At 36.7% G+C, this 72,089-nt stretch overlaps 1 non-coding gene across 1 annotated transcript; it reads left to right on the forward strand.

Moving 5' to 3' along the window:
* The first annotated feature begins 27,565 nt into the window (after positions 1–27,565).
* LOC126026925 (U7 small nuclear RNA) lies at positions 27,566–27,626 on the forward strand. The gene has a single exon (XR_007502110.1). It is a non-coding gene; the product is annotated as a U7 small nuclear RNA (small nuclear RNA).
* Positions 27,627–72,089: the final 44,463 nt, after the last annotated feature.

The raw sequence follows: 72,089 nt of genomic DNA on the forward strand, positions 1-72,089 counted from the left end.
TTGATCTATCAGTAGGAAGGCTTAACCTGGGGCATTTCAGGAACCTTACTCTATCACAAAAAATATTCATATCCTGCGCTCTTATTTTCTCTCCCTCCTGCTTCCTTTCTGCCTTCACACACCTATAAACAGGATTTCTGGAGGCTGAGTTTGGGTTTTACTGGAATTCTTCACTCTGCCACCCTTGTTCCATAATTGTGTAGATTATTTTTCTTTTTTTTTGTGTGTAGATTATTTTTAAGGAAAATTTAGGTTGGACTAGAGGACAGTAGACAGGGCCAGTTGGTTAGGGATTCTGGAATCAACCATTTTCTGCATAGCAGATATTTTTCAGGTCACACACATATATACGCCATTTAGTTTTTGTTTTCTTCTTTTAGGTTTTTTTTTTTTTTTGAGATAGAATGAATTATAACATTCTCTAAGTTTAACGTGTCTGGTATGTTGATTTGGTGCATTTACATATTGTATAGTGATGGCCATCATGGCTTGTGATCACCCCCACCTTACATATTCCATTGTTTTTGTTGTGAAAACAATTAAGATCCACTTTCTAAGTAACTTTCAAGTATAAAATACAATACAATTTCATTAACAAAATCTTCACTCTGTAAATGGGATCCTTAGCCTTTATTCAAATTAAATCTGGAATATGATTTATTGTTTATTTAATTGGGGAGTTGTTTCTTTGCAGGTAGTTCTAAGAAGTTCCTGTTTGTGTATCACTCTAAGCAATGTTTGGAGGCCCACATGAAGTGCTTGAGATTGACACAACATCAGAAAAGAACTGACAGTGTAGTTCTGATATTTCTCATTTCCTGATAGACTGCTAATCATGACTTACCACATTTTGGTCTGAGAGAATGATCAATATTTTTGGCAAAGAAGAAAAAGAAGGAGATATCTGCAGAACCTGCGCCTGAGATAACAAGGCCACAGAGATAGAGACTGTGCTTTGGCATCTGAAAGCCACATTGGTGGCACCCATGTGAGAAACAGAATCTAAATAAAAATCAAAAGCCAGTGGAGCATGGCCATTCCACTTCAATCTGCAGTTATGAGCTCCTCATAGTTAAGGAACACCATCACAGAACATAGAAAACATCACAGTACAAACAAGACAATGGGGAAAAATGCAGTCTCCCATCATGCTTAGGGAGTGAAATGGTAGCTCCAATGAATCAAAAAATACCAACCACCTACTTAGCCTCTTGGATAAGGACTTCCAAGAAATATGAAAGATGTTCATAGAACTCAAACAAAGCTTGGAATTAACTGAATGTGCTACAAACAAGAATCAAGACCATGTGAGAGTAGAAATAAAAAAAAAACTTTAAACTGAAATAACAGGGCTGAAAAACATGGTAGGTGAAATGAAAACCTTATTGGAAAGCCTCTCCAACAGAGTAATAGCAGCGGAAGACAGAATCAGTGAGCAGGAAGATAGGACGCATAAGAACTCTATAAAACAGAAGAGGTTGAAAAACTCCTCAAAAGAAATAAGACAATGAAAAACGTTTTCAAAGAAATGTGAACAGATGAAAATAGAAGTTTCTGGTAAACTCAACAGAAACACCAAAACAATGAAACAACAAAAGAATCATTGAAGTCCCAGAAGCACAGAAAGAAAAACCCCAAGCAATATAAACAACCAAGGACATAATTTCAGAGAAACTCTCAAAGCTAAAGAGTGCATGCAACCAAATCCTACACACCCAAGGAGTACCAGCCAAAAAAGATCCGAAGAAAAGCACCCCAATATACATCCTACTCAGTAATGAACACCATTGATAGAGAGGAAATACTGAAAGCAGCAAAAACAAAAAGGGAAATTACATTTAAAGGGGGTTTCTTTAAGATTTACCAGACTTATCACAAGTAACCCCCAAGGCCAAAGACAGTGGTGAGATATAGTGACAAAACTCAGCCAAATAACTGCATCTTCTAGAGTACTTCACCCATTAAGATTTACATCCTGATTTGAGGAGAGGATACAGAGTTTTGCAGATAAACAATAGATTAGAAACTTTACAGATTCAAAACAACCTTAAAGGATAAACTGAAAGATCTATTTTAAGATAAGACAGATCACAAGAGACACCAAACTTCTACTAAAAGATAACACTAAATCCCATGACAATCGTCTCTCTCAATGTCAATGGACTAAATGCACTAGTTTAGAGACACAGTGGCTAAATGGATCAAAAAGCTGAATCCAACTTTCTGCTGCTAGTAGGAAACACATCTGAATAGTGAGAACTGATACAGACTCAAACTCAAAGGTTGAAGGACAATCATTCCAGCAAATAACTCCCCTAAAATGGTTGGAGTGGCCATCCTAATTTCAGATGACACAGACTTTAAATTTAAAAACGTTATAGAAAACACAGACTGACATTTTTTAATTATTAAGAGATATGCATGAAAGGAAGAAAATAGGACCGGAGCAATAGAACAGTGGTAAGGTGTTTGCCTTGCATGTGGCCAACACAGGGCAGAACCTGATTCAAATCCTGGCATCTTATATGGTTCCCGAGATACTTCTGAGCACAGAGCCAGAAGTAACTCCCAGGGTCTCTGGATGTGACCCAAAAACAGAAAGATAAAAAAGAGGAAGAAATCAAATTCCTAAACATATATGTACCCAATGAGGAATCAGCAAAATATTTAAAACAATTACTGAAAAACTTAAAGGAATATAACAAGGACAACAAAATAATAGTGGGAGATTTTACCACTGCCTTGTCACCACAAGGTGACCTAACAAGAATATACTAGCACTGAAAGAAACAATGGAAGAAATTGGTCTACTACAAATATATATATATATGTACATAGAAATATACATAAATGTATGTATATATATATATATATCTCCACCTCCAGAAAACTGAATACACATTCTTTTCCAAAGCACAAGGGTTATTCTCCAAAATAGACCACATGCTAGCTCATAAAACATACCACATATAATAAAGATGAGAGAAATTGTACATACTACCTTTTCAGATCATGATGAACTGAAATTAGATGTGAATAATAAGCAGACACAGAGGAATAATTAAGCAGCTTACAATTGAACAACCAGTTGTTCAGATGAAATAAAAGAATAAATAAAAAGATTCCTGGTTTGGGGCTGGAGCCGTAGTGCAATTGGTAAGGCATCTGCCTTGCCTGCGCTAGCCTCAGATGGACTGCAGTTTGATCCCCCAGTGTCCCATATGATCCCCCATGCCAGGAGAGATTTCTTAGTGCATAGACAGGAGTAACCCCTGAGCGTCACCAAGTGTGGCCCAAAAAACAAAGCAAAACAAGCAAACAAACAAAATATTCCTGTAAATAAGGATCGGAATGGTGGTGCAAGTGGTAGGTGTCTGCCTTGCATACGCTAACCTAGGACAGACCGTGGTTTGATCCCCAACATGCCATATAGTCCCACAAACAAGGGGCGATTTCTGAGTGCATAGCCAGAAATAACCCCTGAGCATCACTAGGTGTGACCCCCCCCAAAAAAAAAAGAATCCTGGAAACAAATGAGAATCTGATGCAAATTATCTGAATTTGTGGGACACAGCTAAAGAAATACTAAGAGGAAAATTTTAAGCTTTGCAAGCATTCATCAAGAAGAAAGAAGGGACCTACAAAAATAATGGCACAGCTTATAAAATTAAAAGTGATCAACGAACCAAAAATAGGAAGACAGAAGGAAATAATATAGCTTCGAGCAGAAATCAATGAATGAAAAAATCCAAAAAATAATCCAAAAGATCAATGACATCAAGAATTGGTTCTTAAAGAAAAATAAACAAGATAAGCCACTAGCAAAACTAACAAAGAAAGGAAGAGGGAGAAGCGTAATAAACCAAACTAAAGAAAGGAAAACAGGCAGACTACTATAGATACTACGTAATTTAAGGTGAAAACAGACAACTTTGTGAAACTATGCCACAAAACAATAGAACCTGGGATAAATAGATAGATTCCTGGACTCTTACAATCTCCTAAATTTGAACCAAGATGACATAGCACACATAAATTAAAATGGTAATCAAAAGTCTTCCACCAAACTAAAGCACAATCCTAGATGGATTCACTAACAAAGTTTTTCAAACCTTTCAAGACCTATTGCCTAGACTTTCCAGGATCTTCCAGGAAATTGAAGAAACAGAAACACGCCCAAGTAGTTTTTATGAAGTTTACATCAGTCTGATACCAAAAGCAGAAAGAGATGCCACAAAAAAGAGAACTATGATCAATATCCCTGATGAACACAGATGCAAAGATCCCAACAAAGTCCTAGTAAATAGGACATCAAAATGTTATAGGACATAGCCAAGTAGAATATATTCTGGAGATGTAAGAATGGTTCAACATACACAGAGAATGACCCCAGACATACAATCAATTAATCAATTAATCTTTGACAAAGGCGAAAGAAACACAAAATGTAGCAAGGCAAGCCTCTTCAACAAGTGGTGCTGGGACAACTGGTCTGCAACAAGCAATAAATAAATAAATAAGTAAATAAATAAACAAACAAACACAGACCTGCATCTAAGACCATGCACAAAGGTCAAATCCAAATGGATGAAAGACCTTGATATCAGACACAGAACCATAAGATATATAGAAGAAAACTCCATGACAGTAACGGCATCTTCAAGGAGGAAACACCATTGTCCAAACAAGTGGAAGCAGTGATAAACAAATGGGATTAAATCAAACTGAGGAGCTTCTGCACTTCAAAGGAAACAGTAACTAGGCCAAAAAAGGACTCCCATGGAATGGAAGATATTATTCATCCAGTATCCACCAGATAAGAGGCTAATAAGTAAGATATACAAGGTACTGACAGAACTTAACAAAATTAAAATCTAACCCCATAAAAATGGAGAGAAGAAAATAACAGACATTTCCTCAAAGAAGAGATACAGATGACCATAAGATACATGAAAAAATGCTCCACATCTATAATAATCAGGGAGATGCAAATCAAAACAACAATGAGGTACCATCCTATGCCACAGAGACTGGCACACATCACAAAGAACAAGAACAATCAGTGCTGGCATGGATGTGGGGAGAAAGGAAGTCTTTATTTACTGGAAAATAATATGAATATTCCTTTAAAGACTGTACCTTAAGCTTCCATATGATCCAGCAATACCACTGCTAGGGATATACCCTAGAACCACAAAAAAATACAATATTGCTTTCTGGCATCCTATGTTAATAGCAGTGCTATTTACAGTAGCCAAAATCTGGAAACAACCTAGATGTCCAACAACAGATAAGTGGCTAAAATACTGTGCTAAATCTACACAATGAAATATTACACAGGGCCCGGAGAGATAGCACAGCGGCGTTTGCCTTGCAAGCAGCCGATCCAGGACCAAAGGTGGTTGGTTCAAATCCCGGTGTCCCATATGGTCCCCCGTGCTCGCCAGGAGCTATTTCTGAGCAGACAGCCAGGAGAAACCTCTGAGCACCGCCGGGTGTGGCCCAAAAAACAAAAAAAAAAAAAAAAGAAATATTACACAGCTGTTAGGAAAAAAAATGAAGTCACAAAATTTGCCTTTACATGGATGGATACGGAGATTATTATGCTGAGTAAAATGAGGCAGAGGGAGAGAGATAAATACAGAACAATCTCACTCATATGTGAGATTTAAGAAAAATAAAGGGGCTGGTGATGTGGCGCTAGAGGTAAGGTGTCTGCCTTGCAAGCGCTAGCCAAGGAAAGGACCACAGTTCGATCCCCCGGCTTCCCATATGGTCCCCCCAAGCCAGGGGCAATTTCTGAGCACGTAGCCGGGAATAACCCCTGAGCATCAAATGGGTGTGGACCGAAAACCTAAATAAATAAATAAATAAATAAATAAATAAATAAAGGACAGTATACTAATAATACCCAGAGGCAATAGAGACGCAGGTCAGAAGGACCAGCCCATGATATGAAGCTTTTCACAAAGAGTGGTGAGCTCAATTAGAAAAATAACTACAGAAATAACTACCTTGACAATGATAGAGATATAAATACAATGCTTGTCTTGAAGACAATCAGGGAATGAGGGGTGGGAATTTGGGGGCCATCTGTGGAAGGGAAGTTGCACTAGTGAAGAAGTTGTGCATTTTATGGCTGAAACCCAACTACAAACATGTTTGTAACCATGGTGCTTAAATAAAAAAAATAATATTAAAAAAGAAAAAGATATCTGCAATAATAGTCATAGCATGTCATGAAATGTTTCATGCTTCCAAGTTTTCTACAAATCATTAGCTTTGCACAAACATTGCAGTTGGAAAATCCAGTGAAGGGACAGAAATGTGAATCCACACATCTTTGCATTTTCCAGCCCCACTTCTGTTCTTTAGATATTCTTTTAGAGGTCTCTGTGCCTGGAGTCAGCAGCGGCTTAGTGACTTTTATGTTTTCCTGTTAGAGTTCTTTTTAACTTAATTAAGATTTTAATAGGAGTTTTATTTCCCTTAGAGGGTTATTGTGAACTTGAAAGTGCCTTAGAAATAACTACCCCCAATACCTGCTCCATCAAACAGCCTTTTGAACTTTCTATTTTACTTGCAGGAAAATTACTAATCAGATATCTGAACTCTTTGGGATAAATCTCATATTCACTTTGGGTAACAATCCCTACAAGTTCTATGAGAGTTTTTTTGGATGGTTTCTTTGAAGTGTTTGAAGAAGAGGTAAGAGTGAAATGTGAGTGGGATAGGACTGCAATGGATGCATTTCTGAGAAGGTCCTCACAGGAATTGTGATGGTGTCTGTCTGTTCCCAGAAGGCCTAGTCCCATGTAATGTGGAATTGCGTCTTGCTATTACTTTGCTCACTCTTTTACCATCAGGATGAGTTTTGATTTAGTCCTAGAGTTCTTCTCCTACCATCTCCCTCCTTTTAAAGAATTTATGTACACAAATGGTATTTATTGGCACCTTAGAACTGCCAAAACATTTACTCTTTTCAATCTATTTTTTCTGTCTTCAATTATTACAAAGGAGGATTAAAGGCAGCTATAATCCTGGTTTAATTTTATGGACCACAGAATAATAACTACTGATTCCTGGAGTTATTATGCCTACACCTTAGAAAAATGTCTGCTTTGCCTCTCATGACTATACATTCATTGGGAGGATGAGACTTTTATCAGTCAGGGCTAGCTCACTAATCTTTTAATACTTGTACTTTAAAAAGGAAATTTAGAAACCAGAAAGGGAAAGAATCTATGATCTATGATTTCATGAGAGAAATTGAGTCTATAAAAGGATAATTAAATTCCATCAAGTATAAGATGTGTTCTTGAAGCTGTTAAAAACTATAGTCATGGGCTCGGAGAGATAGCACAGCGGCGTTTGCCTTGCAAGCAGCAGATCCAGGACCAAAGGTGGTTGGTTTGAATCCCGGTGTCCCATATGGTCCCCCGTGCCTGCCAGGAGCTATTTCTGAGCAGACAGCCAGGAGCGACCCCTGAGCACCGCCGGGTGTGGCCCAAAAACCAAAAACAAACAGACAAACAAAAAAAAACTATAGTCATCATAGTTAAAAAACTATAGTTTTATAACTATTGATGGAAATTGACTGGGTAACAATTTTTTATGTAAATAAATCCCAAATGAGAGAATGCAGACTAATATTTAAAACTATGGTACATTAAATATATATATAATATATAAATTAATATATGTATAAACATACATAAGTAAAGAGATATATATTTTTAAAAATGTCAACTGTGTAGCAGAAGAAAGATCAGTTGATGCCCTGATGTCTTGGGCTTTCTTCAAGAATACAATAACTGCATATGGTACCAGAGGGTAAAAGGAAAGGGCTTCTGTTAACTTCAAAAAGGGAAGCAAATGGTAGCTAGATACACCATTAGCAAAAGCCTTGTGTAGCTACAGCTGCATACTATGAGTACTTTGGAAATTAAAGAATTGCCAGCTTTTCCACTTTGGGACAAAAGCATTTGTGTTAAACAGCCGGTAAGTAAATGCAGTAAACATATTTTTGCAGTGAATAGAATTGTTTTATATTTGGGGGACTGATTGTGAATTTCTACTGCTTCTTCATTAGCAAACATTTGGCAGTTTTCAAGTCTTTAGACATTAAAATGGCAAAACAGATTTTTATTCTCAGTCTGAGTTCCTATATATTTTTTTTCATCCCTCCAACAATTATCCTCAAAACATTTGAAAGCACTAAAATAAAATGTGTTCAGAAAACACATTCAGCGACATTTACCTGTGTGACTTTAATAAGCCTGTAAATAAAGTAGTACTGGGTGGCTGTTGAACTTCCTTAGGGCAGAGATGAGAACATGGTACATGCATAATGACTGTGTGAGTTGTTGGTGAGCATGTTGTAAAACCTCACCTAGGAACAATCCAGGGTTTTGTTTCTGTACACCAAGGCAGGTGAAAACAAATATTTGTGCAAAGCCTCATGATGTCAGTCTGATAATATTTTTTTGGTAATTTTTTGATCCAATCCATTTCTGAGATACTGTTTTTAAAACACAGACAGGTACCATTCTCCAGGTGTAAAATCATGGAAAACTTTTTTCAAGTGAGAAAAATATCCTTAGCAAAGACTAGTGCTATGATTATTTTTATAAATCAAATCTTTGTTATTAGCATGATCTACTTGATATTTTCCCTATGAAAGAATAATTTTGTGTATTTTATAAGTTGTTTTAGCAATTCTCTCTCTTTTTTTCAGTTAATAGTATTTAGTAGCACTCAACTTTTTTTTTTTTTTTCTGTTTTTGGGCCATACCCGGTGATGCTCAGGGGTTACTCCTGGCTATGCTATTAGAAATCGCTCCTGGCTCTGGGGACCATATGGGACCTGGGGATTGAACTCAGATACATCCTGAGTCAGCTGCATGCAAGGCAAATGCCCTACTGCTCTGCTATTGCTTCGACCCCAGCACTTAACTTTTGAATTTAAAGCAGATTACTCTTTTCTAGGAACTATATAAAATACTTCACAAGATTTTTCTCATTAAATTATCTTAATTTTGATAGCAATTGTACTGTTTTTCAATCATGTCTTCACTTTAACCAAACAAAAAAATTTAACTAAACAAAAAATTCTTGATACATGAGACTTAAAATAATGCCCAAAATGAGTCAGTAAAATTGCTTCATTTTGCAGGGGCTCATATCTTTATTATGCAACTGTTGGGATCTGGGTTCTGAACAAGAAGGGATGCCATTTTGTAAAGGCCATATGGCAGGCTTCTCTTCTGTTCTGAACAAGGAGGAATGCCATTTTGTAAAGACCACCTGGTATAAGCCAGATGCTAGGTTTCCACAAGACTATTTGCTTTAACACGCCCCAAGCTACCTGGCCATTGTGTCATTGTGCCATTGTCCTTTGACTCTGAATTCACACAACTTTTCTATAATGTTATGTGTGCTAAATATTTTTTATAAGCATATGGACAAAGGACATTCTGTTGTCTCAATATAATCAAACTTTTAAATTAAAGCACAGTGAATGGCTGTGTGTCTTTTTCCTACTGCTTCAAAATGAAAAGCATAGGTGAACTGAAAATAATAACCACATATTACCTTTCAGTTCTGAAGGTGAACAATCTAAAATGGATTCCATTAGCTTAAAGGATATGATATGATAGCAAGATTACCTTTCTTCTGGGTGCTCTATAGGAAAGTTTTTTCTTGTCTCTTCTTTTTAATAAGTGTTCTTGTTTTGTTCCTTTTCAGTCAGCAATCATCTTTCCCTCTTCCATTCCCATCATATATTGTTCTTTTCTACATCCAGCTCTGCCTTCTGCCTCTTAGCTATTTCATCTGAATAATCCACCATAGTCTTTAGGATGTTCCGTCAACATCCTTAATCTAACCACCTCATAAAATTTGTGTTCCATGTGAGAGGTTCTTGGCTTATAGATATTAGGGCACCTTGAAAGACAAATTCTTTCAGAATGAGATCATTCTTCCCATTAAGTTTAGTAACTTTTTTGTTTGTTTGTTTTTTGTTTTTATTTGGGTCACACCCGGCAGCACTCATGGGTTATGCCTGGCTCTATGCTTAGAAATTGCTCCTGGCAGGCTTGGGAACCATATGGGATGCCAGGATTTGAACCATCATCCTTCTGCATGCAAGGCAAATGCCTTACCTCTATGCTTTCTCTCTGGCCCCAAGTTTAGTAACTTTTCATATAAATTTTTACCACTGCTAAGCATAAACACTTCTGTTCATAGAGATCACCAATTTAGTTAGATCAGCTTTGACTACATACAAGACTTAAACAATTATTTTTTGTTTGTTTGTTTATTTTTTTGGGCCACACGCTCAGAAATCGCTCCTAGCAGGCTCTGGGGACCATATGGGATGCCTGCACTTGAACCACCATCCTTATGCATGCAAGGCAAACACCTTACCTTCATGCTATCTCTCTGGCCCAAGACTTAAAATTTTGATGTCTCACCTACCTTACTAATTTTGGGACTTTCCTTACCTTTCAACCTTGAGTGAGGAGATAGGACCAGTAGGATCATAACTTTTAGCAATGACTTCCTCAATCTGTAAGTTCTTCATTTCATTTCATTTTTTTTTTGATTTTGGTAATGCTCAGGGGTTACTCCTGGCTATGGGCTCGAAAATTGTCCCTGGCTTGGGGGGGGTCACATGGATGCTGGAATCAAACCAAGGTTCATCCTGGGTCAGTCGCAAGCAAGGCAAATGCCATACTGCTGTGCCATTGCTCTGGCCCTTGTTCTTTTTTTTTTCTTTTTTATAAAATCTTTAGGGGCCTGAGCAGTGGCTCTAGCAGTAAAGCATTTGCCTGGCAAGTGCTAGGACAGACCTTGGTTTGATCCCCAGCTTCCCATATGGTCCCCCAAGCCAGGAGTAAGTTCTGAGTGCATATTCAGGAGTAACTCTGAGAGTCACAGGGTGTGCCCCCCCCTAAAAAAACCCAAAACAAAAACAAAGCAAAGAAAATGAAAATAAAAAATAAAATATTTAAGCACTGTGATTACAAGCATGATTATTGTTGGGTTTCAGTCATAAATAGAACACCCCCCTTCACCAGTACAATATTCCCACCTCGATTCCCTGAAACTAAATTCCCCACTGACTGCAGGAGGCATCATTTGCATCTAAAGCCTACGTAATAGGGTCCAGAGCTATAGCACAGCAGTGGGGCATTTGCCATGCAGGTACTGACCTAGGACACACTGGTTAGATCCCAGCATCCCATATAGTCCCAGGGGTGCTTTCTGAGTCCATAGCCAGGAGTAACCCCTGAGCGTCACTGGGTGTGGCCCAAAAAACATAAACAAAGAAAAGACTGCACAATGGAAAGGAATTCTTTTTATATTTCTCCTGCTCACAGTTCCAAGATTGGAAATCTGGATCTTATTCACTATTTATGATTTCACAATTCCTTTTCCTTGGAGTTGAGATATTTTGCAGGTTGATTTTTCTACCAGTTCTTATGTCATAGTTCTATAGTCTCATTGGCTTTATCAATTTATTTCTAGGATTCCTTAGGGATTATTTATTTATTTTGCAGAGTTCATCACTAGAATTACTTCATCAGGTAAAGTAGATTCCCACAAGCATTGACTAGTATGGTCCTGAAATTTTCTAGCACCAGGAAGTGGCCAGTGTTATGCCTGGATCCCCCACAGTCCAGTAGAATTATATACTCAGGCTCTTGTTTCGAATCTCTTACATTACCTATAGGTGGGCATCGTAAGATTAGCCATGGAGAGGAGCTGGAGTGGTGGCGCTAGAGGTAAGGCATCTGCCTTGCAAGCGCTAGCCTATGATGGACTATGGTCCTCCAAGCCAGAATAAATTTCTGAGTTCATAGCCAGGAGTCACACCTGAGCATCAAAGTCAACAGGTGTGGCCCAAAAATCAACAAACAAAAAAGCCTGAAAAACAAAACAAAACAAAACAAAACCCTGATCTTCTTTGCACTCATTGAAAGTTTCCACCCTGAAAAAATAAAACATAAGGGAACGAAGTAAAAGTATTACATATTTTACAGATAATGCATTGAAAATGTTCTGGTAAATGAAATTATAGATTAATATGGATTAATATTCATTCTAAATAAGACTCATTAATACAATTTTGTTATCGTCAATTAATCTTATATCTTAACTGAAAGTTTACCTAACCTAGAACATATTTATAACTATTTAGATATAGTATATAATGAATAGCTAAATGGGTTACATATACTGTTTTGTTACATTTATAGTAAATATGTGTTAAAAATTCAGGAATGAGTTAAGCAGTAAAGTAATCTGTGTTAGCTCTTTCAAAATTTCTGCCTCATCTATCACCAGTAACTAAATTTTTGTTTGTTTGTTTTTGGTTTTGGGCCACACTCAGTGACGCTCAGGGCTTACTCCTGGCTATGCCCTCAGAAATCACTCCTGGCTTCGAGGATCATATGGGATGCTGGGGAAACGAACTGCGGTCCAGTTCTAGGCTAGTGCGGGCAAGGCAGTCGGCTTACCCCTTGTGCCACCGCACCAACCCCAAGTAACTGATTTTAATCAATGTATTATAATCACTGTTTAAATTATACTTAAATAAATGGAATCCAGAATCATAAGTTTTTAGGTAGAAATATTTTGTATGAAAGTTATTTAATAATAGAAAAGTTTATAGTATTCTATCAAATTTTTATAATATATATTCAAAGGTAAGTAATATCAATACAATAGAAATTTTAAATGATAATTATTGTTAAAGCATGGGACCTATGGGTCATAAAATGATATATAGAAACTCAAACTTCTCCATTTCATTTTTTAATTTGAACTTGTCTGCCATCAAAAAATATGGTCATTTCCTTTATAGCATAGAGATAAGAGAATTGAAAATAACCAAAAATATAAAAAAAATATTCAAGTCTGGCTATAATATCTCCTCTTTAGAAAGCTGAAATCAATTGAAAGTCCATAAAGTTATTCCTCTAGTTCAAACATTTCCTAAAGAACTTCCCTATGTAATAAATAAAATGACTCAACCGCACAACTTAACATATAATTTAGCTCCATTAAAAAATCATTGTCTTAAAATTAAAATATCAGCTTTTACTATAATCAATATTTTTTTTACCATGACTCCAAGTTTTCTGTTTAGTTCCAGTGAAGTAAGCTGTAAAATAATACATTTTGGTTTGATCACTTTGTCGTCACTTATGACCCAAATGACAAATGAAATGCACAAGGAAGTGCTAGGAAGATAACTTAAGTGGTAGGGCACATTTCTAAAAGGAGTTAGTGCATGAACTCAAACCCTTGGCACTGTATGAACCCTCACCTTGCTATATATAGCCCTGGTGGACTCTGAGTACTACCAAATCTGAACACTGAAATGTCAAACTTGATAGTCCAGGCTAAGCATTATATAAAGTGGACTCAAACCATCAGAATCCTGAAGGTGGTATTTCTATAAAATAAATAAATACAAAGGAAGATAAGCATAATTTGTGGTAAAACCATTATAAGGTCTATAAACACTCCTCCCCCACCCCACCCCCGCCATTATTCTGGAACTACCTTCACTGACTGCAGGAAGAAAAACAATGTCTTATTATACCCAGTGTAGTGAAATTTAGTTCTCCATTTGAAAATTAGGGTTATAAGCAGGTACTGAAGAAATAGTACATAATAGAGGGTGCTTATCTTCATGTGGCTGATCCAGGTTTGATTTTTCAGCAATCCCGAAGGTCCCCAGACTCTGTTCAGAAGAGATCCCTGTGTGCAGAGCCAGGAGTAAGCCCTGAGTATTGCCAGGTGTTTTCTCATCAAAGAACAAAACAAATATTAATTTTATTTTCCTAACTCATATAATAATGTTAAAGCATACATTTTCAAAGAAACTGAATTAAAATTCAAAACTTACACAATCAGACATAAAATATGAACTAATATTTTCTCTTATGTTGAGATGATTTTGAAGTAAATGCACGCTTTATGTAATGCTCAGAAGATTGTATTAAAACTAATATTTTATACATGCTCAGTAAGATGAGACCATCCATCATATGTTTAGATGTCACAGCAATGTTTAACTGCCATAACATGTCTAAATATTTATATTTTCATTTCTGCACTTATCTCTTTTCAGACTAGTAACAGCAGACTTGCATCAGTTCACAGCTACACTTTGATCTCAAAATTGCAGGGCATGAAAACCTCCTGTGAAGTTTATTAGAGGTAAATTCAATTGAGTCGAAGTAGAATCCAAGAGGTGGAACTTATCAAAACCTCTTTTGATGTTTCTTACAGGAGTCAGTGACACTGCAACATTACGAGATCCTCTCCAAGATTGTTCTCTTCCTCACATTATGAAATTTTTATTTTATTCATTCTCAGAATAATCTGAAGAACTATTGACTAGAAATAACCTGTGAGCATAATATAGAAAGGTCCTTTTCTGAAACTCTTCTAAATGTGAGGTCTGGAATTATGCACCATTAGGCATTCTACAATGCTCTCAAGTTTAAAATGTAGGACCTGTAAGTATGTAAGATCTGAACTTTTCCATTTTTTTCTATAGGCTTAAATATTTAAGAAAACATAGCATTTGGTCTGGAAAGATTATACAATGGATAGAACATTTGCCTTGCATATTGCTGACTCAGTTTTGATCCCTGGTGCCCATTTTGGTGCCCTGAGTCTGCTGGGAGTGAACCTGGAGTGTGGAGCCAGGTATAAGCCCTGAGGACTGCCAGGTATCCATCCAAATTTAAAAATGTCAAAAAATGGCATATTTATTCTACTTTAATGTATTTTTTGGTTTTGTTTTGGGGCCACACCCTTTATATTTTTAATTAGTTTCCTCTTTGCTTGGACAGCACCAAGGTTTTTTTCTCTTTATATTGTTCTTAAGTGAATGATTCCTTAATTCACTAAATAGGGCACCTTTTTGGAACAAATATTTATAAATTGCACCTTTATATTTTGTTCTGTTCTGTATTTTCATTTCTTCTGCATATTATTTTTATATTTTTGGCATCTCACTAACACTAAAAAAAAAGGGAACTTATTTATTCCCCGAATAGATAAATTCTGACCATAATTTTACTAGTACCATTTTCCCAGTCTCTGAGGTCAAGTTTTACATGTTTCAAGTCCCAAACTGGGACCTCAGATGTGAAGAAGATATATGCTCTTCCACAATCAAAGTTCGTGTCTTGACCTTTCCCCTGGATCAAGTCATTAGAGTCATGCTTATTTATTTTTATGCTTTATAAACAGAATTTAAACTAGACATGTGATTTCTACTTTCCTCCAACTTTTTAAATTTCTGCCTTTTAAATAGCTATAATAGTTGTAACATCCTGTTATCAATAGAATATGTTAAAAGTGAAGGGATTGCAGAGATATAACTAAATATGTAACTAAATATATTCTTCCCTAAAATATGACACGGAAAACAAAAGAAACTCTCCTTTGCTAGATTAAAAGAATTGTCACAAAATTTATAAATTCAAAGACAAGAATTTTAACAACAAAGGATCTATAGACATAGATCCTTCCCTTGCCAGACCTTCAGATGAGAATAAAGCCCAACTACCACTTTGATTTCAGTTTTATGAAACTATGAACAGAATACCTAGAAAACTAGGCCTAAAATTTTGACCTAAGGAAAATAGAAATAATCAGTGTGTACTCTTTGAAAAGCCACTGGATTGATGGTAAATTGTTATGCAGTAATTGAAGACTGAGGAACAACTTTTTCTCTAAAATTGAAACATTTGATCTTCATCTAAATTTTGCTTACCTGCCTACATACTATTTCCTCTCTTCATTGTTTACTTTCTCACCTCTGCAAATTGTTTAAAATCTGAATCAATTTGAAGTAGAGATAAAAGGAACCTAGAGACAGAAAAGAAAGAAACTGAAAAATCACAAGGCTATGCCTAAGCTATGAAGAAATATACTGAGAGTATAAAATATACTCGTTATTTTAATTGTATATTAAGTGGACAAAATATGGATAAAATTGCCCACTTTGCACCAGGAGAAAGTAAATAGCATGGAGAATATAACTGGTCATGTAAGCTTAGCAACTTGGTAAAATGAGGCTTCTTTCTTCAAGAAGACCTTGAACACATAATTGGGGCCAGCAAGATTTTGTGGTGAGAAAGGCACTTGTCTTGCAAGTGGCCAACCTGGAATCGATCCCTGACACCTCAGTGTGTCTTCTGAACACCTCTAGAAAGATCCCTGAGTACAGAAATAGGAGTAAGGTCTAAAAGCTTATCCAGATGTGCTCCCTCTCCATAAAACAAAAAGGGATCTGAGATATACTAGAGGGGGTGAGGAACTTGCTTTGCATGCATCCTACCATGATTTGATCCCTGGTACTACCTATGATCCCTAGAACACTACCAGAAGTGACCCCTGAATATAATACAGGAGTAAGCCCAGAGCATTGCTGGATATGCACGAAAACTTAACAAAAGTTGAAGTACATAATCAATCAGTCCAGCACAAGTCAAAAGTAACTTTCCATTATTCCCTTGGTAATTTAGCTTTATTCTTTGAATGTATATAAATACATATATAATGAATTATTAAAATTTAAACATTATTGGGCCACAGTGATAGCACATTGGTAGGGTGTTTGCCTTGCACTCAGCCAACCCCGAACTGACCCAAATTCAATTCCTGGTATTTCATATGGTCTCCAGAGCCTGCTAGGGACAGGAGTAATCACTGAGCTCTGCTGAGCATTGTCCAAAAACAAAAAAAATTTTTTAAACACTATCATTTACAGGGCTGTTCATAATACAATTTTTCAGTCATTCAGTGTTCCAACATCAATCCCACCATTAGTATGACTTTCCCTCCAACAATGGCCCCAATTTCTCACCTCCTCATACCTTTCTGCCCCCTTAGCAGGAACAAATTTATTTTATATTGCTTGTGACAACAAAATGGCATCCTCAAATAAACAAACACCAGTAAGCCAATTTGTGATATATGTGGTTTACAACATGTGATTCTAAAAAAATGGTGTCCCTCCATGTTCAGAACCCAGGGCCCCACATTCTTATATCAGTGTTTCAAAATCCTTCCACCATTATCCCACAGTCCCTTTCCATTTCCCCTATTTCATCGTTCTCAGCTCCTAGTGCTTTTGACTAGGTCTCTAGGTTTTATTGACTCAGGACTATCTACTTCCCCTTTTATTTTTTTATACTCCCCATTCAAGTGAGATCATTTGGTATTTCTCTTTTCCTTTTTAACTTCACTTAGCATGGCACTTCCAATTTCATTTAAGTTACAGCAAACTACAAAATGACCTCTTTCCTCTAGCTGAATAATATTCCACTGTGTATATATACAAGATAATTTTTTTTATCAATTCATCTGTTATTGAGTATTTGGGTTATTTCCAAATCTTTTTTGGGGGGGCATACCCAGGGGGCACACCCGGCGACACTCAGGGGTTACTCCTGGCTCTCTGCTCAGAAATCACTCCTGTCAGGCACGGAGGACCATATAGGCTGCCGGGATTTGAACCACCCTTGGTCCTGGGCTGGAGGCTTGCAAGGCAAACGCCCTACGGCTGTGCTATCTCTCCAGTCCCTATTTCCAAATGTTGGCTAATGTAAATAGTGCAGCAATTAACATATACATACATGTATCTTTTTGAGGTAATGTATTTATATTCTTGAAATTGATTCTCAGGAATGGGATAGCAGAGTCATGACAGTCCTATACATGCTATTTTCAGAAGTCTCCAAACTTCTTTATTTTTACCCTGATAATCCCCCCCATTAATTTATGCTATTGGTTGTTAGAAAGAGGTAAATGACCCTTGCGTTTATTATACATAAATATACTTTATTTTTCTATGTGCATCTTAAAACAACACTGAAACATGGGGTGACTTTAGTTAGTAGCATCATCATTTTTGAATGTGGCAATGGGATGTTAAGGATGGAAGAGTTTTAAACAGTATATCTGGATATTTCCTTATTTCCCTAGAGCTAAATGGAGACTGACCTCACCAGCCTTCCCTCAGACAGTACTGGAGGAGCTGCTTCATTGGGGGATATCATGGCGGAAGTATGGGGAAGTCAGTGGATTAGGTGGCTTTCCTCTCCATATTACCTTTGATGTTTTAGGTTATGCATGGCAGATATACACCACTCATTGACTATCTAGTACAGTACAAACTATGGCCTGTGGGCCACATATTGTCTTTGTTCCTGTTTTGTTTCTTCACTTCAAAATAAGATATATGCAGTGTGCATAGGAATTTGTTCATAGTTTTTTTTTTTTACTATAGTCTGGCCCTCCAATGGTCTGAGGGACAGTGAACTGGCCCCTTTTTAAAAAGTTTCAGTACCACTGATAGTCTATCCCAAGAGAAGACCTTCTAGGAGTCAACACAAACATTGCTGTGACAGGTTTATAGAAAAATGTTTTCAGATCTATAATGGGATTATAGAAGGATTGATGTACAGAGTTACAGATAATATTTAAAGATAAATCATTGTTGTATTCTATCTGTAGAAAGTGAATTATTGGATGCCTTCTGTGAAGCTGTTCCCAAACCTCCTGTCGATGGAACCCCTGTAGAGAAATTGTTCCAGGTGGCGCTAGAGGTAAGGTGTCTGCCTTGCAAGCGATAGCTAAGGAAGGACCGTGGTTCTATCCCCCGGTGTCCCATATGGTCCCCAGAAGCCAGGGGAATTTCTGAGTGCTTAGCCAGGAGTAACCCCTGAGCATCAAACGTGTGTGGCCCCAAAACACACACACACACAAAAATAATATTGAGTAATATGTGTTAAATGTAGAACATAGAAGAATGATAAAATGAAGGAATAGTCAGGCATTATTCAAAAGTACAAATTTGGGTATGTGACCTGTTTCTGTTATCCCCTCTGTCCACCCCCAAATACACCGACAATATAATGTAGCACCATTTCTCCCTGCAAAGGCACACTAAATAAAGGGGAAATCTTACATATAAAAAAGAGCTCTTATCTAATAGAGATAGGAACTCACAGTTGTTAATAATACAGGGATATCTCCTACCTGGAAAATGTGTCATGTGGAATCAACTTAGACCTCAGGTGATTAGATACCATTCATCCAGCCTTGAAACCTGGATCTCAGACATAGAAACGGCACAGCTCTTCACAACAGCTGCAGGAAACAAATCCCATCCGGGACAGCCTTAATACTGCGGGGTCAACAACAAGGGCCAGCTCTAACATGATATCCTGACAACGAGGAAAATGTGAACAACTTGACCTTAGAGCAGATTAGCCTACCTTACCAGCTAACGACAAGACAAAACCAGAAGACTTGGCACCCTTTGGTAGGTCCAAAAGCCAAGATCGCGATTTACAGATGACTGGCTGATAGAACCACGACCAGACTGTACAAATCTTGGGACCAATAAAAAAGCCCTAGTTTAGGGTTTGAACTATGACCTGCACAATAAGCATGATCCCCAGTCCCAAAGGTCCTGCAGAGACAATTGTAACGAAATGGGGCTTCTGGAAGCACAAAGAAAGACGCTAACCTAGGTGCCATCCTAGGCTCAGTGCAAAGCCCAAGATCACCAACCACAGAAGATGGATTAAAATGACACTGAGGTAACAGAACCTCTAGAATCACAAAGACTGACTTCATCATAAGTCCCACCTCAGGATCTGTGCAGATACTGAGACCTCTAAACACAGAGCTCTGATTGTATCACCCTGGACAGAGCAGAAGTCTACCAACCACAAAAACGCTACTGGGAGAGTAAATGATCCTGAGCAAAGTCTAGAGTTGATCCCATGACAGTATACTCCAAGGACGGAGAAACCCCATATTTCTTAGGCCAAGTGAATTTCTTTTCGAATGACCCCAATATTTACTGTGCCAGGGCAGGAGGGTAAAAACAAAAATACAAAAAGCACAAAACCTTAGTTATTTTTTATATTTTTTTACCTTCATTTATTATTATTATTATTATTTTTATTTACCTATCTATTTTGGTTGATTTCTCTCTCTGGGTGTGATTATTGAAATTGTTGTCCCCAGTTATAATTATTTTTTCTCTTCCTCTCTTTTCTTTGGTTATGTGCTATGCCATGTTTCTTATTTCAAGACCATGGTGTGTTTTTTGTTTGTGTGCTTGTTTTTGTTGGTTTTTGTTTGTTTTGTTTTGTTTTTTGTTTGTTTTTTGTGGTGCTTATCGATATAGCTGGAGTCCTCACTGGATATTTGACACTTCTTTTGGTACTGGTGGAGTGTTTCACCTTCTCTTTCTCCTTCACCTCCCAAATCGATGATGAGAGCCACTAGAAGGATTCCACCCATTTTCGGGGTATTAGACTCTTACCCCAATTTATTACTTTTTTCTTTTTCAGGCAAAACCACGTAACTTGAAATAGCTGGTCTTGCCTCCAGTTAGAGGGGGAAATAAGGGAGGCCTCAAGACCAAACAGGTGCAAGACTACTAAGTAGTAGGTTAGATACAGAGGGGACCTCATATTCTAGCCGCCCTGGGGGTGAGGGAAGAAGAAATGGGAGGGAAGACAAAAACGGAGGGGTAGGGAGGACAATTCAGTGATGGATGGGAATCCCTCCTGATTTTATGTAAATATGTACCTAAAATATTATTGTCAACAATATGTAAGTCACTATGATCAAAATAAAATTATATTATAATAAAAAAAAAGAAAAATGATTAGGGGGACAAAGAAATTTATAGCAAGTAAGGCTCTTGCATTCTATGAGTCTCACTCAAGTTTTATCCCTGGTATCCCATACAGTCCTTGAGACCCACCAGAAGTAATCCTTGAGTGCACAGCCAGGAGTAAACCCTGAGTACCACTAGTGGTTGTGGCCCCCAAACAAAGACAAGAATTAGAATGAAACAATAGAATAAAAAGTAGAATTTTACAGCTAAGAATAGACAAAACAGGAGCTCTTATTAAGAGACTTTCATGTACAGAAATAGGATGAGAAGGAGTTGAATTATAAAGGAAAAGTTAAAGATACAGGAAGTTTAGTAGACATAAATGTTTAAATCTTAAGAGACAAAGAGGCAAAAAAATTAAACAGAGAATAGATTTTTTTCCAGAACTAAATTAATTAAATAAGTTGCATCAAAATAAACCTGAGGAATAAATAAGAAAAAGTTAACATGTAATGTGAAATGATAAGACTGTTGGGACCTGAGTTCTGAATAAGGAGGAACATCATTTTGTAAAGGCCACATTGCAGGCTTCTCTTCTGTTCTGAACAAAGTGCGATGACATTTCATAAAGACCACATGGTGTAAGCCACATGCTAGGTTTCCACAAGCCAATTTCCATTAACACTGCCCCAAGTTACATGGTCATATGAGGGTATAGCTTATCGGAGAAGTACACTAGGGAACAGTAGGAAGGTACCCCTAGACAATAGTCAATCATTTTAAAGATTATCAGAAGACTAGATTCTACTTATATCCCTTTCCTATATAATCCTCTTTATGACCTTGGGTGGGGTTTATCTCCTTCTGGAGATAGCCCTGGTCACCCAGTGTGGGGACTGTTGCAGACGGATTAAAGTATTCAGCTTTACTCCAGTTGTGTGATCTCATTTTATGATTCTGGACTCTAACAAGAATATCCATAGTATCTGAATTATAAAACTTGGATGACTAAAAAATTTGGGGAAAGGTGAAAAAAGAGGCCATCTAGATGTGACATTTTGTTTGGTTCAACTTGTCCCAAATTTTGGATGGCTAGAATAGTTTCTTATATAATGTTTCAAACGGTTCATTGCCAAAGTTTGTTTACAATGTTTCTGCATCATTCATTTATTGTATTTTATTTCCACTTACCGTATTTCCTGCCCATAAGACAACTGGGCTTATAAGACGGCCCCTAATGTTAGACTTCCTTTCTGACTGACCAACCTGAGCAGGCTTTTTACAGTGTAGATTCAGGTCCATAACATTGTCTAATTTGCATGCATAAAAAGCCTGCTTGGATTGGCTGAGTTAGAGAGGCGGTCAGAGCAGCCTTGCAGTGATTGGTGCAAGATCAAGTTGGAAAATTCGTTTCATGGCAATATCCAGACGGTTTGTGTTTAGTGGCATATCGAAATGATTTTTTTGGGATATACTTGGCGTATAAGATGACCCCCGATTTTCGTTTGACTTTTTTTCGTTTCGAAAGTCGTCTTATATGTCAGAAAATACGGTAATTTTTATGCAGGCAAAATAATTTACAATACTATTAATAATTGAATTTTAGTCATACAACTTTACCACATCACACCCTTCATCTGAGTGCTGTTTCCCTCCACCAAAGTCTCAAGGCCCCAATCCTATATACCCTCACTTACTTGGTAAGCATTGTTCTGCATGCCAACTCATTTACTTTGAATATATTTATTTTCATACAATTAAACATTTACAGTAGATGATAAACAAATATAGAGAAAAGCTTGATCACCCATCCCTTGGTTTTCCCAACTATTAAGTTCAGAAACTATATAGTTGCATAAATTTTCTATTTATTTGTGCATTTGGTTATATGATTCTTGTCACATGTGTACACTTGTGTTAACCAGCACCATGTTCTTGATACTTATCTCTACCATCACAAAGTGCCTACGTGTCCTTACTCTGTATCCACATCTATGTTCACCCTCAACTCTAGTCCTGGCAATCACCAAACCCATAATCTCTACAACTATTCTTTTTTAGTTATTTAAAGAAAATGTATCATATAGTTGACATAACTGATCATAATACATTTGTGTCAGGCCGACAGAAAGCAAAGCTCTTTAGAAACAAAAAGGGAATAGAGAATTAAAAAATAGAGTGGAAAAATAAGGGGAGAGAGTTCATTAGCAGTTATATTTGTGAAATTGTTGTGTTTCTAATAAAGTCATTAATACAATAATTGAAGGTTTAGTATACTCCCTTTATTTTTTTTAGAGATGGGAGATATACTAAAAAAGCAGAGGGGAAGGTGTGTGTGTGTGTGTGTGTGTGTGTGTGTGTGTGTGTGTGTGTGTGTGGTAGTTGTCATTTGTGTAGGCAAAGCAATATATGGACGAAATTGGAAAGAAAGACCTTTTGGCCTAAAAAAACAGATCTTACCCCCGAAGTATTTTGACATAAGACCAACTCAAGGCTCCAGGCATATTTGGTTGTCCAATCCCCTAGTCATTCTCAGTGGTCAGCTCTTCAGACTTAGAGTTGTTGTTGTCAGGTTTCTGTAGTTATAGATCCTAGTTTCTGTACAGGTCCTGTGTTGAAGACCAGGTGGTTTGTAGTGTCTTCTGGTTTCGCCTCACTATCAATTAGCATTGCAGAGAATCCTACCATAAAGGCAGACTATTGCGGTTGCCCAGTTGTCAGGGTGATATAAGAACTGTCTTTGGAGTAAGTCAGTGCCATGGAGGTAGTGGGGCCTTCCTTGGTAGAATTTATGTTCCTGGTGCTGGTGTGGGAAACCATGTTTGTTACCATAGGTGATATTCTTGGTTCAGAGGTGAATAGTCAATGTCCAGTCAACTGGAGTCCAAGCCAAGTCATTATACAAATTGTTTAGGGTGTATGGTCCCAGTGAAGTATAAAAAATTTTGTGTTCCCATCTCTATTAGATAAGAACTTGTTTGCATCTGTTAACTTTTCCCATTTTATTGTGCCTATGCAAAAAGGGACAATGCTACAGGGAATTACTAGTGCATGTGGGAGCCAAGGGTAGAAGGTGTGATGTAGGAAAGTTGTATGACTATAATTCAATAATCCCCAGAGCCTTTTGCTTACATGAACTCTGAGCAGCGATTTGTCTACTAGTATAATGTATTGAATAGAACCCGAGGATAGGGAAAATTGCCATTACATAAGAAGATATTCAATACCGGTTATGCCTATTAAAGAAGTGTATCTAAAAGAATATATATTTCAAAGGAAATTTATATATCCTCTTTAAATCTTTTGAAATAAGCAAGGAAGGGGTAATATCTGGGGTGCAGCTTCAACCTGTGATTTGGTTTTGTGGAGTCTAGGGAAGATGGCTCCCAACAGGTCCATATCAGGAAGTGTCCTCAAGCAGGGGATTTCTCAGGAACCAAATCTGGTAGCAAGCAAAAATCCATGGTAAAGGGAGGGGAAGGAAGAAGGGCCATAAAGAGCAAATCAGTAGTAGTAGACTGTCTGTTTCTTCTCATGCTGGACCATGTGGTTCCCAGAAAACGGTGATTTCAAAAGATAGTGACATTGGGAACTTGGGACCCTCTAGACTCGGTCACTTGAGGCCCACTGGTGAAACTATCTTAATTGTATGATGATATGAAGTGATGCAGTATGTGTCCTCTGAATGTTAGATTTTTTTTATTTTTCTTTTCTTTTTCTTTCTTTTTTTTTTTTGCAATTTCTTTTTCTTTCATTTTTTTATTTAAACACCTTGATTACATACATGATCATATTTAGGTTTCAGTCATGTAAAGAACACCACCCATCATCAGTGCAACATTCCCATCACCAATGTCCCAAATCTCCCTCCTCCCCACCCAACCCCTGCCTGTACTCTACATGGGCTCTCTATTTCCCTCATACATTCTCATTATTAGGATAGTAAGGGAGTAATGCAATAAAACTAAATATCTTTTAAAAACTAAATATGTGCATAGCTAGCAATAAAATTAAGAGATAATAAACTTAATAAGCAGTCTTTATTTAAACTGTTAGTAGACTAGAAAAACCTTCTTGCTAGATTAATTAATTAAAAGAAATTTTTTACTTCAAATTAAGCAAAAAAAAAGAAAGAAAATACAAAGTAAATAGTAAAAAGAGAAATAAAATATAGATTCATGAGATAAATTTTATATAAAAGCTATATTAACTTAAAAAATCAAAGAATAGTTCTTTAAACAAATAAACAAAAACATACATTATTAAACTAGAGAAAGTAAAAGAAAACAGAACAAGTAATCATAAAAAGTCTCTCTCAAAAATTGAGGGAAAAATAAAGGATGGTACTAAGAGCAACCAGTCATATGAACACTGAGTGGAAATAAAAAATGATCAGAGTTAAGCACCAAAACCAAAGTCATTGACACCAGAATCAGTACGCAATCTAAAACAAGCTATACACAAAGGAGACCTTTTACACTAGCAGTCCATGGGGTGAAGGGGGAAGGTATGAGATGCATGCTGGGAACAGGGTTGGAGGAAGAAAAACACTGGCGGTGAGAAATGCTCTAATTTGTTGTCACTGCGTACTTTAAATATTACTGTGAAAGACTTGTAATTCACTTTGATCACAATAAAAATATATATAAAACAGTAGGAGTAGCATTGAAAGGTCATTGGTACCTAAAAGGTACTAATAGAACTGGCTTCAAAAAATGTTTTATCAAATTTACAAGAATTTTATAGTTCATTTTTTACAGGATACCTCAGAAAATAGTTCATTTGAGAGTTACTCAACTAATTTAGTAAAGTTACTCTAAATTAATTCTAAAACTAGATAACAGAGGAAATTAAAAACTTTAGTTTATTTAATTATAGACATAGTTGCAAAATCCTAAAGAAGTTAGAAAACCAAGTTAAAACCCTATCTAAAAAATAATATGTGACAATCATTAGGATTTAATCTAAAGTCAAGGATGGTTAAATATTCATCTTAATACATCACATCAATGGAGCAAATTGAAAAAAGTCATTAAACAGTAATATTAAATATTATTCAAAATTATTTTTAAATTGGATTTCAGTAATAATTTATAAACTTTATAACAGACAATGTAATATATTCTAAAAATCAATATTTTATGGAGATGCCTAGCTTTACTTTCATGGAGGCAGAGTAGCAGATTATAAGACAAAATGTCAACTTTTATTCTTAATAATCTACTATTATTAAAAGTCCTGGATAATATTACAATGCAAAAGATAAAGGTAAAATAATGAAAATAGAAGAATCAATTGCATAATTATTGTTATCTTTGGGGGAGGGCACACCTGGTGAAGCTCAGAGTTACTCTTGGATATGCACTCAGAAATAGCTCTGCACCTGATGGTGAGGTGAAACTGGAGGATGTTCCACATCCTGACTTTGATGAAACACAGATTCCAGAATTCTTCTGGCACAGAAACCAGAATCTTCAACTACAGAAACCGGACAACAACAATAGCTAATGTGTGAAAAAATTTCACCACAGAATATGACTCAGGTGTTGGACAACCTAGTATGCCTGGAGCCCAAAGCCAGAGAACTTCAGGGATAAGGTCTCTTTGTATTTAGGACAAGGCTTCCCCCCCACACACACACACATTTTACCCATATTTTGCAGGGTCTATACAAAAAACAACATTTGCCACTCTTACACCATTATTGCTGTATTTCTTTTAACTCTTATCCTTTTAAAAAATAAAAAAAGAACTTACTAAACTTTCTGCTGGTGCTTCATTGAATTCAATTGTGAGTTAATAGTTTTCAAAAATACACTCCTTTCTCTTTTATCTATTTAGTTTTTCTTTCAACTTTCTATTTAAAAAAACATGTTGCTTTTGATCTTTCTAAAATGTATTATTATCTGTTATATCAACTATGTAATGCATTTTCTTTAAGTAAATTAAATTAAAAAAAAGAAATAGCTCCTGGCTTGGAGGACCATATGGGATGTTGAGAGACTGAACCTTGGTCCATCCTAGTTAGCTGCATGTAAGGCAAATGCCCTACTACTGTACCACCACTCCAGCCCCTGATAGGTTTTATTTTCTAAACAGAAAATCCATTATGAAAATGGCCAGAATTTAGATGCATCTAGAAAAGTTTATAATTCAATCTAAAGGAAGTTTGGCTTCTAGTTCTGCTTGTAGGATTTTGGTAATTACTCTTTTTTGTAACAATAAGTATAGGACTGAACAGACTAAAAAAATCAGCAATCCTTCTTGGGTTTGTAAGCAAAAAGACACAGAGCAAAGTGCTCATCTCCTGTGTGGAGAGAGCAGACAGATTCCGAAGATATTTTCATTCAACAAACTCACTAGCAGACACTTTTAGTGTCTTAGCAGGCCTGTAGAAGAGACATACTAATTGATGAATAGAAAGAAACACAGACAACACTAAGATATAAAAATCCCAGAGGTGAGCGTGCCCAATCTTAAACACTAGACTGGGAGGTAGGACAAGAACAGGTTGCTGAAAGGATGTCAAGTGATATGCATGATAACCTTTCAGTAACAATATTGCAAACCACAAACCCTAAAAAATTAAAAAAAAAAGTGTATGACATAGAGGCATACTGGAGGGCAAGAGAGAAGCTGGCAACATTGGTGGTATGAAGTGGACACTGGTGAAGAGATGGGTACTTGAACATTGTATGACTAAAAGTCAATCATGAACATCTTTATTACGGTGTATCTCATGATGATTAAATAAAAATTTTAATTAAAATAGAATTAAAGAATTTAAATCCCGAGAAACTCGGTTGTAGAAGTGCTCCGCAATTTTATAATCTGCCTTTAAAAGCTCAATAAAATTCTCACTGTGAATATTGGTATCAAATAAAGTTAAAGTGTTACAGCTCTTTTAGAATTTGTCCAGCAGGCTTTCTGGTTTCCACCGGAAGCCCTTCCCCCCCCCCCAAAAAAAAAATAAAGTTAAAAAATAAAAATAAAAATCTCCTTGGTTTTCTGCCAGACTGAGAAAATAAAAAGATTTTGAAATGCACCAGAACATTCAGTATGACTTTCTGTTGTTTTTGTTGCTTTAGTTGAATTTGTTTTAGTGAGGTATTTTAAAACAATGGCTTTAAAATCTGCCACACCTTTAAAGTGAATAGTGAGTTATTCATAAGGCTACCCTAGGGGAAACCCATTTAACAAGAGCAGACTATGCTTCAGTGTTAAGGGGAGAAAAATGTCTGTCCTGGACCCAGCTGAGAAGTCCTTGCTTGCAAAGTTCACTGGCTGGTGGCTCATTGGAAACACGGAAATCTTTCATAAAACAATAAAACTTTTCACCTCTACATTGTTAATGGCCATCCAAAAAACATCAGTTTTTTTGACTGGATACACTTTGACACTCAGAAAAAATGACAGGGAATTCCAAGAGGATCTCAAATGTCAATTTGAAGACCAAGCTTCCACATCAGACCTGACAGGAATGTTGAAATTATGAGACTGAAATGGAAAACAACTATGATTAACATGCTAAGGACTCTGAGGGTTAAAAAGACAATGGGCTTGAAAGCTGAATAATATAAACAGAAAAATGGAAATCTTAATAAAGGACTAGAAAAATTGCTAGAAAGTAAGAAAAAATTCACGGTGACATAAAAGAGAAATTCTTTTGATTCACTTATTTATAAACTAAACATAGTAGTGAAGGTGGGTGAGGGAACCTAAAAACTGCAAAGAGGGCTGGAAAGATAGTACAATAAATAGGGCACTTGCCTTGCATACAACCAACCCAGGTTCATAACCCAGAGTCCCATATAGTACCCTGAACACAAACAGGGGTATTATTGAGTACAGAGCCAATAGTAACCCCTGAGTATTTCTGGCTGTGTCCCATAAAGCAAATTAAGAAACTGAAAAAAAAAATCAAAAAGAGGATCCATGGCCTATGGGACAAAACTATACATTGTGTAATACTAATTAAAAATAATATAATAATGCTATATAGTATATGTAACTACATATTATATATAATGATGTTATATTATATTTTATATTATAATATCATATATATAAAATGATAAAACATGCAGGATACATATAATAGAACTACCAAGAAAAGAAAGGAGCAGAAAAAAAATTAAAAACATTGTGAAGAATATTTTCTTTAAAGAAAAAGTCCTGAAATATGACAGAGAAATTGAAGTCTTGACTATAGAAAAACAAAGATAGAAATTACATCTGAACTTTTAGTTTTGTCATCAGGAGAGCCTTGACATCAGAGGAAAAATAAGAGGACTCACTCAAAAATTCTGTACCCTGTGAAATAGTCCTTCACAAGTCAGGAGAGCTAAAAAATCTCCCATACTATACACAACTTATAAAAAATCAGTGCTTACTTTTATGTGAGTAGCCAGAAAATAATAAAGGAACTATGTGCACAATATATCAACATAATATTACATTTTTGTTGTACTAAAATATATCTCGTCTAAAACTTTTATAAGTTACGATTTTGATTGATAATGATGAGTGTGATTAAACAGTAGTGCTAAGCACATAGCTTATTGTAAATCCATCATTACCATGATAAATCATCAGAATGATTTTTTTTCTTCTCAAATGGAAACTCCATACACTTTAAACACCAACATGTTGGTGCGAGAGAGATAGCTCAGGGACTTGAGCAATGACTTGTATGTTGCAGACCTGGGTTCTTTCCCTGTAATTGTAGAGTCTACCAAGCACTATGGGAAGTTATACTTAAGCCAAATACAAGAATAGATCCAGCGACTGCCAGGTGTTTGTTCAGGACTTACTTTTTGGTCTTTATTCAAGGATCACTACTAGCAGTGCTTGAGAGGTCACAGGTTTGAACCAAAATCAGTAACATGTAAGACAAGAGCTTTAACTCTTGTCCCTCCAGCCTTTTTCTTTCTTTTTAAGACTAAATAATATTTTATTTTACTATATATATGTTTGTCTATTCCTTTGTAAATAGACATCTCCTTTTTTCACTTCAGAATAATGTGAATATTTTCAAAGTTTTGTTCTCAGTTATTATGGATCAGGCTCCACAGGTAGAATTACTCAGTCATGTTATAATTACACATTTACTATTTCAGAGCCTCCATTCAAATGTTCCATTTTCCATTTTTATCATCAATTTACAAGAATTCCTGTCTCATTGTATCTTTGCCAACAGTTGTTTATTTTCAGGGGTTTTTTTTAGCCTTTTGATATGAAACAGTCTCTCCTTGTACTTTCAATGCTCATTTTTCTAGTGATTAGTGACCTTGGATATCTTTTCATGTGTTCATCAAATTAAAAAAATGTATAACTCAATAAATGTATTAAAATGTTTTGAAAAAGTCCTTTCTTGGAAGAATGTCCACATTTGTTAATTTGCTGATTGTGTTTTTTTTTGTTGTTGTTGTTGTTGTTCTGGAGTATAGTTCTTGTGTATTCTAGATATATTTTTATATTCTAGATATTTTAACATATATAATTTCTAGTATTTCTCTACTCTTAAGTCTTTTTATTCTGTCAATAAGTATTCTTTAATGCCTAAAATTCTGGACTTTGATGAAGTCCCATTTTCTGATTTTTTTATTTGGTTTCTGGTAATCAGAGGAGAAGAGTGTATCAAGAAAATAAAGTGGGATTCATGACTTTCAAAGCAGTGATACTAAGTAAGGAAGAGGTGATAAAGTCAATGGGTAATCTATATCATTTTAGCAAGACAAGCAATTATGATAAGGACAGTGATTTCACTACCACTGAAAATATCCCTCTATTCACACATCCCATCCTAAAAACTAAACCCACCTAAGCAAACTGCTTTTTCTCTTTCGATTCATTGTACTAAGAAGGTAACACAAAATCTACTGGAAAAGAGCTACTTAAACAACTAGTTGAGATATCAATTATCATTAAAATCTGAAACAATAAACATTTATCAATTATTCTTGTGGACATTGTGGACATCCTACAAATAGTTGAATTTTTCTCTGTTCCTAGCACTTATTTATTCTCATTTGCATCTACAGTATAGATTATGATATGGAATTGGAATTTTCTTGTTCTATGTGCAAGGTGAAAGTAAAATAAAGTGGGGAGAGCTGTCTTCTCAATTATCTTGTTTCTACAGATGAAAGTGAATGCCTATATTTTTCTTTTCTTTTTCTTTTTATTGCTTTTTGGGCCACACCTGGTGACGCTCAGAGGTTACTCCTGGCTATGCGCTCAGAAATGGCTCCTGCTTCGGGGATCATATGGGACGCCAAGGCATCTAATGGCTGTCTGTCCTGGGTCAGCCGCATGCAAGGCAAAAGCTGTGCTATTGCTCTGGCCCCCTTTGTTTCTTGGCTTTTTGGAAAATTCTTATATATATATACACAAATAAGAATTATGTATTGTAATATATATTATATGCTATATATAAGAATTTATATATTCCGTATAATATATATAATTATATATTGTATAATAAACGAATATATAAATATATAAATGTTATAATTTATAATATATAAAATTTTTATTGAAGCACCATGATTACAAGCATGATTGTAGTTGGGTTTCACTCATAAACAGAACACCTCCCTTCACCAGTGCAACATTCCCACCACCAATGCCCCCACTCCTTTCCAACCCTTGCCTATATTTGAGACAGACATTCCACTTTTCTCACTCATTAAGATCGTCATGATAGTTGTTAGTGTAGGTATTTCCCTAACTGCTTTATTAGTATATAACAAGTTTTACAATAGAGCTAATATTTCTGCTTTGTTTTAACAGCATTGTGTGCCTACCATTAAGATGCCAATAGCTCTCTACCAATATCCCTTTTGGTCCTTTCTCTCCCTCCTTCACTCTTCCTCCCCACCCCACACTTTCCTCCCTCATTTGGTAATCTTCACAGTTCTCTTGCTGAGACTTAATTCAATTGCTTCTCTTCTCCAGAGAAGTAGTAAGAGAAAAGATGCGCGGGGGGGGGGGGGTGGGGATTGAGTTACTTCTCTCCTAACATTTCCCCCCCAAAATGCCCCATTATACAGCTGCACTGAAGTGCCCCCTTTTCAAAGATCTCACTGATTTTCTAGCTACTTTTTTTTGAGCCCCCCCCCACAATTATCTGGATATTTTAATGTTACCAAGACTGTGGTTGTTGTGTGGTTGGATTCCTGAATATATGCAAATACTCATCAGGTGATTGTCATAGACTTCCTTTTCACCATCACATTTTAGCATCTTAATGGTTGGAACTGTGTTTTACTTTCTTTAGCACCCTAAGAAGCTAGTATTGACCTTGTCACATAGTGAGTCTTTCAAAAATATTGTGGAATGAATATTTTAATAAATTACTCCACTCCACTGACAGATGAATTCACCGGCATGCGCTTGTACACACACACACACACACACACACACACACACACACACACACACACACACACACTTTGTAAGTAAGTTGACTATTACAATTTTATGTATCTTGCAAAGGTTAATTTGACTATGAGACACAGTAACATGGAAACAATAACATGGAAAATTGGGGCTTAGGGAGCACCCAGAAGAATAAAGGCTTTGCTCTCCTCAATGAATGAATGAATTTTGCTCCTCTGTCAAAGTTTGGGAAAAATGCGAAGGTAAAAATCATGAAACAAAATGTGCTAACATGACCTTAAACATGATTCTGAACTCTGAGTTAACCTTATTCTGCCATCTCAGCTAAAATAATTTTCTCATTAAGCTATGTGTTCTCATCTGTCAGATAAAGGTGCTAAAAATGACCTTCAACTGGAGTATTCTCAGGAAAATCTAAACAATGATTGCAAAATTCTCAGAGCAAGAAAAGCAACGGATAAAGCTAGAAGAGACGTTTAATTTAGAGTTTTCTAAGTGTATGGATATCTGCTGAAGGAAAATGGATTACAATCAATGCATATATAAAGAAAAAGCTGACAGTTGAAAAACAGAAATGAAAAGTAACATTAACAGTGTTAGAAAGATGCCTGCAAGGAGACAAGTTCACAGAAAGTTGGATCTCAATTTAGTTATTTTTTTTCTTTCTAATCATTGTTCTCTAAGTACTGCAAAAACAATGAAATGACCATAAACTTAGCATGATAGGCTTGTAGAATAATTTAGTGATAATTTAACATTTACTTTTATGCTAAGCTATTACTTACATTGCTGTTTTTGCTAAAGACAATACACAAGCAGCTGTATAAAATGAAAAAAAAAAAAGGCTGACAGGATCATTTCTCAAGTTATACTAAGGTTTAGTTACATTCGTTTTCACCCAGTAAACAACAAATTTGGCAGCTTAAAACTGGTTAAAAGAAAATCATCAGAAAAAAAAAGATTTTTCTCTAGTTTTTGTCATGATCTAACTCTCTACATTTGGTAGATTTCTTTATCTTTGTTCGAGAAGTCACATCTTTAAATATCTCTTGATATTTATATTGGATGTTCATTGTTTCTAATATTCATTATCATTCTTTGAGAATAATACCGATCCTTCTTTTAGATTCAAAGAAAGCCTATTTATTTATAAAAAAATATTCACCTATCAAATCAAAGTAATTTCCATATATTGGGTGTTTATTCTGTAGTTTTGTGCAAGACTTGCTCATGATATTAAGCTGTATTTATTTATTTATTTATTGGATTTTAGGTCACATCTGGCAGCGCTCAGGGGTTATTCCTGGCTCTAAGCTCAGAAATCGTTCCTAGCAGGCTCGGGGGAACCATATGGGATGCCGGGATTCAAACCACCTCAGTTCTGCATGCAAGGCAAATGCCTTACCTCCATGCTAAGTCTCCGGCCCTGACATTAAGCTTTTATTTTGTACTCTAGTGTCCTTTATGCTTTTTCTCTTTCCAATAGTCTTTATCAAAAGTACTTCTCATATGAGTCATTTTGCTTCAAATATTTATTACTAGCTACAATAGAGAAATAACTATATGAAAACATAGCATATGCTATCTTTGTGTTAAATATAATTTTTTTATTTTCTCTTTATAATTTGCTATTAAATCGTCTACATTATTTTTATAATTAATGAGGATACCTTTTATTACCACATCATCAATTTTGATTACATACTTTAAGTTCTGGGATGATTTTGACAATAATCACTTAGAATTAAAAATTTAAAATAAAGGGCATAATTAAAAGGGCCATAGATTTTTTCCCCTTTTTTTGGCTTGCTTATATTGTGTCAATATTGGGTTAGTACTCAGGTTTCTCCTAATGGTATAGGGGATCAATATGGGGCTGATAATAGAACCCAGGGCTTTTATGTGAAAATCTGTGCTCAGTCACTTGTACTCTCTCCATGGCCTAAGATTTTAAAAATTTATAGGAGACATAAAAATTTATAATCTATTTATAAATTTTATTGTAGAATTGCACATATGATATAAAACAGTGATGGCATTATATCTAATATTAATTATATCTAATTATCATATGTGATAAAAATTCTGTCTGAATTTGCTTACATTGGGTATTTTAAATTACTATAAATATATATTTTAGATATTATGATTTTATTTTTTCTCTTAGCAAAATGTTTTCAAAGATCAGCAATATGGTAGCATATATCAGTTCCTCATTTCTTTGACTTTCCAAATAATATGTGAGTATATATATCACCTTTGTTTATATGTCCATCAGCTAATTAACATTTGAGTTGTTAGCTTTTGAGTTAATAAATACTGTAATGAATACTTATATTTACTTTTTTGTAAAGACATATTTTTGTTTCACTAGGGTATAAATCTGGAAGCTAAAAGTTATTGAATCGTATGGTGAGGGAGAATCCAATTGACAGTATTTCACAAAAGGTGTGGTTTGTCTTTTTACTGATATTCATCTGGGTTTTAATATTTTTATGTTTCTTTTGGGGCTACACTGAGTGGTGCTCAGAAGTTTCTCCTGGCTCCGAGCACAGGAATCTCTCCTATCAGGCTTGGAAGACCTTACAGAGGTGTGGACCATACAGAAGCTGTCTAAGATCTTTGTATATTTTACCTATAGAACAGTATTGCACCTTTTATATGCTCTTTGTAGTAAGTAGTTCAGGTTATCGACAGCGTGATATCACTTTCTTGCATTATATTCTCTTTGCAACTTCCCAAGGTCCCAATTCCTGTCTTTGACTTGTTTTCTGACTTCAAACTGGGCTTGTAGTTTCTTACTCTACTATGTTTTGTCTGATTCGGGGTTTAAGTAGTAGTAGTATTACACAGGAAAATGAAGCACAATACTCCCCCCAGAAGAGCAGACTGCATTCCCTCTTGTAAGAGATACACATTTATTCACACCTGTTAAACTCATCTGACAAATTGGCCACCCACTGCAATGAGTTGTCTGAAAATTGTTGAGAAATGTCTTTCATTTTTCTTAAAACCCATAGATGAGTGCGATCATTTTGTATTTTTCTCTCTCTCTGACTTATTTCACTCAGCATAATAGATTCCATGTACATCCATGTATAGAAAAATTTCATGACTTCATCTCTCCTGACAGCTGCATAATATTCCATTGTGTATATGTACCACAGTATCTTTAGCCATTCATCTGTTGAAGGGCATCTTGGTTGTTTCCAGAGTCTTGCTATGGTAAATAGTGCTGCAATGAATATAGGGGTAAGGAAGGGATTTTTGTATTGTATTTTTGTGTTCTTAGGGTATATTCCTAGGAGTGGTATAGCTGGATCATATGGGAGCTCAATTTCCAGTTTTTGGAGCAATCTCCATATCGCTCTCCAGAAAGATTGAACTAGTCAGCATTCCCACAAGCAGTGGATAAGAGTTCCTTTCTCACTGCATCCCTGCCAACACTGCTTATTCTCATTCTTTGTGATGTGTGCCAATCTCTGGGGTGTGAGGTGGTACCTCATAGTTGTTTTGATTTGCATCTCCCTGATGATTAGTAATGTGGAGCATATTTTTATGTGCCTTTTGGCCATTTGTATTTCTTCTTTATCAAAGTGTCTGTCCATTTCTTCTCCCCATTTTTGATGGGATTAGATGTTTTTTCTTGTAGAGTTCTGTCAGTGACTTGTATATTTTGGATATTAGCCCCTTATCTGATGGGTATTGGGTTAATAGTTTCTCTCACTCAGTGAGTGGCTCTTGTATCCTGGGCACTATTTCCTTGGAGGTGCAGAAGCTTCTCAGCTTAATATATTCTCATCCTTTAATCTCTGTTTTCACTTTTTTGGAGAGTGCAGTTTCCTCCTTGATGATGCTTTAACCTCAATGTCATGGAGTGTTTTACCTATGTGTTGTTCTATATATCTTATGGTATCAGGTCTGATATCAAGGTCTTTAATCCATTTAGATTTTACCTTTGTACATGATGTTAGCTTGGGGTCTAAGTTCGCTTTTTTGCAAGTGGCTAGCCAGTTGTGCCAACACCACTTGTTGAAGAGGCTTTCTTTGCTCCATTTAGGATTTCTTGCTCTTTTATCAAAGATTAGGTGATTGTGTGTCTGTGGAACATTCTCTGAGTACAAAAGTTTGCTTACTTTATGCAAATTATTAATTAATGGTATGTATACTAACACCAGAACTCTCATTACATATTAATTTTATATTTAAAAAGATGATTTTGCATCTCTTTATATTTTATCTTACTTGGTTCCTCTCTTTGGTTCTTTGGGGAAGAGTTGGTTTGATTTTCATTTTGTTTTGTGGGCAACACATGGTGGAGCTCAAGCGGTATTTCCAGGGTTTGCTACCAGCCATGTGGTTTTAGGAATGGAACAAACCCTCCCAAATACTCACGTAAAGCTTGGGACCCAGTCTCTTGAACCTATGCCCCAGTCTATCTATTTTTTTTTTTTTTTTGCTTTCCTGGCAACAACCAGAGACATTCAGGTGTTACTCCTGGCTATGAGCTCAGAAATTGCTCCTGGTTTAAGGGACCATATGGAACACCGGGGGATCGAACTGCAGTTCATCCTAGATTAGAGCATGCAAGCAAATGCCCTACTGCTTCTGCCTCTTCTCTGTTCCAAACATTTTCTAATACATTTTGACAAATGGCATCAAGCCCTTTAGATAAAAAATCCATTTGAGAGGGCCAGAGAGATAGTACAATGAAGAGAGCCCTTGGATTACACATTACCAACCTAGGGATTTAGTCCCTAGCTGTCAGGAGTAAACCCTGAGCACAGAACCAGGAGTAAGTCTGGTATGTGGCCCCCAAATAAGCTAATAAACAAAAAGTACTTTTAGAACAATAATGCATACCATCTCTTGGAGCTTGTTCTCATCTTTTACTGTACCAATACAAACTTCATCCTATGTTATTATTCCACTAACTCATTAAGTCTATTTTCTTTTTCTTCATCTGTGATATATTGTATTTTCTGCAGATAAGTTATTTACATTAGTAGTTAAAGGTATTTGGAATTTTAATTGAATGTATATATTTAAATTCAAATTTAGTTAAGAACTATAACACAATAAACAGAAAAAAAGGAAAATTTCCCTAACTCTCCTGTTATATCTTTTGAAGACTCACTTTGCTGAATATCTACTTTCAAATAACATACATGTTCAGTCCAAAGAAATATCTTACTTCTTGTTAGCTTTACATATTCTCTATAATTTTTCTCTAATATTAAGCTTATCTCAACCTATTGTATGTATAAATATATACAAATATATTAAAATATAATACTTTTAGTCCGTTCACTAATTAATTACAGGAATAACCAACATTCGTGGAATTTAATAAGAACATATGTAAGTTTAGATTTAACCTGTCGAGCTATTAGCGTTAAAAAGATCGTGGATTGAGCACTGCAAAAAAGTACATATATGCTTATATATTTTGATTTATTTACATACACTATGGATATATATATACATATATAAAACCTGACCTTGTGTGAATTTAGGAAGCAAAATAAATATCTAACTACATTAAGTGGTAAAGAATTTTCAGATATGAAATAAAAAAGAACCCCCAAACAAAAAGGGGTTATGCTTCCCTGAGGTGTAACTTCTTTGTGGTAGACTGTAACAAAGCAATAAAGGAATCGGCAATACTTACGTCCCCAGTAGGCTATTTAAATATTACTGTGACTGAGAACAAAAGACTTCAAAATTTCCCTAGCTCGCTTGTTTAAATCTATGTGGGAATACAGATTTAGAGCTAAATGGAGCACAATTGCACAGAGAGTCTCTAGAGGCTACAAGGACTATGAATATTGATAGGAATTCACTTCTGTGTTTTGCCCTGAACAAATGACAACAGAGTAGTAAACAAGTATTTCCTTGGAGATGCAAATAGGTTCTATAGGCTGTGAACTGAGACTCTCTCCTATTCAGATTTTCTCAAAGCAAAGAGTATATTTAGCAAGATACATGTACCCTAACAATTAGAGCGAGTATGGTTAGAAAGAAACAGAATTAGCTCCAACTCATTATAAGTCTATGAAAGACCTTTTTCTTTTTTCACCAAGTACAGGAGAGATAGCATTGTTATTTAATATTGCTTTTTAAGAAATAACCGAATCCATTCTAGGAAAATTGTCTTTGCGTGTACAGTAATATTTTGCTGCATCTGAATTTTACAAGTGCTACCTTTCAGAGATTATTTTCTGGAAGATGTTGGTTGGTGTCCTTTTTACTCATGCTGAAAAGCTTTATTCCTCAAATAGGAAACTTTCTCTCTGATGTAAAATTGGAATTGGTATTCTGAAAAGAAAAATAGAAACCTTGCTTTTGCAGGGGAAAAGTTATTAGATGTTTGATGGAAGCTTATCGAAGAAATACTAAACTCAATTTGAAAGCAGATAAATAATGAGCTTGAAGAATGAGATTGAATAACAAAATTATCTCCATTTTATTTTTTCTAGATGTCTATAAATAATCCTTTGAAAACATTAGGTTAAATGATAGTAGACTGAAAAGATTCGTAAATTTAGGTTACTTAACCACAGATAAAAGAAATACACTTACCATTGCTTTATTTCTTTAGGGAAAAGTATTCCCAAAATCTATTTTGTCATAGATGTATATAAGTTTTCTAAGATCAGGGTCAATATATTCTTCTTAATATTTCTAAGATCTAAGATAAGCTCTAAATGCAGACACAAACCAAGTTTTTCTATGTAGCAAGTCTTAAGATGATTGTTGTTCATAGTGCTTTGATGTCAAGGGAAATGTATTTGGAAAGAAAAAAGGATTTTTCTGATTTCCTTTTAGGGAGATTTTTGCTAAGAAGATCCCTTGAACTACACTTGATTTAGGCAGCTTAACATGAAGGAACATGCTCAAGCAATGATAGATAGGTAGCAAAGAACTTCTGAAAAAAAATATTTAGTTCTTTTCCTATGGAAAATTTGCCAAACTCCAGAACAAGAGTGAGACAAAGAACATAGAGAACAGTAAGAGAGTGCTAGGGTTCAAACTTGGGTCAGATTAGTTCAAGGCAAGCATTTTACCTATTCTATGTATCAAGGGTTGTTCTTTCCACTTCTGCCCTCCAGCCTTATTTCAAAGAAATGAACAGACATTTCCTCAAAGAAGAAATACAAATGGCCAAAAGACACATGAAAAAATGCTCCACATCACTAATAATCAAAACTACAACGAGGTACCATCTCACACCACAGAGACTGACACCCATCACAAAGAACAAGAACAATCATTCAGTGCTGGCAGGGATGTGAGAGAAAGGAACTCTTATTCACTGCTTGTGGGAATGCCATCTAGTCCAGCCTTTATGAAAACAATATGGAGATTCCTCAAAAAACTGGAAATTGAACTCCCATATAATCCAGCTATGCCTAGGAATATACCCTAGGAACACAAAAGTACAGTACAAAAAACCCTTCCTCACATCTATATTCATTGCAGCCAAGATGCCCTTCAATAGATGAATGGCTAAAGAAACTGTGGTACATACGCACAATGGAATATTATGCAGCCATCAGAAAAGATGAAGTCATGAAATTTTCCTATACATGGATGTACATGGAATCTATTATGCTAAGTGAAATAAGTCAGAGGGAGAACGATAAACACAGAATAGTCTCACTTTATGGGTTTTAAGAAAAATGAAAGACAATACAATAATAAGGCCCAGAGACAATAAAGTTATGGGCTGGAAGGGCCAAAAGGAACAGCTCACAATTTGAAGCTCACCACAAAGGGTGGTGAACACTGTTAGGGAAATAATTACACTAACAACTAGCAAGACAAAGTTAAAGAATGAGAGAAGAAGAATGCTTGTGGAAATACAGGCAGGGGAGGAGGGGGGCATTGGTGGTGGGAATGTTGCACTGGTGAAAGGGGGGTTTTCTGTTTATGACTGAAGCCTAACTACAAACATGCTTGTAATCATAGTGCTTAAATGAAGATTTATATAAAAAAAAAGAAGTAGAGCATAAAAGCCGGCTATCCTTTGCAAAAGCAGGCTCCCTGTGTGTGACACCAGGCGGGGAAAATCTGCGAAAGTACACCGGCCCAGTGGGGCTCAGCTGTGAAAGACTGTGAGTGTGACCTGTCTATGTCTGTCTACTGTCCTCTTGCGTGAAACTCTTGCGAGTGGGGCAAAAAGAGCCTCCAGAAACCTCGCTCGCCCAGACGCCATTTTCAGGGAGGGACTTCAGAGCATAAAAGCTGGCTATCCTTTGCAAAAGCTGGCTCCCTGTGTGTGACACCAGGCGGGGAAAATCCGTGAAAGTACACCGGCCCAGTGGGGCTCAGCTGTGAAAGACTGTGAGTGTGACCTGTCTATGTCTGTCTACTGTCCTCTTGCGTGAAACTCTTGCGAGTGGGGCAAAAAGAGCCTCCAGAAACCTCGCTCGCCCAGACGCCATTTTCAGGGAGGGACTTCAGAGCATAAAAACCGGCTATCCTTTGCAAAAGCTGGCTCCCTGTGTGTGACACCAGGCGGGGAAAATCCGCGAAAGTACACCGGCCCAGTGGGGCTCAGCTGTGAAAGACTGTGAGTGTGACCTGTCTATGTCTGTCTACTGTCCTCTTGCGTGAAACTCTTGCGAGTGGGGCAAAAAGAGCCTCCAGAAACCTCGCTCGCCCAGACGCCATTTTCAGGGAGGGACTTCAGAGCATAAAAGCCGGCTATCCTTTGCAAAAGCTGGCTCCCTGTGTGTGACACCAGGCGGGGAAAATCCGCGAAAGTACACCGGCCCAGTGGGGCTCAGCTGTGAAAGACTGTGAGTGTGACCTGTCTATGTCTGTCTACTGTCCTCTTGCGTGAAACTCTTGCGAGTGGGGCAAAAAGAGCCTCCAGAAACCTCGCTCGCCCAGACGCCATTTTCAGGGAGGGACTTCAGAGCATAAAAGCTGGCTATCCTTTGCAAAAGCTGGCTCCCTGTGTGTGACACCAGGCGGGGAAAATCCGCGAAAGTACACCGGCCCAGTGGGGCTCAGCTGTGAAAGACTGTGAGTGTGACCTGTCTATGTCTGTCTACTGTCCTCTTGCGTGAAACTCTTGCGAGTGGGGCAAAAAGAGCCTCCAGAAACCTCGCTCGCCCAGACGCCATTTTCAGGGAGGGACTTCAGAGCATAAAAACCGGCTATCCTTTGCAAAAGCTGGCTCCCTGTGTGTGACACCAGGCGGGGAAAATCCGCGAAAGTACACCGGCCCAGTGGGGCTCAGCTGTGAAAGACTGTGAGTGTGACCTGTCTATGTCTGTCTACTGTCCTCTTGCGTGAAACTCTTGCGAGTGGGGCAAAAAGAGCCTCCAGAAACCTCGCTCGCCCAGACGCCATTTTCAGGGAGGGACTTCAGAGCATAAAAACCGGCTATCCTTTGCAAAAGCTGGCTCCCTGTGTGTGACACCAGGCGGGGAAAATCCGCGAAAGTACACCGGCCCAGTGGGGCTCAGCTGTGAAAGACTGTGAGTGTGACCTGTCTATGTCTGTCTACTGTCCTCTTGCGTGAAACTCTTGCGAGTGGGGCAAAAAGAGCCTCCAGAAACCTCGCTCGCCCAGACGCCATTTTCAGGGAGGGACTTCAGAGCATAAAAACCGGCTATCCTTTGCAAAAGCTGGCTCCCTGTGTGTGACACCAGGCGGGGAAAATCCGCGAAAGTACACCGGCCCAGTGGGGCTCAGCTGTGAAAGACTGTGAGTGTGACCTGTCTATGTCTGTCTACTGTCCTCTTGCGTGAAACTCTTGCGAGTGGGGCAAAAAGAGCCTCCAGAAACCTCGCTCGCCCAGACGCCATTTTCAGGGAGGGACTTCAGAGCATAAAAACCGGCTATCCTTTGCAAAAGCTGGCTCCCTGTGTGTGACACCAGGCGGGGAAAATCCGCGAAAGTACACCGGCCCAGTGGGGCTCAGCTGTGAAAGACTGTGAGTGTGACCTGTCTATGTCTGTCTACTGTCCTCTTGCGTGAAACTCTTGCGAGTGGGGCAAAAAGAGCCTCCAGAAACCTCGCTCGCCCAGACGCCATTTTCAGGGAGGGACTTCAGAGCATAAAAACCGGCTATCCTTTGCAAAAGCTGGCTCCCTGTGTGTGACACCAGGCGGGGAAAATCCGCGAAAGTACACCGGCCCAGTGGGGCTCAGCTGTGAAAGACTGTGAGTGTGACCTGTCTATGTCTGTCTACTGTCCTCTTGCGTGAAACTCTTGCGAGTGGGGCAAAAAGAGGCTCAGAGGAGCACGGCCGCTCCGCTTCGCTACGCGGCCGTGCACTCTTTCTAAGGAAAGAACTCCATTGCAACAAGAAGGAAAAATCACACTAAGAACGGCGCTATATCACAGAAGCAAACATTTCTCTCTGGACTGTCTTCTCTGTTACATGCTCGGGCCTAAGATTTGACCCAGTGTGAGGCTTCATCCACGGAGGACTCCCCTCCCTTAGAGGCAAGTCAGCCCATCCAGAAAGGGAGGAGCCAGAGGAGTGTGCTGCCTACATCATATAGACAATGAATACCACTACAACACGTAGAAAAACCCACAATACAAATGTGACAATGGGGAAACAGCGCAGGCCAGCATCAGACATAGAGAATGAAGATGACAATTCTGAGGACCAGATAATGACTGAACAACTAATCAACCTCTCAGATAAGGACTTTAGACTAGCAATATGGAAGGTGCTCAACAGACTCCAAGAAACCATGGATCGAGTTGAACAGAACACTAATAAGAACCAAGAAAATATGAAGGCAGAAATGACAAAACTCCAAACTGAAATAACATGTCAACTAACAGGCCTGAAAAACTCAGTAAACGAAGTGAATGACAAAATGGATAAGCTCTGGGACAGGGTATCAGAAGCTGAGAATAGACTTGGTGCTGTGGAAGATGAGATACATAACAATTCCATACAGCAGGAGAGATTGGACAAAAAACTTAAAGCAAATGAGCAGACAATGGAAAAATTAGTCAAAGAATGGGAACAGACGAAAATAGAAGTCTATGATAAGATCAACAGAAACAACTTAAGAATCATTGGAGTCCCAGAGACCCAGGAAGAAAATTTCCAGGAAGAATCAATGGTCAAGAACATCATTAAAGAGAAACTCCCAGAGCTAAAGAATATATGTGATCAAATCCTGCATGCCCGAAGAGTACCAACCAAAAGAGACCCCAGAAAAACCACCCCAAGACACATCCTAGTCACAATGACAAATCCCACAGATAGAGACAGAATTCTGAAAACAGCAAGATCAAAAGGGGAAATCATGTTCAAGCAAGCTTCCCTGAGATTTACAGCAGACCTGTCACCAGAAACGCTCAATGCCAGAAAGCAGTGGTGGGATATTGTGACAAGACTGAATGAAATGAATGCTTCACCCAGAATACTATACCCAGCAAAACTCACTTTCCGGTTTGATGGAAGAATACATGGTTTCACAGACAAAAAACAGCTCAGAAACTTCACAGACACAAAACCAGTCTTAAGAGAAAAACTGAAAGACCTAATCTAAGACAAGACTACCCAAAAGACACACCAAATTTTGAAATAAAGATGGCGTTAAATCCCAGGACAATTCTTTCTCTCAACGTCAATGGACTAAATGCACCAGTTAAGAGACACAGAGTGGCTAAATGGATCAAAAAACTCAATCCAACCTTCTGCTGCCTACAAGAAACGCACCTGAATAGTCAGAACAAACATAGACTCAAAATAAAAGGCTGGAGAAAAGTTATCCAAGCAAACAACACCCATAAAAAAGCTGGAGTGGCCATACTAATATCAGATAATGCAAACTTTATACTCAGGAAGGTTGTAAGGGACAAAGACGGACATTTTATATTAATCAAGGGGTACGTAGAGCAGGAAGAATTCACTCTCCTAAACATATATGCACCGAATGAGGGGCCAGCAAAATATTTAATACAACTGCTGACAAATCTGAAAAATAATATCAACAACAACACAATAATTGTGGGGGACCTAAACACGGCTTTGTCAACACTGGACAGGTCAACCAGACTGAAACCCAACAAGAATATACTAGACCTGAGGAGAGAAATGGAAGAAAGAGGCCTAGTGGATATATATAGGACACTCCATCCCCAGAAACCTGGATACACATTCTTCTCCAATGTACATGGGACATTCTCCAGGATAGACTACATGCTGGCACATAAAACATACCTCCATAAGATCAAGAGGATAGAAATTTTGCAGACTACCTTCGCTGACCACAAGGCTCTGAAATTATTTGTGAACTCCAAAGGGACTCAGAAGAAACACTTTAACACCTGGAAGTTAAACAGCCTCATGCTCAATAACCAGTGGGTCCGAGATGAAATCAAGGAGGAAATAAAAAGGTTCCTGGAAACAAATGACAATAAAGACACAAACTCTCAGAACTTATGGGACACAGCAAAAGCAGTACTGAGAGGAAAATTTATAGCTTTGCAAGCACACATCAGGAAGGAAGAAGGAGCTTACCTGAGTAGCTTAATGACACAGCTAATAGAACTAGAAAATGCTCAACAAAAGGACCCAAGAACAGGAAGACAGAAGGAAATAACAAAGCTGAGAGCAGAAATCAACGAAGTGGAAACTCAAAAAACAATCCGAAAGATCAACGAAAGCAGAAGTTGGTTCTTTGAAAAAATAAACAAGATTGATAGACCACTGGCAAACCTAACAAAGAAAGAGAGAGAGAGAAACTTGATAACTCGTATCAGGAATGAAAAAGGAGAGATCACTACTGATATGACAGAGATTCAAAGGGTAATCAGAAACTACTTTGAAAAACTCTACGCCACTAAAAATGAGAACCTGGAAGAAATGGATAAATTCTTGGACTCTTATAATCTTCCACGGTTGAAGGAAGTTGATGTAGCATATCTAAACACCCCCATCACCATTGATGAAATTAAAACAGTAATCAAATGTCTGCCGAAAAACAAAAGCCCAGGTCCAGATGGATTCACTAATGAATTCTATCAAACTTTCCAAGAGGAACTACTGCCAATCTTGGCAAGACTCTTTCATGAAATTGAACAAACAGAAACACTTCCAAATAGCTTTTATGAAGCCAACATCACCTTGATACCTAAACCAGACAGAGACGCTACCAAAAAAGAAAATTACAGACCAATATCACTGATGAATGCAGATGCAAAGATCCTCAACAAAATCCTGGCAAATAGGATTCAATGCCTCATTAAGAAGATCATCCACTACGATCAAGTAGGTTTCATCCCAGGAATGCAAGGCTGGTTTAACATCCGTAAATCTATCAACATAATACACAACATCAATAACAAGAAAAATAAAAACCACATGATCATATCAATAGATGCAGAGAAAGCATTTGATAAGGTCCAACACCCATTCTTGATCAAAACTCTCAGCAAGATGGGAATGGAGGGAACCTTTCTCAATATAGTGAAGGCCATCTACCACAAGCCAGTGGCAAATATTATCCTCAATGGAGAAAAACTGAAAGCCTTCCCTCTAAATTCTGGCACAAGACAAGGCTGTCCTCTCTCACCACTCCTATTCAACATAGCACTGGAAGTACTTGCTATAGCGATTAGGCAAGAAAAGGATATCAAGGGAATCCAGATAGGAAAGGAAGAAGTCAAGCTCTCACTGTTTGCAGATGACATGATACTCTACTTAGAAAACCCTAAAGACTCTATCAAAAAGCTTCTAGAAACAATAGACTCATATAGCAAGGTGGCAGGCTACAAAATTAACACACAAAAATCAATGGCCTTTCTATACACCAACAGTAATAAAGAAGAAATGGACATTAAGAAAACAACCCCATTCACAATAGTACCACACAAACTCAAATATCTTGGAATCAACTTGACTAAATATGTGAAGGACCTATACAAAGAAAACTATAAAACTCTGCTCCAAGAAATAAGAGAGGACACACGGAAATGGAAACACATACCGTGCTCATGGATTGGCAGGATTAACATCATCAAAATGTCAATACTCCCCAAGGCATTATACAGATTTAATGCCATCCCTCTAAAGATACCCATGACATTCTTCAAAGAAGTGGATCAGACACTTTTGAAATTCATTTGGAACAATAAACACCCTCGAATAGCTAAAGCAATCATTGGGAAAAAGAATATGGGAGGAATTACTTTTCCCAACTTTAAACTGTACTACAAAGCAACAGTTATCAAAACAGCATGGTATTGGAATAAGGATAGGTCCTCAGATCAGTGGAATAGGCTTGAATACTCAGAAAATGTTCCCCAGAGATACAACCATCTAATTTTTGATAAAGGAGCAGGAAATCCTAAATGGAGCAGGGAAAGCCTCTTCAACAAGTGGTGTTGGCACAATTGGATAGCCACTTGCAAAAAATTAAACTTAGACCCCCAGCTAACATCATGTACAAAGGTAAAATCCAAATGGATTAAAGACCTCGATATCAGCCCCAAAACCATAAGATATATAGAACAGCACATAGGCAAAACACTACAGGACATTACAGGCATCTTCAAGGAGGAAACTGCACTCTCCAAGCAAGTGAAAGCAGAGATTAACAGATGGGAATATATTAAGCTGAGAAGCTTCTGCACCTCAAAGGAAATAGTGCCCAGGATACAAGAGCCACCCACTGAGTGGGAGAAACTATTCACCCAATACCCATCAGATAAGGGGCTAATCTCCAAAATATACAAGGCACTGACAGAACTTTACAAGAAAAAAACATCTAACCCCATCAAAAAATGGGGAGAAGAAATGAACGGACACTTTGACAAAGAAGAAATACGCATGGCCAAAAGACACATGAAAAAATGTTCCACATCACTAATCATCAGGGAGATGCAAATCAAAACAACGATGAGATACCACCTCACACCCCAGAGAATGGCACACATCACAAAGAATGAGAATAAACAGTGTTGGCGGGGATGTGGAGAGAAAGGAACTCTTATCCACTGCTGGTGGGAATGCTGTCTAGTTCAACCTTTATGGAAAGCGATATGGAGATTCCTCCAAAAACTGGAAATCGAGCTCCCATACGATCCAGCTATACCACTCCTAGGAATATACCCTAGGAACACAAAAATACAATACAAAAACCCCTTCCTTACACCTATATTCATTGCAGCTCTATTTACCATAGCAAGACTCTGGAAACAACCAAGATGCCCTTCAACAGATGAATGGCTAAAGAAACTGTGGTACATATACACAATGGAATATTATGCAGCTGTCAGGAGAGATGAAGTCATGAAATTTTCCTATACATGGATGTACATGGAATCTATTATGCTGAGTGAAATAAGTCAGAGAGAGAGAGAAAAACGCAGAATGGTCTCACTCATCTATGGGTTTTAAGAAAAATGAAAGACACCCTTGTAATAATAATTTTCAGACACAAAAGAGAAAAGAGCTGGAAGTTCCAGCTCACCTCAGGAAGCTCACCACAAAGAGTGATGAGTTTAGTTAGAGAAATAACTACATTTTGAACTGTCCTAATATTGAGAATGTATGAGGGAAATGTAGAGCCTGTTTAGGGTACAGGCGGGGGTTGGGTGGGGAGGAGGGTGATTTGGGACTTGGGTGATGGGAATGTTGCACTGGTGATGGGTGGTGTTCCTTTTATGACTGAAACCCAAACACAATCATGTATGTAATCAAGGTGTTTAAATAAAAAAAAAATTAAAAAAAAAAAAAAAAAAAAAGAAGTAAAAACTCAATATGTAAAATAGAACTTTCTTAAGACATGTTCAGCATGTAGTCTTGATCTGTTTACATCACCATGGCAGGTGCTACCTTTAAATGCAGCTGTTATTTCTGTGCATTAGAACAGGGTATTTCTGCTAATGGAGAGTGCAAAGAGAAATCCGGTCTCCCCCCAGCACCATGGACATGTTAGACACTGGATTTTCCTGAGTCTGTTGAATCAGAGCAATGTCACCAACACTGACTTTCACTTTGGGACCTCCAGAACCAGACTTTCAGTGTCTCCATTGTCCCCATTCCTTATCATCTGGAGTTTCATGATGCAGAACAGCTGTCAGCTATGCACACATGCTCACATCTCGTCCTCAGCTCCTTTCTACAAATAAGTTGAGTCCCGATCAGCAGAGGCTAGAGGTTACTTCTTTTGATCTTGCCCTCTGGCAGCAGGTTGACCCCATTCTGGCTTTTCTTTCCCCAAATGTCATTAAAGATATAAGTCCCTTAGATCACCCATTTTTTCTTTCATCTTTTCAGTCTACTACTGTTCTCCCCAAATTTCAAATGTGCTCTTCACGACACTTCTGATCTTTGATGATCAGACTTCTGTTCATCTGTCACCACCGGACTGATTCTCCCTGACAATGCTTACCCTTGAGTGAACACTGGCTGTTTCTGGAGGAAAGAATTTTATTTGCTCTCACCTGTAAAATTAAAGTTATTCTTTCACATGTATTTACATACTGGTCTGTGACTTGGGTCTATGTCTAGTTGTTTGCTGGGGATTCCCAGTGTTGTATTATTTTTTATTTTCAGGGTAAGTGAAAGATTTAATTTTCAGCTAAGCCATGGTAGTTTTCTGTATGAGCCTAAAAGTTCCTCCTAATTGTCTAATTTTTGAATAAGTTATGGTTAATGGAATATCAATAAGAAAAGTATACACTACTTTCCAACTTATGTTTTGCCAAAAAGGTGACAATTCTTCAGTTATTTTCACCATTACTCTTATTGTTGTTAAATTTTTCACACTAAGTAGGACACAGGGCTTACTTCTGGCATATACAGTGCCATAGACTGAACTCTGGTGGATGGTAATCTATGCCAGTACCATCTCTCTGTCTCACCTTTTTCCCATTTGCTATAAAGTAGAGGCAATGGAAAAGCCAGAAATCATGGGATTTCGAGGGACAGAGGCCACTCACTGTGGCAGAGCAATAAGGGTGAAGCCTTAACATACACTGAGTAGTCCACAATGTTCTGATGATTTTTGGATTCTTGTTTAGAAGAGAAAAAAGCATCATCATGTGACTGCCTTTTCTCCCATGAACACAAGAGCTGATCCACACGGAGTCTCTAGCAGGCTCCTCTACAGCGCTGCCTCTACTGTTTGCCTTCAGTTTTCCAGACCTATTTGCAATCTTCCTTTCCCTACATTACTGACATTTCTTGGCCTCACTCGCCACATTTGCTCTTAATGTGCCTTAGACCCTATGATCTGGCAATGGACTTTGCTACCAATGTGAAAAACAGGGTTTGCCCTTGAATCTGTGAGATGTGCTCACAGAGTGAAACACTTCATACTGAAAGGAGGTCGTGGAGCCAACATTGAATCCATTGTTTCTAGTTTTATTTTCCTAAAACAATTTGGAGAAATCCCTCTATAACTTATCTTTAATTCTTGCTAACAACTGATGCCATAATCTTATCTGTAGACTTTGTTTTCTGGGATCCCATAAGAGTGAAGCCACGATCGTGAAGTTCCGTAATCAGAATTAATACTCTGATTTTACTTTAATTTGTTTGTTCACCAAATATTTGAACCTTAAAGTGTTAGATTTCTTTTAGTAGAATCTAGAGCTGCAATGATAAATTTACTCTGAGTTTTGTACTCTCAGTAAAATCATGGAATGATTAGCATTAGCTTCCTAGATGCTCATGGCTCCCTCAGAGTTATGGGTCAAGGTCATTTTTTTTTATTTTTACAAAGGAACATGTTGCTGAACTGGGCACTCTATAAACTATTGAAGGTAGCTCATACATAGAAGTATCAGCCTTTAACTCTAAATTTGTACTCTCATCAGCAATGACTCCAGCTCATTAGCCTTACTTCACTTGCAATTCCCTCTCACTAATCTAGTGAACTATGTTAGATTTGGTTTGAAGATCATTCTGATTAGCAGAGAAACCAGAAACAAAACAGAAAATAGCTTCAGAAATAATGCTTCTTTTTTGTCACCCACAATTCACCCTGATTCTCCATGGATATCTAAACCTGTACAATTTTAATGGAAGCATAATATTTCCTCCCCAGATTTGGTATTATCTTTTTCCTCTAACTTTTCTTCTGTCCAATATCTTCCATATGCTTCTGTGTGTCTTAAGTCTCCTTGTAAACTTCCTATTATCTCTCTGATAAACCTTTGAGTGTTTCCCCCATTGATTCACTCCTGCCTCCACTTATCCTGATATATTTTGTTTTGTTTTGGGGCTATTCCCTCTGGTACTAAGCTTACACCTGGCCCTGATCTCAAGGATCAAATCCTTCAAGGACCAGGGATGGAACCTGGGTGGGCCATTTGTAAGGCAAAAAGTTTGATCTATTGTATTAGCTCTCTGGACCAGTATTATATATTTTTTAATATTTTTTATTTAAACACTTTGGTTACAAACATGATTGTGGTTGGGTTTTAGTCATATAAGATGACACACACCCCCCATCATCAGTGCAACATTCCCATCACCAATGTCCCAAATATCCCTCCTACCCTCCCTGCCCCAACCTGTACTCTAGACCGGCTTTCTATTTCCCTCATATATTTTCATTGTTAGGATAGTTCGCAATGCAGTTATTTGTCTAACTAAACTCATCACTCTTTGTGGTGAGGTTCATGAGGTGGGCTGTAACTTCCAGCCCTTCTCTCTTTTGTCTCTGAAAATTGTTGAGAAATGTCTTTCATTTTTCTTAAAACCCATAGATGAGTGAGACCATTCTACGTCTTTCTGTCTCTCTGACTTATTTCACTCAGCATAATATATTCCATGTACATCCATGTATAGGAAAATTTCATGACTCCATCTCTCCTGAAGGCTGCATAATATCCCATCGTGTATATGTACCACAGTTTCTTTAGCCATTCATCTATTGAAGGGCATCTTGGTTGTTTCCAGAGTCTTGCTATGGTAAATAGTGCTGCAATAAATATAGATGTAAGGAAGGGGTTTTTTAATTGAAATAATGAAAGACAATCTTAAATGATGCTCTGCTATGTAAAATGGACAGAAATTTTAAAGCTTCCTATTTTTCACTAAACATGAATTGAAAATTTCAAATATTTAGAAAAGTACAAATGGATGATTACTAGGGCAGGGATTGAAGAAATGGCTGCAAAATATTAGCTTTATAGGATGCAGAAGTCTAGGGAGCATTATGTACAGTAGGATTATAGTTTTTAACATTATATTAAATACAGGAAATTTGCTAAGAATAGATTTTAATTCTATTTATTATGGCCAGAAAATAATAGAGCTGGAGTGATAATATTGAAGGTAAGGTGCTTACTGCAGAGGCTCAAGGCTCCCAGGGACTCGTGGGGCCCAGCTGCCCAGTGGAGCAGTCTTGTGCCCACCCAGGGACACCAATATGTAGCAACTTCTCAGGACTATGGGACAGAGAGAGAAAGAGAGAGAGAGAGAGACAAAGACAGAGAGACAGAGACAAAGAGCAAGAGAGACAGAGACAGAGAGAGACAGAGACAGAGAGAGACAGAGACAGAGAGAGATAGAGACAGAGAGACAGTTTGACAGAGAGACAAACAGAGACAGAATGACAGAGAGACAGAAAGACAGAGTGACAGAGAAACAGAGTGACAGACAGAATGACAGAGAGACAGAGTGACAGAGATGCAGAGAAAAAACGAAACTAAGTATACTTTTTATTCCTCCTGGTGTCTGAGGCCTGCTGCTTGCAGCCTGGAGGTTTCAGAGAGAGGGAGAGTTAGAAGGAACTTCACCAACCAGGGGTAAAGCAGGCAGCAATTCTCTGATGCTTTATCTCTGGGCCCCTTGAGTCAGCAGGCACTGTTCTGGTCACTATTCTGGGCCCTTCCACAGCAGTCCAAGTATTTCTTTTTATACCTGGTATGACAAGGGGGACTATCCAGAGAGTGTGTCCAGAGGTGTGTCCATTTCAACTGCCAAGTGGGGGTACCCAAGGGACATCTCCAAATCCAGTTGTCATACACTTGCCTTGCAGGAGGTTGATCCTGGTCTGATCTTTGGCACCAGATCTCTGGTCTGATTTTTGTCCCTTGAGCACTGCCAGCTGTGATCCCTAAGCATAAAGCTGGGAATAGCCCCTGTGTATCATTGGATGTGGCCCTGTCTTTCTTTTATAGGTAACTATAAGAGGAGACATGATAACAAACTTGTCTAGAGTAATTATTTCATTATGTATATCATTATTTAGTATATTAAACATACCATATTTTATTGAAATATGAATTACAAAAGTTAAGTGCCTTTAGGGGACAAGGTGATAGCACAGCAGGTAGGGCTCTTGTTTTGCATGCCGTTGACCCAGGTTTGATCTCTGGCATTCCATATGGTCTCCCAAAGCTGCCAGAAATAATTTCAAAGCTCAGAGCTAGGAGTAATCCCTGAGCATCGCCGGATGTGACCCAAAAACCAAAACAAACCAAAACTCAGGGCTTTCTTGCCCTAAAATTTATTCTGATTTGATTTATACATAGTTATTGAGTAATCTTTCTTTAATTAAAATATCTTGACTAAATATATTTTATATTGCTAAGTCCTTCCAGCTTCTTAAATGTCTTGAAATCAGTGTTTTTGTTTGTTTGTTTTTGGGTCACACCCGGCAGTGATCAGGTGTTACTCTTGGCTCTATGCTCAGAAATCGCTTCTAACAGGCTCGGGAGACCATATGGGATGCCGGCATTCGAACCACTGTCCTTCTGCATTTAAGCAAATGCCTTACCTCATGCTATCTCTCTGGCCCCTGAATCAGTATTTCTTAACTTTGAAATGCACATGAGACTAGAACCATGGTTATATTCATGAATAAAGTAACATTTTTTCCTTATAAGCTGCATGCTACTTTAATCAAATTTTTGTATTCATTAAGTTTATAGCAACAATAAATTTTATTGCTTCTATGGCTTTGTTACACATGAAAAGTTAGCAAGATAAAATAATAACTGTTGCTTTGCTTTGATCAACATAAGATTTCTAGCCAAATCTATATAGGCACAACTGTTAATTGATGTTTCTTAGTACAAACATTTTATATTAGTAATATGTCATTTGCTTGATGATCAGTAATAACCAAATATATTCTTAATGAAGCAAATATTGTTCTTAATTTAGAAATTTTATGACTTGTATTCAAATTATGATAGCAATTTTCTCTTGTAAACATTGCTAACCTTAAGGAGTAAGTAGCTTTTTGAAGAACTTTCATCTTCTACAAAAAAGATATAATGGACTAATATGCAAGAAAGAAGTTTCTTAATATTATAGAAATTATTACAATAATAAAAATCTATTTTAAATGATCTATTTTATTCCATCATTTTTGTTATTTTCACAAAAATTAAATTATATAAAAGTAAAAAATAATAAAACTTTAGGAGGTCACATATTTTGTTTTGATTTTGTGTTGAAAACTAGCAGATTTTCCAGAACTTCATTATTTTATCAAACATCAAGGTCATAATATGTGGGTGGCACACTTTCCTGTTGGAGGTAAGTATGACAAAGTATTTTACTAGGTAAAACAATATACAAATGCTTTACTGTTATTAGACTAATTCTCATAAAAACTTTTCTCTTCAAACTTAGTCCTATATACCATTTTTCATTTTATTCAAATTTCTTCAGATATTTATGTAAAAGAAAATAATGTACCTTGCATCAAATTAATTAATTTTTGAATTTTAGCATTGAAATATACTTTGCACTTGTCTTTGGTCTATGCTAGCATTAAAAATTCAATGGTATATTTTAGAGAAATCTTAGAATTTTGCAGAATTTGGATGGTCAAGTTACCATGTCCCTGTTCATTGTTTTTAATGAAATATATATCTGTCATTTTCAATAATTGAGCAATATTGAGTGATTTTTTTTTTATTCTCCGAGGCTCAGTTCTTTTATCTCAAAGATGTGAGAGGGCCAGACCTGGGCTCAGTAACATAGCATATTCTCCATGTATGTGGACCAGGGTTTAACACCTAATATTGCAAAATTAATGTTTAAGAGATCAAATACATGATGCAGTTTTGATTTGGGCTTTTCATCATGAATTTAATGGAATATATACACATGTCTATTTATAATTATGCATACCTCATACTTAAATATCATAACCCAATGTTACTACAATAAATTAAACTTTCATATATATATTTCATGCCCTGCATATGGTAAAACCTTGACTTTGAAGTCAGCTACCTGAATCCATGGCCTTCAATTTTTTTAATTCAACATATTCATATTTAATATCTAGTACATGCCTGGCACTGAGCTAGAAGAGGGGAAACAAAGACAAATAGGACATTATTCCTTTTCTAATAGAGCAAGTAATTTAATAAAGCATTTAAATAGAGAATTATGCTAGAGGAAAAACAGAAGCAAGACTGAGTGCTTTTGCATACATTTTTTAATGCACTTTAGGAAAAGGCTAAAAGCTTCTGTGGGTAGGGAAGATAGAGAATGATGGGTTAGCAGGTAAGAACAGTGCAGGGAAGTGCAAGTTTCAGGCAATAGTTCCAGGAGTGGGAGAGTTGGACTCTAGAAGATGTTATACATGTTTTATTAGCCAGGCACCTCTGTGCAGAACACAATCTGAGCACCTGGACTCAGAGACAAACTTCAGGGAGCATTCATTTGACTTGGGTCTATGCTACCAGTATGATCTTAGAATTTTTTAGTATTTGAATAGTCAAGCTACAATGTCATGGTTTATTTTTATGTTTAATGAAATATGCATCTTATTTTGTAAATATGCACATTATTTTTAATAATTGAGCAATTTAAATTTTTACTATAGCCTTTAGAAAAAAATGTCCAAAATGATTACATTCATATGACATAATCTGATAATTTTTTTTCTGTTTTTTTGTCTTCACAACTCACATGCATGTGTGGGTAGAGTTAGAGAAATTATTCTCATTCCAATGATTTATGCCAACAGGCAGTTTTTTTAGGAATGGCTTAAATTTATTTACAGGCAGGATAAAAATGAAAAAATGTTGTAGAATAGTGTGACATATCTTTTAATTCTCATTTGTAAACCTCCCTCAGGTTTACAGCATCTTCTTTTTTAGTATAATACCAACTAAAGCTAGTAGTGTTTTATTCCCAATTGTTTGTCTCCCCAAAATCTTGCGAAATATTCCTCAAACTAAAGTTTAAATAAAACAACTGCTGTACTTCTTTTGACTCCTGATCCTACAAGCTCATGCAAAATATATACACTTTGGGATAGGGAACAGATAATTAATGGTTGCCTGTAATTCTGAAGCTGTACATGTTCAATCTGGGTAATTACACCAAATCAGGCAGAAACACTATTATCAGCTGCTAAATGCTATTGTACCACCAGGCTTTTTACCTTTGTTTTTCCACTTGAGATGAGACATGACACTTTAATTGAATATATCCTCAAGTTGATGACAAAGTTTGAAACATACAAAAGTACTTTTCCCCTACTGAGTGCTCAAGAACAGTTCTAAAAGTAGCCAAGACCAATCTCACGATACACAAACCATGTTGGATTTTACCTGATCTTTTAGAAGTCTCTTCTGAAGAGACAAGTATTCCATATTTGTTTTAAACTCTTCATTTGTTCCTAGAATGGTATTTTTACTTCTTTGATTCATATTCATTCACTGCTCTATGATCAGTCTGATAAAGAAACACAGCATCCTAGAATAAGTACATGAGGATTTGTTTTGCCCAAGACCTCAAATTTAACAGTTTTTTAGTCATTAAATTTATTTGTGGTCTCCTAAGAACTAATGGTTGGTTCTTAACAAATAATGTGTTTTTCAACTTCTAACAACAATTGACAGTGCTTGCATTTCGAACTTCATGCGTTGTAATAATATGAAAAGATGAAATAATGCAATTTGCTGTAAGTTGGATGGAAGTGGAGGATATTATATTGCCTAAATAAATCAGAGGAAGAAGGACAAATAGATGATCCTACTCATTTGTGGTATATAGATAAATAAAACATGTAGTAGACAGAATTAAATGAAAACAAACCCTTGGACTTGGATTATAAAACTAAGTGTTCCAAGAATGGAAGGACTGGAAAATATTCGGGGGACTGGAAGTTATGGGAACTTTTTGGAAGGTCTTAGAACATTGGAAGTGATATGTGAGAAAGGGTGGATATGGAAGGCATAAAAACAAAAACTAGTTCAAACTTGTAACATAATATATGCTAAATATTAAAATTTAAATCTTAAGAATATGTTTACCACATATCTTCTTTGTTATGAGTACTCATTATAGCTTGTCAAGATGGTTTTTTTTTGGATGAGAGAGGAGGAGAGAAATGTAAGCATGAGAAAAACATTCAATATCTTCTGAAAGTTCTTTCCTTCACAAATTATATCGACTTACAGTTAGTTTATAACACTATAAAAATTCTGGAGCACTACTGCACATATTTGTATATGAATAAGCTTCACTTTAACCACCACAAAATTCCCTAGGTCATAATACTATAGAAATGACTCTTCTATCTAGTATTCCTACATCTATACTATTTTATCTTGGATAATCACCATATTTTGTAAATTAGTTATGTTATTTCTTTTTTGTCAGTTTGCTTTAATTATTTGCATTTTATATAGGAGTACTACAAACAGTCATCGTTATTTACTTCTTTTTTTGGGGGGGGTGCGGATCACAACTGGCAATGCTCAAGGGTCATTCCTGGCTCTGTGCTCAGAAATCACTCCTGGCAGGCTTGGGGGATCATATGGGATGCAAAGGATCTAACCTGGGTTCATTCCTGGTTGGCCACATGCAAAGCAAATGCCCTACTGCTGTTGTATTGCTCCCTTCCCCTTATTTACTTTTTGTCTTACTTCATTTAGCATCATCAAATTTTTATCCCTAATGTCAAAAACAAAAACAAACAACAAACAAAAGAGCTGCATTACATTATCTTACCTGTAACTGAGTATTTATATCATAGCTTTTTAAATCAATGGCCTTGAGATTAATTCCCTGTTTAGCTATTGTCATATAGGACCCTGAGGTTTCCTCTTTCCCCATGAAAGTTTCCTGCTTTTGCTAAAACTGCTTTTCTATATCCCCTTTGTTAGCTTGTTAGCTTGTGGGAATGTGGCCTTCAGATAAGAGTTGGAGACAAAGGGAGACACAAGACACAAGACCCAGAACACAGCACCCAGGTCCATGCACTCAGATAGGCCTTGTAACATCTGAATTATTTATCTTGTGGCATTTGAATAGTGTATCCCTTTTATCTGCTTCCTGGAACTGAACATTAAGCTTTGATGGATGGGCATGCGTGGCAATGGCTTATATATATCATCACTCTCCTAGACTTGGGCTCCTTGACAGGAAGCCTGTTCCCAGGTGGAAGTCTTGGACCCTTAGCTAATTAAGCAAATAAAACCCTGCTTTGTGACTTGCATTGCCAGGTGACCTCTTTGTCTTATCATCTGGGCTTATAGTATGAACCCAACAGTCAATAATGCTGCCATGAACATAGTGATACAAACATCTTTTTGAATTAGTGTTTTTATCTCCTTCAGGTAAATAGCGTGGGTATAATTTCTGGCATTGCTATTTTTAATTTTTAAAGGAATCTTCAAATTGTTTTCATGGAGAAAAGCTTTACATAGAAATAGCACCAGTTTAGTGGCTGAAGTGATAGCACAGAGGTAGGGCATTTGCCTTGCTCTTGGGTTCAATTTCTGGCATTCCATATGGTCCCGAGAGCCAGCCATGGGTGATTTATGAGCACAGAGTCAGGAGTAACCCCTGAGCACCGCTTGGTATCCCCCAAAAAAGAATAAAAGAAATAGCACCGGTCTAAAGTCCCACCAAACAAATACCAGAGTTTTGTCTTCTACATTCTTCTCAATACTTGTTATTTTCAATGTTTTTTGGTGTGAACCATTTTTTTTTTGGTGCAAATAAACATTTGTGTGTGGCTACATTGTGATTTGGATGTGTCAAAAATAATATATACATTGCTTAATAAATACTTTTTTGATTTAAGAAGTAAGATGACTCTATAAAGCTATATAGGACACTCCTAATACTACATAGGCTTGGAGATATTTTATTGATTCAGATGTTAGACCTAATTAGGGACATTTTACAATTTTTTCAATTTACAATTTTTTCTGAAAGGAATGAATTGGAAGTGAAAAGGGGTTCCCATTCTCATAACTGTAGACAAATGGTCAAGACTAAAAGGTTTGTTGTGTTTCAAAAAAAAATGAGATCAAAATGAGAAGTTGGAAAAGAGATGTACAAAATGTAGAGCAGAAGAACTGAAAAGATGAAATGTCAGGTAATTTGGTGCTCCAAAACCAATAAGAATTTGTCTGGGAGAGGCGTACTCTTACATATTGCAAATCAAATATTGATGATGAGTGAGTAGACGAGAAGCTGAAGGTCTTTGAACCTTCCTTTTGTTTCCTCCCTCTGCCATTTCCTTCTAAAACTTGATCATTGAAATTTGCACTCTGATTTGAGCACCATGTCAATTCCAGGTTGAAATAAAGACTCTCAAATATGGAGGCCAGTGTGGTGGCGCTAGAGGTAAGGTGTCTGCCTTGCAGCACTAGCCTAGGACGGACAGCGGTTAGATCCCCCGGCGCCCCATATGGTCCCCCAAACCAGGAGCGACTTCTGAGCGCATAGCCTGGAGTAACCCCTGAGCGTCACCGGGTGTGGCCCCCTCCCAAAACAAACAAACAAACAAACCCCCCAAAATAAGGATCTCAAATATATCTCAATTTTATCTTTTAATTGAGTCATCCTAAATGGCTATCAACAGTTCTACTAAGATAAGTATTGAACACTAAAGTGATACTACAGTATATAGATATTAATTAATTTATTTTTTGTTTTTTTGGCCACACCTGGTGACATTCAGGGGTTATTCCTGGCTATGCGCTCAAAATCACTCCTGGCTTGGGGGACCATATGCAGACGCCTTACTACTTGTGCCACTGCTCCGGTGCCTAGAGTATGTAGATATTTATTTTTATAATAATTATTATTATGTTTCTGTTTGGGGACCACATCTGGCAGTGCACAGGACTTACTCCTAGCTCTTTGCTCAGGGATCAGTCTTGGCAGGACTCTGGGGATTATATAGAACCTGGATTAGTAAGGTACAGGGCAACTACCTTATATGCTGTATTATCTCTCCAGTATTGACATTTTGTTCTTTCTTTTTTGGGGTTGGGGTTATACCCAGCAGTGCTCAGGGCTGACTCCTGGTTCAGAGAATACTCTTGGTGGTCTCAGCGCACCATTCAGGTGCAGGGGCTCAAACTTGGGTTGTACTAACTTTAACTACTGCACTTTTTACCTGATTTCTTTGTGTGTGTGTGTGTGTGTGTGTGTGTGTGTGTGTGTGTGTGTGGTTTTTGGGTCACACCCGACAGTGCTCCAGGCTCAGAAATTGCTCCTGGCAGGCACGGGGGACCATATGGGATGCCAGGATTCGAACCGATGATCTCCTGCATGGCAAACACCTTACCTCCATGCTATCTCTCCGGCCCCGATTTCTTGGTTCTTTATTACTACTATGTTTTGGAGATTGCATGTCTTTTTAGGCAGAGGGACTTCAGGAAAGTAACATAGGTATAACTCCACTTAGCATATTTTCTTTGGAAGGAAGCAATATAAAGCAAACTTAATTTTTTGCCCCCAAAACACAGGTAATTGGCCTGAGTCTCCTGTACAGCATCTAGATTGACATTAGGAGTTAACCAAGATTTCCTTTGTATTTAATACTACATCCAGGACACTTTTCTGCATTTTTATTTTGGGGCCACATGAAGCTGTATTTAGGGCTTAGGGATCACATAGCCAGATCCTGGCTGTTCTCATGGGACCATTTGCATTGTTAGAAATTGAACCTATACCAGCAAGTGCCTTAACATCTATACTCTCTGGACCCAAAATAGACATTTATTTTGTTTTTGTTCTTGGTTTTGTTTTGGTGGTTACACCTTTAATGCTTAATCCTGGCTTTATATTCCAGGATCACTCTTTGAGGGGCTCTGGGAACCAGATGGGGTGCTAGATATGAATCTGGCTTGGGAGCATACAAGGGAAGTGTTCTTTATGCTCTACTCTCTCTGCAGATCCTCCAGAGACATTTTAGCTGAAGAGAATTAGCTAGGTTTCAAGTCTACTGTTATTGTGTGACCTTAGGTCTTTACTTCACCTTTCAACATTTTATTTTTTCATGTATGAAATGAGCATAATAATAATAAATTTTTCATTGTGGCTTTTAAGACTATCATATTAAATATAGATTAAACTCATTCAAGTAGAGGGACTATACATATTATTTACAGAAGCTTGGAGTCAAGCCAATTCAGTGACCAATGTATGTACAAAGAGGCTGTGATATGTATATGTATACATATATACATACACTTAATGGATTATTGAATCAAATGTTCATCACCCCGCCATTAAAATTCTAAAAGTAAACTGTGGGGATCAAAATACAATGGAATATAAGGGATTAATGATAAACAAAATAAGTTAGTAAAATAAAATTACTGGGTAGTTTCTAACATACAACTATTTTAATCCAAAAATCCAAATAACTTTTCCTTACCTTTGAATCCAACTTAAACAGCCCATGATTATGAAAAAATATGACCAGCATTTGAAGGACTGTCACTTCAAATAACAAGGAACAGCATTTTAAAACTCATGTCATCCTGGAGAAATTCTAGAGTAGAAAGTATAACTTTAGCCCAATGTAAATGTGCAAGCCAATAGAACGCAAATTATATTGATGTGTAGCTTTATTTATTTGTACTCAGATGCAAGAGCACAAATGAAGAATTGTCAGATCAATTGAGATAATTATAGTCCAGTGACTTCCTTTGCAGAAGAAATTCCAGAAAAGATCCAGTTGAGTCTTTAATCTTTTCTTTTTGCATCTCATTCTCTCAGTTATTCATTCTGTGGTTATTTGTGGTAATTGGGTCATATAATAACCTTTTCCCCTTCTGAGCTGCGTCATTTTTGAAGATCTTTCTGTTGGCCCTGTCTTTTCCTCCACCCATCTGTCTGACTGCTCCAGTCACCTCCTGCAGTGTCTGATTCCAGTGAGCTTCTGGCTCAGCCTAACTCCCACCCACCTCTTCCTTTTATGCTTCAAAATGCAATGAGCTCAGATGGCATCAACTGATCTCCCTTTACTTGAAGGATCACAACACTATTGCTGCAAAATACAGGGAAGTTTCGAAGTTGACTCAGCTTCCTTGTCTTTAGTTAAATGCTATTTTAAAAAGTATTTCAATTGCTTAATTCGAACTGCATCAAATCCAATGAATCTTCCTTTATAGAACTTAGATTTATTTCTATAGATTCACATACTTATTACTGCCTTATATAACATCATTACATGGTATTATATATTTTATTTATAAAACTCAATCTCTTCTTATTATGAGTTTATCTTAAAATTTATTTTCATATGTCATCTGATGAATTTAGAAAAGTCACTACTATGAACAGTGAAAATGTTTGGGGCTGGAGAGATAGTATGGAGGCAAGGCGTTTGCCTTTCATGCAGAAGGTTGGTGGTTCGAATCCCAGCATCCCATATGGTCCCCCCTGAGCCTACCAGGAGGGATTTTTGAGTGTAGAGCCAGGAGTAACTCCTGAGCGCTGCCAAAAAACAACAAACAACAACCAAAAAAAAAAAAAAACAGTGAAAATGTTTGCAACAAATAGATGCTCAAAATTATATTTGAAACTTAATGCACATCATTGGGGCTAGGTATATAGATTAGTGGTAGAACATATGCCTTGAATGTTGAGGTCTTGGGTTCAATCCATAATATTTTCAAAAAAAAATAAGGATTAGTTTTGTGCAGTGAAAGTTTCATTGCTAATTGAAAAGGTTAACTTTACAAATACTTAGCAGTTTATTGGTATCATATTTGATTATACTGACTAAATTCTTGAGAGAATGAAAAAGCAATCACAAAGAATTAGATAAAGACAAGTTACTTTGGCACAGAAGATATGCTTTACACAATGATAACTAATATAATGGAGCAGAAGTTATGCCCTTTTTCAGTGATTCATACACACACACACACACACACACACACACACACACACATATATATATTCTAAAATATGCACCACCATTACTTACATCTTACAAGTGAGAAAAATGAGTCCAGGCATTTTAAGCAACATGTCTATAATCTAGTGGCCAGTATGAAACTGGTCTATGGTTTTACCTAGGATTTTTTAGTTCAAAGATGAAAACATGTAGAGTCTAATCACTAATAATATTTAGCCATTCATTGACCTTAATAGATCTCACTTGATGAGCTCAACTAGAGACGATCAATATATCTCATGTACAAAATACAGATTTTTATGAATGCTCTGGAACACAGACTAAAGACTATTGATTTGTCTGAGAGTTAGTATGACCTAAACCTTTCAGAGGAGTGAGGATTGCATGAAGTACTAACAGTCTGCACATAGTAAGTGTCCCCAAAATAGAAAAATAATAACTCTCCTTTTTACTATTATTATCTCATGAAAATTCATCGTTTTTAAATGGTTTTCTTTTTATTGCATCTTTTCTATTTTGAAATTGCAGTGTCTTTTAATTGCTTGTGGTGAAAATCTTGAGTGGAAAAAGTCCATGACGCTCAGAAGAAGTTTTCCTAAGAATATCTGTGTGCTATTTCTCTTCTGACAAACTTTATTCAGCATTGTACTTTCTAGATCCATACATTTAGCAGAAAATTGCATGATTTTATCTTTTTTTAAAGCCAAGTAGTATTTCAATGTGTATATGTGTATAGAGAATTTCTTTGTCCCATCATCTGTTCTTAGACATCGGGATTACTTCCAGATTTAGTCTATTTTGGATAGTGCTGCAATAAACTCAGTAGTATTTTGAATAGAGTTTTTGGGTCTTTGGGTAGATGCCAAGATAATTTGGAAACTGGATAATTAATTTCTAGTTTTATGGGACATTTCCATAATGTTTCAAAAAGATTGAGCTAGCTGACATTCCCACCAGCAGTATATGAGGGACCCTTTTCACTACAGCCATGTTGATCCTTTTCCCCTATATCCATAACAACATAGTTTTTGTTTTCTATGTGTTCCTATTTCACTGGTGTAGGATGATATCTCATTGTTTTGATTTGTATCTCCCTGACGATAAGTGACATGGAGCATTTTCCACATATCTTTCAGTTATCTGAAGATTTTCCTGAAAATGTTTCTGCTCATCTCTTTAGCCTATGCTTTGATAGTTTATTATTTTCCCCTTGTGAAGGGCTACCAATGCTTTTTATATCTTAGCTCTGAACCTTCTTGAAATGAGTGGTGGGTGAATAATTTTCCCAGACTGTGTGGTGTCTTTTTATTCTGATCACCATTTCTCATGCAGTGCATCTTAGTTTTATGTAGTTCCATTGATCTTTGCATCTATTTGCTTGAAGTCATTGAAGATGCTTCGAGAATCAATGCCATGAATTCTTTGACCCATTTTTCTTCTATATAACTATGGATTTAGGTCTTAATTCATTTTGATTCTATTTCTATTAGAAAGATGCAGGATGATTTCTATCATATCTGGGATAAAAAGAAATAAAGTTAAAGAAATAACAAATTCCCCAAAGTGATAGAAACTGAAAACTTGTATTTATTAGGAAGCATATCACTGCAAGAAGGATGGGGAGAAAAGATCAAGGAAGCAGGGTGGCCAATGGGACAGTAGAACTGTAGAGGGGAAAAGTTGACACACTGGTAGAGCGCATAGTGTTTAAATGTTTTATGTATAAAATTCTGCCATCATTAACAGTGTATTTATAGTACCTAGATAATATTTTAGGGGCTTGAAAATAATCAGTTAAAAGAGAGAAAAATGATCTGTGTAAAAATTTTTAGGTGAATTCCTTTTTTTAAATTTCCAAAAATTTTCTTTTTTAGCATTTTTGGGGGAAAGGCACTCAGGGGTATTCAGGGATTACTCCTCTCTGTGTTAAGAAATCACATCTTATGGGGACTATATAGGGTGCCGGAGATTAAATATGGGTCAGATGCATGCAAGGTCAGCACCTTGCCTGCTGTACTATTTTTCTTCATTTTCAACTTCTTTTGTTCACAGCTATGTGTTTCCTATACATTTCATCACATAACAATATCATTATTTTGTATTTTAGGCATACTTATTTCTTTCTTTGTAGACACTTTTCTTACAATACAAAACAGCTTACTCCATAAAAATTGCCACCAGAAAATGGGTAGAAGAAACATAAAATTGTATGTAGATATCTTGGATTTGTATTTTTACTTATTTAGTTAGTATATTAGCAAAACAAATTATTACAGCATAACATTGACCTTTAGAGTGGTGAAAAAGAAGAATTTCAGAGCCAAAATTTTCGAATTCTACCAACCTATAAATTTAGTAATATATAGAAACTGAGCAATCTGGCATATGATTATAGTTTTAGCATACCATCATTAAAGAAAAACACTTTTTCTGAAGTGTAGACAATTTATGTAAACGGTTTCTGAAAGGTTTTTTAGAATGTTATGTGTTTCAAAACTTAAAGACATTGTGCCAGCATTTCCCTTGTTAAAAGAAACAAAATTGGGCCAGATTGACATTACAGTGGGTAAGTCACTTGCTTGGAATGCAACTAACACAGTTTCAATCCTGACATACCACATGGTTCCCTAAGCACCTACCAGATGATATTCCTAAGTGCAAAACCAGAAATATCCCTGAGCATCACCGGGCATGGTCCCAAAATTAAATGATAATGATTATAATATTGATGATTAATATAAGATTAGAATGAGAATAATAACAATAAATACAGAAAACGTTTACTTTAAAATAAGAATATCCATATCTGGGGCCAGAGAGATGGCAGAGCAGTAGGGTGTTTGCCTTGCAAGCTGCCAACCCAGGACCAACTGTGGTTCAAATCCTGGCATCCCATATGGTCCCTGTGCCTGCCAGGAATGATTTCTGAGCAGAGAGCCAGGAATACCCCATGAGTGCTGCCAGGTGTGGCCCAAAAACCAAAAAACCAAGAAGAAGAAGAAGAAGAAGAAGAAGAAGAAGAAGAAGAAGAAGAAGAAGAAGAAGAAGAAGAAGAAGAAGAAGAAGAAGAAGAAGAAGAAGAAGAAGAAGAAGAAGAAGAAGAAGAAGAAGAAGAAGAAGAAGAAGAAGAAGAAGAAGAAGAAGAAGAAGAAGAAGAAGAAGAAGAAGAAGAAAGAAGAAGAAGAAGAAAGAAGAAAAGAAGTAGAAGAATATCCATATTTCAGTAATTTGTGCATGCTTCCTGAAATAATTACTTCCAAAACTTTATAGTGCAATGAGTATTATAGAAATTCATGAAAATAAATTACAAAACTTTAGTTTCATGATTTTATATTTATATATATATATTTACTATATTTATATAGTATAAGATTTATTGCACCAACCAGCAAAGTTACCTCTACTCATTTCTCATCCTGGTATTTTCTGTCAGTGGTGAGCGTAATTTATAGGAATAATTTATATTATTTTTATTATAGCATAATTTATAGGAATTCAAGAGTTCTATGGTTCCTTGCTGTCTCTTTGCTTTAACTATTCATATTACACAAAGAAGTAAAACATATTGTAATTATCTTTCCTTTCTGACTTTTTTTGTTGAGCAACATTGTCTCATTTTCTCTCCCAAGCACAATTTTTAACATTTTGATAGTAAGGTAGTATTCCATTGATTTTATTTGCATCAACTTCTTAATCCAGTTATCTTTTGGTGATAGTTTTAGTTGATTCCATATTTTGCCTACTATGAATAATGTCTCTCTGTACATAAAGATACATATTCATTTGAGTTAGTTTTCTTAACATCCTATGAATAAATGTCCAGCTGCTTTCTTCTTAAGCAGAAAGTAGAATTTTGCTTAGGAAAAAAATGTAATTCCCCAGAGACTTTGAGTCAGTTCAAAAAGGTCAGATGAGTTCAAATCTTGGTAAAATCATATTTTCCAGATGAAGTTAACTATTTTAATTTGCTTTGCATTTAGAATAGAACCCCCTTAATCCATTATTATCCAAATAAATGAAGTCTTAGGAAACAATTGTAAATTGTAATTTTAGGATGAATGGGTTCACTCCTTGTGTATTTGAGGGTATGTGTTCATATCTACATCAATATCTACATCACTCCTGGGTGTTGCCCTGGTGTCCAATTCTGGTTCTTTGCAGCACTGCATCACTACACTCAGATTTGTACTTTTTGGCCTAGTGAGCAATAGGATTTGACTCCCTAACTCCCCAAAAGTTTCTTGGGAAGAGCATGCCCTGCAAATCTAGTTGCACTTGTGAAACTCATAAGCATAGAGACATTTTAGGGAAGTTTTTGGAAATATTTCGTATAGTATGTACTCAGCTCTACAGGCACGAGCACTGCCAGGAGTGACCCCTGAGGAAAGAACCAGGAGTAAGTCCAAAATACCACTGTATGTGGCCCCAACCTTAACTCAAATAAAGTAGAGTGAAATATCAAGTTTGTCTTGAGTACTCAAAATTGCTATAATTGGTGATATGTGAGAATTTTATTTCTAATTTGCTTGATATTTATGGATACTTTTATGTCCTCTTTAACTTTCAAACTGAAATAAAATTTAAAGATAGTGATTGTAGAGTTTAAATAATGTGGCAGATTTTTGTGTTATTTCTCAAACTTTGTGTTATATATTATGCATAAAATATCTATGTGTTATATTATTTTATCTCAAACAATGGTCTTCAATACATAGCACATTTTACTCATGCTTCACCCTATTATTACAACAGATTTCTTTTTCTTTTATTTTAAGGTAAGAAGAAAGTGACCAGATTTGCATCAATGATACTGATGATACAATGATAATTGTCCAGAATTTATTTTTTCCTTTTCTTCCTTGACTCTTGTTTAATCTCCAAAAAAACGAAACCAAAGGGATTTTTATTTCTACCAAAGAGATTCTTATTCTGATCACTTGTGATGTCCAACTGGCCAAAATTTATAGTTTTCACTGTTTTCTATTTTCTATAAGCTATTTAAAAATTGTTTCCTGTTTTCTTTATAAAACTCATTTTCTCTTGAATTCTGTTAAGCACAACTGGGACGAGAGCAATAACACAGAGGGTGGGACACTTGCCTTGAATATGGCCGACCTGGGTTCAATCCCTGGCATCCAGGAGTGATGCAGAACCATGGGTAACCCCAGAGCACAGCCAGGTATAACCCAAAATTCATAAAACAAGCAAACATACAAACAAAAAAAATTTATTAAGCACAGCCTCCTGATATATATATGTAGATATATATGTACATATATATCAAACATGCATATGCATGGTGGAATATTATACAGACGTAAGAAATAATAAAATCATTCAATTTTCTTCAACGTGATTGGAACTGGAAGATACCAAGTTGGGTGAAGTTAACCAGAAGAAGAAATACAAGCACAAGATTAACTCACTTATCTAGATATATACTGTAACTGGATGAAAAAATGTAATATAATAAAAGGAGAGGTCTAGATCATCCTCGACCCCAGAGTTTAGGGAGGAGGATAGAGAAGGAAAGAAATCAAAGCTGGAAGGGAAACAATGGTGAACAGTGGTTAGGGTTTCTGTTATATTAATATTGTACGAGAGAGGTATAGTGATGTATCCAAGGCATAGGCTCAGTAACACTGATAAAGTGATCTCAAAGAAGCTGCAACCACTGAAATGGTGTATAGGAACACTCGGGATGGGAATTGACACAGGTGGTGGGATTGGAGTTGAAATATTATATGCCTAAAACTCAACCATCAGTAACAAATGATTCTTTAAATAAAAACTTTAAAGATTAAAAGACAATTGCTTAGTGTGTTCATGCATCCAAGATAGTTCCTTTAAGAATATGAATCTGTGCCTTTTATTCAACCAATAAAATCCTTTCTTCACCCACCATGTGTTGCTCATTTGATTGGCCCTGGAGCATTATGAAGTTGAATTTTCTCAGTTAGAAACTCAATATCTCTCAGTTATTGTATTCCATTACTCACTAAAATTTGTTGGCCCTACCTATAAAACATTTTTTTTTTGCAGATGACTGTTTTACCCTTGGACTTCTGTTACTAGATTAATTTAAAAACTCAGTTTATTTTCAAGGTAGGAGATATCCCTGTATTGTAAACAACTATGAGTTCCTATCTCTAGTAGATAAGAGCTCTTTTTTTTATATATATATGTAAGATTTCCCCTTTATTTAGTGTGTCTTTGCAGGGGGAAGTGGAGCTACATTGTATTGTCGGTGTAGTTGGGGGTGGACAGAGGGGATAACAGACACAGGTCACATACCCAAAAACTTGAAAATATGTCATGTGGAATCAACTTAGACCTCAGATGATTAGATACCATTCATCCAGCCTTGAACCCTGGATCCCAGACATAGAATCGGCACAGCTCTTCACAACAGCTGCAGGAAACAAACTCCATCTGGGACAGCCTTAATACTGCGGGGTCAACAACAAGGGCCAGCTCTAACATGATATCCTGACAACGAGGAAAATGTGAACAACTTGACCTTAGAGCAGATTAGCCTACCTTACCATCTAACGACAAGACAAAACCAGAAGACTCGGCACCCTTTGGTAGGTCCAAAAGCCAAGATCGTGACTTACAGATGACTGGCTACTAGAACCACGACCAGACAGTATATATCTTGGGACCAATAAAAAAGCCCTAGTTTAGGGTTTGAACTATGACTTGCACAATAAGTATGATTCCCAGTCCCAAAGGTCTGACAGAGACAACTACAACAGAATGGGGCTTCTGGAAGCACAAAGAAAGACGCTATCCTAGGTGCCATCCTAGGTTCAGTGCAAAGACCAAGGTCACCAACCACAGAAGATGGATTAAAACGACACTGAGGTAACAGAACCTCTAGAACCACAAAGACTGACTTCATCATAAGTCCCACCTCAGGATCTGTGCAGATACTGAGACCTCTAAACACAGAGCTCTGAGTGTATCACCCTGGACAGAACAGAAAGAACAGAAGTCTTCCACACACCAAAAAAACACCACCGGGAGAATAAATGATCCTGAGCAAAGTCTAGAGCTGATCCCATGACAGTATACTCCAAGGACGGAGAAACCCCATATTTCTTAGGCCAAGTGAATTCCTTTTCGAATGACCCCAATATTTACTGTACCAGGGCAGGAGGGGAAAAAACAAAAATACAAAAAGCACAAAACCTTGGTTATTTTATATATATATACATATACATATACATATATATTTACCTTCATTTATTATTGTTATTATTATTTTTATTTACCTATCTATTTTGGTCGATTTCTCTGTTTGGGTGTGATTATTGAAATCGTTGTCCCCAATTATACTTATTTTTTTCTCTACTTTTCTTTTCTTTCGTTATGTGCTATGCCATGTTTCTTATTTCAAGACCATGGCGTGTTTTTGGTTTTTTTTTTTTTTTTTGCTTTGTTTTTCGTCTGTTTTTTTGTGGTACTTATCGATATAACTGGAGTCCTCACTGGATAATTGACACTTTTTTTTGGTACTGGTGGAGTGTTTCACCTTCTTTCTCTCCTTCATCTCCCAAATCGATGATGAGAGCCTCTAGAAGGATTCCACCCATTTTTGGAGTATTAGACTCTTACCCCAGTTTATTTATCTTCTCTTTTTCAGGCAAAACCACGCAACTTGAACTAGCTAGTCCTGCCTACAGTTAGAGGGGGAGATAAGGGAGGCATCAAGACCAAACAGGTGCAAGACTACTAAGTAGTGGGTTGGATACAGAGGGGACCACATATTCTAGCCGCCCTGGGGGTGAGGGAAGAGGAAATGGGAGGTAGGACAAAAACGGAGGGGTAGGGAGGACAATTTGGTGATGGGAATCCCCCCTGATTTTATGTAAATATGTACCTAAAATGTTATTGTCAACAATATGTAAGACACTATGATCAAAATAAAAATTATATTAAAAAAAACTCAGTTTATTTACTTAAACTTTTTCAATGAGTAGTTTCTGATCTTCCTCACACTGATTTTTTCTACTTTCCATTCACTTTCTTTAAAGATCTTCATCTGAGCTAGGGCACTTTCCTGTCATGCAGCTGACATGGGTTCAATCACTGGCTCCTCATATGGTCCCCTGAACATGCAAGGACTCAGCCCTGTGTACTGCTGGGTATGGCTTCCAAATTAAAAAAATAATTAAGATCTGTAGCTGGGAGCCAGAGTGACTGTACAGCAAATAGGATGCTTGCTTTACATATGGTTGACCGGTGCTCAATTCATGATATCCATATAGCTCCCCAAGCATTGCCATGAGTAATTCCTAAGTGCAAAGCCAAGAGTAACTCTCTAAGCATCACTGGGTGAAGATAAAGAAAAAAAAAAGGATCTTCATCTTATTCTCAGCTCTATTTGACTTTGAAGTTACCTCCTTATAATTTTTACTTTGAGTTCCTAAAATATTACATTTCATACACCTTTCCAAGGGCAATCTTCACCCACTCACATTTATAAAAGCACAAGTTCTTTTTTCTGTCATCCTCTTCTGTTAGCAATACCTATGTTTATGATCTTTCTAACTCTCTCACTGAAGTCATTTTATTTACTTTGAACTGATGTTGCTCTTATTTTTGTCAACTTCTTTACATCAGAAACATTCATTGACTCATTATTTATTGAATTTAGCTACCTCCTAATTTTGTTTTCTGACTAAATCTGTATTATAGATTCATCTGAATTTTACCTAAAATAAATATTTGTTTAGTGTCTTCTACATATCTAATACTATGCTAGATATTTAATAGAAGTACTAACGGAAAAAAAATGGGGAGGCACACTCCGAGGTCTTCAGTGGTTACTCATGGCACTGAGCTCAGAAATTGCTCCTGGCAGGCTCCAGGGACTATATGGGATGCTGGGGATCGAACCTAGGTCTGTCATGGTTCAGCCATATGCAAGGCAAATGCCCTACTGCTGTGCTACTACTCTAGCCCCAAGAAGGAAGAATTTTTGACCTCAGAAATATTTTGTAGGTAAATCTTAACTCACCTTTTACATCATTTCTCATCTCTTATTTGCTCATCTCTTATCTAAGAAGAGATCATTTTTTAACCTTTATTCTTCCTGAGAAGGAATAATTAAGAAATAGTAACCATGCAGTTTTCATCCCTGAAAAATATTATATTTTTGTTAATATGATATAACTCTGCACTAGACTGTAAATTATTTAAGTTGAATGGCTGTGTCCCTTGTCTCTCCACTCTTGGCTTATAGAAGCAATTTTAGAAGTAATTTTTTCAATAATAATTTAAAAGAACCTAAAAAATAACTACAGGATATTTGGAGTTATTTAAATTGAATTATATATATATATAAGATTTTAGTGGTTTTTATGTATACTTTTTCTCTTTGATTTCTTAAAAAAGCATTCCAATGTAATATGTACCTATTTTTATTCTTCAAATAACTTATTTTTTTTGAAATGGGCACTGTGGTATAGACAATAAGTAGAAATAAAATGCTCAATAATAAATGGACTTAATCAATTCATTTTCTATTTGGAAAAGCAGCTTTTTTATACAATGAACCATTATGTTTTCTTTTTATCTTTCAGGAATTTCTATTATATGTCATAAATCATGTATGAAATTATAGACTTTCAGAGTAAGATAATGTCTTAAACTTAAGGACTCTTTTGTAAATAAATAGATATATCTGCTTATAAACATAATAAAGAAAAAACAATTAACAGATTCATTAATTTTGCTTTGGAACACTTGTAATACATTTGTTTTAATTAAGGCCTTCTACCTAGATCAAAGGTGTTAACATGGCTTCCTGGTGTGAAATGCAAGCTTTGTAAAATACTAACCACTTCCCTTTACCAAATCCTATAATTAGAAGAGGACTTCTTACTTAAACAAATAATTAACTTTGA

The sequence above is a fragment of the Suncus etruscus genome, chromosome 13 (genome assembly GCF_024139225.1).
Source record: "Suncus etruscus isolate mSunEtr1 chromosome 13, mSunEtr1.pri.cur, whole genome shotgun sequence".
NCBI classification, from domain to species: Eukaryota; Metazoa; Chordata; class Mammalia; order Eulipotyphla; family Soricidae; genus Suncus; species Suncus etruscus.